Genomic DNA, 71,907 nt, shown 5'->3' with positions numbered 1-71,907 from the left:
TTATTTACAATAGAGTACTAAATGAACATTAATAATATAATATATTTATAATAGCTACAACAATTGTACTTACAAAAAGCTAAAATATTTTATGACGTCAACCTAAGAAAAAAAAAACATTATTGCAAATCCATAAAGTTGTCATTTTCTAACAACTGCCTTCACTTTTTTATTCAATCAGATCGCCAAAGTTGGAAATAGATGGCTCCTTAATTAAGAAAATATTCCTGCCTGTAATATTGTTTTGTTCCTTCCCTTTGAATCAATAATTGTTTCATGTAGCTAGAGCTTTGTTGAATTGGGTATGGAGCAAGCTATACCCTCGTTGCCTTCTATTTCTAGATGTTCATATCATGTATTCTTGAGTTTCAGAGCCAAAGACACTGGCAAGACTTTCACTGACCATCTCCATAGAAATTTGGTGAGAGCTGGGTTTCATGTATTCAAATGTGATGACGATGATTATGACGGTGAAAAGGAGAAAAAAGAGGACTTGAAGTCAAAATTGCAGAAGGCAATAGAGCAATCGAAGATGTCAGTGATTGTATTGTCCCAAAACTACGCATCATCGGAAAAGTATCTTGATTTGCTTGTCATGATTTTGGAGCAAAAGAGGAATTTTGGGCACATAGTTTTGCCTGTCTTCTTTCACGTGGATCCTTCTGATGTTAGGAAGCTAAAGGGAAGTTTTGGTCAGCCCTTTTCTGTAAATGGTGAGAGTCAAAAGTTAAGAGATTGGAGAAATGCTCTCAAGGAAGTTGCTGATTTGGGAGGGATGCCCTTGCAAAATCAAGCTGATGGGTAACTATTTCCCCTCAACTTCTGTTACAAATAGTATCTTTGATTCTCCATTACATGCCTCTTGCAAGTGGTCAAGATTTTTTCTTTTGTACTAAAGTCAGTAATTTTATCAAAATTAACCGAGAAAAGTAGAACATACAAAGTTCATTAGTTGTTTTTTAGGTATTCTAAATTTTAATTTTGACTTTTTTCTGTGTATTCCGTCTTATGCGGTAAATACTTACCTGCACCGAGTGTTTACCCCAAATCAATTCAACTTCAAACAGACATTAATTAATCATGATAAGTGATAGAAGTGAATGTGCAAACACATGTCATGTTTCTATTGATTTAGTGTAAACGCTCGGTCCGCAGGGATGGAGCCAATGAAGAAGTTACGGGTTCATCTGAACCCAGGAGCTTCGGCTTAGGCTCTGTATAAGTGTTAAAAATTTGACTAAGTGTAAAAAATAGAGTATGAACCCATTAAATTAGACACGATGTGGTAAAGTTCCGATTTTGAACCCATAAAGTTCAAATCTTGAATCCGCCCCTGCCGGTGCGGGTAAGTTTTTATACTGATCCAGTAAGGGTGGAAATCTTGGAGCATATGATCTATACTCTCCAACTTGAGAATCAATGTTAGAGTGAAATTTATTATATACATCTAGGTTAAATATGTTGATTATAACATACACAATCCTTAATGATTGCGATAATTAGGCATCTAGGTAATTAGGGAAATCTCCTTATTTCATGCGCTTAAACACTTCTTTATCATGATCTCTTTAATGTTTATTACCACCAGTTCAGTAAAAGTTTCTTTTTCCTCGTGTTTCATTATGTTGATCAGGACTTGTCAAAAAAAGGAAAAAGTTGAACAATAGCTAAATTGTTTTTTGTAGAACTGATGGCTGGTGGCATCAGTATGTTGTTGAAATACGGAGGCGCTGTGTCCTTCTAATGCCCCTTCATATTATTAGATTAAAAAGTCTTTAGGTCTTTGTAATCCTGAAGATTATAAATTCTTCATCTGTATGTATTTCAGTATTTATCTTTTTTCAATTTTATAGAGTACTTCTCTATAACATATTTCTGTTTCCCATCACCCTATGTTTGTTTAGCTCTTCAATTCAGATTTTAATGGCCTTCACATTTTAATCGGAACTTGTAGACATGAGTCAAAGTTCATTGAGAATATTGTTGAAGTGATTGCAAGCAAGCTACGTCCCAGAGCCTTAAACAATGCTCCTTACCTCATCGAAATCAGTTATCGGGCTGAAGATATTATCTTGTGGTTACAAGATAGATCAACTAATGTAGGGCTATATGTGATCTGTGGGATTGGTGGAATTGGGAAGACAACCCTTGCCAAATTTGCCTATAACTCAAGTGCAAGATCATTTGAAGGAAGCAGCTTTCTTGCAAACATCAGTGAAACTGCAAAACAATGTAATGGCTTAGTTCGTCTGCAGAAGCAAGTTTTTTATGATATTGTTGGAAAAAAAAAGAGGATATCCAATGCTGATGAAGGAATTATGATGATTGAAGATGCCCTACGCTATAAACAAATTCTTCTTGTGCTTGATGATATTGATGAAGTTGACCAGATAGATACAATTTTAGGAATGAGAGAATGGCTTAATCCTGCTAGTAAAATCATTATAACAACGAGGCATGAGTCATTGCTAAAGCCTTCTGTACCTCACAAGGTACTTAAAGTAGAAGCCTTGAATAAAATGGATTCCCTAAAGCTTTTTAGCTTGCATGCCTTCGGAGAAGATCATCCTTTGGAAATTTATCTTGAGCTCTCAAAACGGGTTGTTATTCAATGTGCAGGACTTCCTTTAGCTCTTCGTGTTTTAGGTTCAGCTCTGTCGGGTAGAAGACCAGAAATATGGGGAAGTGCATTAGAAAAGCTGGAAACAATCCCCGATGGTCATGTCATTGAAAAACTTAAAGTGAGTTTTTACTCTCTAGAAGATGACCATGACAAAAATATATTCCTTCATATAGCTCTTTTCTTTCTTGGGATGGATAGAGACGACTCCGTCAGAATACTGAATGGATGTGGTTTTCACACAATAATTGGAATGCAAAACCTCATTGATAGAAGCCTTTTGACAATCAATGACCTAAATAAGTTGGAGATGCATCAGTTGCTTCGAGACCTTGGGAGAGATATCGTTCGTAGGGAATCGCAGGATCCTGGAAAACGCAATAGACTTTGGAATAACAAGGATTCTTTCAGAGTGTTGAACGATAAGACTGTAAGACATTTAGTATGTGTGTTCTGCCCGTCATTGCCCTTCTTTGATGTGCCATACCCTCGCAATTTATTTTTTTCTTTCCAAATTTCCTGTTAGGGCACTGAAAGGATTGAAGGGATCAGCCTTGACATACCTATGTTGATGGAAGATAAATCAGCCAAAAGATTTTTCAATGGCTCGAAAAGCCGCTTCCTAAAAGATCATGTAGAGAACTGTGCAGATCATAATGTTTCGCTGCAACAGCCCTCTTCTGGCTTTTATTCATGGCCTTCAATCGACACTTCATCAAGAAACTCAAACTACAGCATAGGAACTGATGCATTTACGATAATGCGAAACCTAAGGGTGCTCAAACTAAATGATGTGAACCTCAATGGATGCTACAAAGAATTTCCCAAGAGATTAAAATGGTTGTCTTGGCGTAAATGCCCTTTAAAATCCGTACCTGGTGACCTTTCCTGGGAAAGCCTTGTTTGTATTGACATGCGGTACAGCAATTTACAACAAACATGGAGTGAAACTGAGGTATAAATCATCTTTTCTTTTCCTTTTTTTTTTTTCTTTCTCTTTCAGTAGTTTTCTTGGCTTAATGAAGATAGTAAATTTAGAAAAAGAAATTAATTCAATGCTTTTCTTCAATCAGTTTTTGAGATTTCTCAGGATTCTCAACCTTAGTCATTCTTGGGAACTTACCAGAACACCGAGCTTCGCTGGAATGCCCCGACTTGAGAAACTAATTCTTAAAGATTGTATTAAACTGGTTAATATTGATGAAACTATTGGTTGCCTCCAAGAAATCACCCTACTGAATCTGAAAGACTGCAAGAGCATCAGAAAGCTGCCAAGAAATATCGGCAAACTTAAAACTCTTAAGACACTTGATATATCCTTTTGCTCAAGCCTGAAGTGGCTGCCAATGGAGCTTAACATGATAGATTCTTTGAAAGTTCTAAGAGCTGATGGAATTGGTCTAAACCAAATACTCTGTACCACCACCGAGTGGAAATCATTACAGGCATTATTTTCATCTTGGATACCAAAGCCAAGAAACTCTCCTGAAATATCATGGGCCTTTTTACCAAGCTCTTTGGTGAGCTTGAGTCTTGTGAGTTGCAGGCTGTCTGATGAATGTTTTCCCCAGAAGTTTAGCAATCTTCCGCTGCTCCAAGAACTGGATCTAAGTGAAAATTCAATTAGCTGCCTCCCAGAGTGGGTCAAGAGTCTCCCTCAGCTCCAAAACCTCAGTGTCAAGTCCTGTAAGATGCTCAAATCACTTACTGAGATGCCAATTAGCATTTCAGAACTGTCCATAGATAGTTGCTCATCCTTAGAGATGATGACATACCAATCATTGCTATCGAAATATCCAATCCTGGGTCACGATTACAATTGTGACAGTCTAGTCATGATGCAGGGGAATTTTAAGTTAGAAACTCTAGAAAATGCTGACCCGCAGATGCTTAAATATTTTGGTCTGAATGTTGAAACTATGGAAAATGCTATGGTGAAAATGGACCTCTTTTCGAGTTACAAGATGAGAATGCTTCCGTTGCAGGTTCTTGTCTCACGCTCTCCCTATGATTACCCCATCTATGTTTACAGTTGATCCTTAACCGTTGATTTCTGTGACTGAAACAGGGCTTATACGAGCAAGGAATCTTTAGTACATTTCTTCCGGGAAACAAAGTACCTAGCTGGTTCACAAAGTTAAAAAATTTGAATTCAGTAAGTTTTACCATATCTCAACCTCTCAACAATATCCAAGGCCTATCCATAGCCATTGTGTATACAAGTTATGAAAGTCAAGAGGACGAGTTCTCAAGAGCTTACTGGCGTACACACCAGAATATCGTACATAATAGGACTAAAGATCTGAAGTGGATCCACATTCCAAGAGTTTTCGGCGTGCCAGAAGGTAATGAAGAAATAACATGGTTAAGTCACTGGAAATTTGGAGACCTGCTAGAAGATGGAGATGATATTTCTATTTTAGTTAGTTTGAATAGCCTGAAGGTAAAGGAACTTGGCGTCGACCTTGTTTGTAACGAGCAAGAGCAGAGTGACCCATCAAACTGCAATGATGCAAGCCAAGTTCCCAACAACAACAATAAACCCAGTATAATCTCACAAGTGGGGTCCGGGGAGGGTAGTATGTACGCAGCCTTATCCCTACCTTGTGAAGGTAGAGATGCAAACCAAGTTCCCATCTTTGCTAATGATAATGTTCTTGGAGATGTATCACAGCGCGGTAAAGTGTTTAAAATAGGGAGGTGATATACTTGATTAGTTATGGTAATTGGTAAGATATTGACATGACAAAAACCAATAGTATGTTGAAATTGTATATTATGTTGAGAGTTGAGTGCACCCCTAGAGAATGTTGATATTAATTCTAGAAATTCATTAACCATTCTTTAATTAACATAGGAGAGTAAATGCTTGATTTTAAAATACAAGAATTGTAATTGCAGCTGAATTTAAAATAATATTATAGGGCGTTAGAGTAATTTAATCTTCTTTAACAAATTACATTTAAAGACAAAACTTAATTAATTTAACTAACGGGTGTATATGGGGGGAAAAAAGGGTATAGAATTAAAAAAACTGACTTTAATAATTTAAGCGGATTATAGTAAAAGCATACTAACATATTAATGATTATATTTGAAATTCAAATTAAATAGAGACTGGAACAGAGACTTGATCGGACTAAAATATTGTGGCAGAGATATGTACCACCATTTTTTCCTAAAAGGAACCTCTTTGAAATGGTATCTTGAAAGAGATACACTACTAGAAGAAGATGAGAAAGGATAGAGAAGTCAAAGGGAGGGAGAGAGGGTAACGTATGAACGAAAAAGCTTCTGAAAAGGAGAGATATTTTCCTGAAAAGTGGGTGGGCATCCTTTCAGAAAAATGGATTTTCATTTCTCCTTTTCGGTTAGCTACTTAGTATGAATCACACATAGGCGATCTCAAAGAATATAATATTTTTCTAGTTTGGGTAAATCCGAAATTCGAATTTTTTGAATTTTTTGTCTAGATTTTCGGGTTACGAATTTAATTTTTTAATTTTTTGGATATTGGATTTGGTACTTTGAATTTTTGGATATCCAAAAATCCGAATTTCTTATACTTTATATTTAGTCTATCTCCATTATCCATATGTCAATGGTAATAAGTTCAATACCCTACCCATTAGATATTATCTTATATATTCAATATTATTTACTAAGTTAACGTGAGAGTACTTTCTATTTGGACATGGTTTTAATATTTCTACTTCTTATCGGCGTATTAATGTCTCTATTGTATTTTTTTTTTAATAATAATTTCATTACTTGAATACTTCATTTGGATAATTGCGTTAAGAATGAGGAAATTTTCAGGCAATTTAACATGAGTACTTCATTTGAATATTCATTTTTGTAAAAAGAAGAAATATCTACCAAAATATCCAAACCGATTAATTCAAGACCGAACTTAAAAAATTCGATCCAATCTGAACTTATTTGGATTGAATTTGGATTGTCATTTCTTCAATCCGAAAATCAAAAATCCAAATCTAAATTTTCATATGCAATCCGAATTGCCCGAATGCCATCCTACTGAAAAGGTCATTGAATTTTAACTTCATTAAATTAGGAGGGTAGTGATTAACTCAGTATGTTAAAAGTGTTTACTTCAAGTAACAAATATATAGGTGTTCAGCTGAATATGGATGTGAGGGGTCATAGCATGCAAAATCAGAAGACTCAATCATAATTAGGTGTTCAGCTGAAAATGGATTATATGGTTAGTGGGTAAATTTCTTCAAACTCCAGGACTTTCTGTTATGAGGAAAAAATCAGTTTAATCTTTTCTTTTTCCTACTGTAACCAAAAAGTATGACCTTGTTTCGCTATTATCGTTAGAGTTTAAACTTTTTACACACATACAATGTTAATCTTGTTTTACACTATTAAATAATTATCCAGGCCTATCCAAATATTTAAACTTAAAATAGTCGATGGATATATAACATATGAATAATCTATGTATATTGGCTAAAAAGTAAATAATGAATTCGACCGGCTATTTGTTCAAAGATCCTCCTCTTTTCCACACTATTTTTAGCGATGACATTTGTCTTGTTTTTTGGACTGATAAAGATTAAATTAGGACCAAGTTTTAGAGATCACGAGCTATTCATATCTTAATTTCTTTAACGAATGTCAATAAGTATATTAAGCACTAATTTGCAAAATCTTGTATACTTCCCCAACCCAAACTGTATTTTTTTTTCCTGAATAATAAAAGGCAAAAACAATATCCCGGAAAAAAATAAATGGGAGATATTGAACATGTGAAAGCTTTTTTTTTTTATGTGAAAGCTATTGAAAAATCAGCAACTTTGTTTCTTTATGCTTCCATAATTTAATATACCCGAGTCCTATACTTTGTTATTTACACTTCGAGACTTTTCCTTGTCTCCCGCTGAAATGACATTACAAATAATTAGATTCCCTCGGCTGAATACATTTTTACAGTATCTTAAGAAATACATTTTTATAACAAAAAGAGAAAGACAACATTTGTTTTCTTATTAATTTGATACACCATTATGAGAAGTAGTGATGTTCAGTGTGCTAGTGCAAATGATTGATGCAACTTGAGAGTTAAAATGAATCAACAATTTTTGCTAATATAATATTGTTAGTCCTTGAAAACAGATACCAAGGGATTATACAGTACTAAAAGAGGTCCATTTCAGGAGACAAATTAATTAAAAATGCTAGGTGCTTCAAAAGAATAAGAATTCATATGAAAATTGTCTGCCCAAATACTTATAAATTCAACTTTGTACTTTTTTTACTCTAAGAACTTGGCCAAACAGGCTAAAGAGAAGGCGAGAAGGCCTTTTAGGTGTTCCGTCATTTTTTTAATATAACTATTAATTAAAGTAAAAGGAGCAGCGTTTTTAAAGGAATATTGGTGACATAGTCCATTTGGAGTTTGAACTGTCAGATCAAAAATTTAATCCAAGTTGGGTAATTCCTCTTTTTTTCTATTAACTTTGTTGGCGTTTGGCCATAAATTTTCAAAATTATTTTTAAAAATTTGATTTAGGTGAAATTTGATTTGAAGATGAAAATCTGTTTGGAAATAATTTTTCAAACATATTTCACTTTTTTTTTTGAAAAAAATATGAAATATGACTTATATCCATAAGTTCTAAAAACTATCAAATACCCAACAATACTAAACAAACAAACTTGTTAATCTTGTATATGCAGAACCTTCATCGATACCATTCATTCAGAAATCATAGTCCTGAACATAGATAAGTTTGGCACAAAATTATCATTTTTATAATGAACTACATAATACACTATCCTAAAATCATAACATGATATTTTAATATCAACCGCTAATAATACAATTACTAGCTACTATAATTCGTTAAATTGCAATAATATTACAAGATCCATCAGTCCAAAAGAAAATGATAGTAATTAGCTGGTGGATTAGTTGGGTCATAATAGATTGTGAACTTTTTTATAAAATACAAAAGTTTGGGATAATTTTTAAAATTGTTAAAAAAAACACGAGTAATATTTTGTGCCAAAAACAGGTCTAGAGCTAGTTTTGAAATTTGAAAATTTTGTTTTCCCAAAACATGGAATTTTGATAATATGTATTCATTATTGGGTAAAACGCATTTAGTAAATAAATTTCAATTAACGTTTTACACTTTGAATTTGACAGCGTTTACTATTGAATTTTGAAATTTGCCCAAAATGCTGAGAATGTCTCAAAAGCAACTTTAGCGTTTGGTCGAGAGTTTTCCTATGAAAAAGGAAGTTTAAGAGACTTTCGAAAATTGTTTGTTTGAGCCAAAAAATATAATAAAATCATTAAATTTTGCAAAAAACAAGTCAAACAACCAGGGTTGCAGCTAAAACTCAAAAGTTGAATAACATTTTCGAGGATAAAGTTAGATGTGTTTTACCTTTACGGGCCCGTTTTGCCATTAAAAAGATTTTTTTTTTTCGAATTTTTTTTTACTTTTTTTCGGAATAGCGTTTGAACATGCAAATTTTAATTTTTCACTTGAAACTAAATTTCGAAATTTTTCGGAATTTGAAAAAATTCAAAAAAACTTATTTTCAAAAATTTCATTCAAAGCACTCGCAAATATTTAAAAACAATTTCAAATTGTATTCATGTCCAAACACAACTCTAATGTTCAAATAACATTTTCAACTTAAATAAATTTCACAATTCTTATGTCCAAACGCCCGCTAAATATTTTATGAAGTATTTTCCACATATATAGCTAGCTATCTATCCTTCTACTATCAAGCCATTCAAAGCTAGTGGTCCTAAATTTTTTGGTTTAATCATTAAAGCAAATAGATCCATAGCTTCTTATCAATTTACTTGAGCGTTGGTCAACATTACTGCCAAAATCAATTAAAATATCTACTCCTAGTATGGTATGTGACAACATTTGGGCAGAGCATTTCATGCTCATACTAGTTTGTATCTAGAAGAGAGGGCACTAGGTACCATAATTTGTGATAGAAAATATTTCTAGGAAATTCTTTAATATCATAATTTAGTAAAAGGATAATTCCAGAAGCCTCAACTCAAGAATAATAGTATTTGTTTTTACGTATTTTTTATTAATGTAAATAAAAGACAATTTGATAAATTTGTTCTTTTCTAAAGTATTAAATTCTCTATATTAATAATTCTTTTTAAAGTAAATAATTACTACTCGGCAATACATCCATTTGTGGAAATGTCCGTCTAGCTATAATACACCAGCGTCCAAGTAAGGCCATTGATTGACTAATTACTGTATTAATTAAACTTAATGCACTATTTCATTGAAAAGCTATAAAGAAGAGAATGAGGGAGATATCTGTGGTTAAATTACTACTCAAAGACACATTAATTCCTCAAAAGGTCGGGCTTCAGCGAATTAACTGCCGGTTCGATTCGAGTTGAAAACCGTTAAACTTTGTCTTTCAAATTCGGGAGGTCAGGTTATTGTTTACCAGAAGGTCCAGTGTTCGATCCTGCAGCGCTACGCTTTTCCTTGCTTTTGGGCAGTTTCTCGCATTATGCTTGAATGGGCCTCAGCACCTGTTTTTACTTCAACTTAAAACTTAATTCAAAGTTAGTTTGTTGTCCTCTCACTGATTTCCAGTAAAACATGCAAGAATATTTGCTGAAATGATTTATTATTTTGTAGTTTACTTTAGTTTGGTCTATATTGAAACGTTTATTTGTCCTATATTGTCTTCTTGTTTTATATTATTACTAGTTTCTTGAACACGTGCGCGTGCTCCATGTAATTAATATAAAATAATATATTAAAAGATATGTGTGATAAGATGCACGAAGTGTTAAAATAAAAAATACAAGGTCAAATTAACTTAATTGTTAAACAAAAACGATTAGTTATATTTAGTTAGATAGATACAATGTATACATATAAGCACAAACCAACATAAACTTATGTAGCACTTTGACTCGTCCATTGTACATCACGCATCAAAAATATTTACAAAAAATGCTTTATAGGAGATACAAATGCAAAGTTTTGAAGATAATTTTGCTTCGTATATGTAGGACGTCAATATAGAATGCGTCGAACACCTAATCTAATTTTTAAGTATTGTATGGGTCAAAACTTACCTTTGACATGATTAAACTATATTGGCATTAAGAAGGCCCTCATGGGCTGCTACGTGTCACTAGTACGACTTCGACAAAGGTCTGACGGAGGTCGAAGTGGTCCCTTAAAAGATGAAGGGCAAAGCCGATGAAGTTGTTGAAGATCAAGGTCGAGGAGTGAGCGGAGATCAAGGCCGAGGTCGAGCACTCATCGTAGACAGAGTGAATAACGGCTAGTTTTAGGATAAGACATCAAAAGAGAATATTCTAGTGGATATTCTCTGTACTTGTATAGGGTTTTTAGGTATATGTTCCCTATAAATAGAAAGAGACACAAGGATAGGGGACATACGATATTCACTTGTAAGAAAAACACATTAACTTTCTATAGAGAATCTGGTTTTATTGCAAACATACAACAAATACCTTTTTCTTAAGATTCTTGCCAAACTTTTCCACTTGATCCAAGAACATCCTGAATATTCGAAGGCTCATCAATTGTTCATCATTGTCAGAAGGAATATCGATAGAACTCACCCTTTTTCGGGTGACTCGCACGTTCTTATTTACTTAAATGTCATTCATTACTATTTATTGTTATTTAACGATATCCCCTCTTTTTGGGTCATTGAATCTTGTTAGTTGTGTCCACATTTACTGTCATTCGGATAATATACATATTGCCTAACCACAAAATCAGTTAACATATCTTTTGGATATTAATATTGGCTAAGATTGAATCTATTTTATTAAATCTAATTATTTAAACCTAAATCCAAATTTTGGATCAAACAAATATACTATAGAAAAAGAATTTATTTCTCGTGAAGTCTAATTTCAGGTGAAAATCGCTATTTTGAAGAGGATTCGGAATGCGTAAAAAATGTAGCTAAATGAAATGCCAAAAGTTTGTCTCCAATTAAAGTCTGCACCTTCCGCAGTTATTTGGAGGCCAGAAAAAAAAAGGTTAATAAGGAGAAGAAAAGAATTCTAATAAGAAGAAGAGGGACCAATTTGATCAGTAGCAAAAATCAATAGGAGAAAATTAAAGATTACATACATTCGACAACAATATATTTTCGGCACCATTAATCATTAGTGTTGAAGCTACACCATTTCAAATACTAAACAAATAAAGTTTAACAAAATAGAAACACAAAAAAAACATATATATTTGAGTAATTACACAAAATATTAAGAAAATAGTTTGATGACTTCTATAAACAATGCTGAGCAAAAGATTCAGCAATTTCTAAGAATAATTTTTAACAATAAAGGAAAAAAGATTTAGGTTCGATCTACTTTTGTAATGCAATTCAAATAATTTCTTATAATTTAGGGATTTTTTCCTTCCTATATAATATTTGAAACTTATTTACTAAAATTGTCCTAATTTTGTATATTACCCACACTAAACAATGATTACATACAAATTATATACATCCACTTTAAAAAGCTCCCAATCCATTATTAGTGCCTTAAATTAGGGGATTATTTGCTTGGAAAAAGGCATAACTGAAGGGAACAATTGTATTAACCATGTTTGAGTATCTGATGGTGGCAATAGCATGTCCCGTCATCGAAAAAGTGTAGGCCTGAAGTATATAATCCTAGATCGTGCTGAGTTATTGGAATTGCTTGAGTGATTGGCAAGATTGGCTTGAACATCAAGTAGGTTATGAGCCTCGGAACGATAAACTTTAGCTACAAAATACCTGAACCAGTCACAAATTAAATTTGGTATTGAACTCTTTGAAGGTGATTGGCTTTTTCATTGAATGGCTCTGTTGAAGCATTGTACTACTATCCAACGTTGGATGAAATGAGTTGGATGAAAATCCTCCTAGACGATGAGTAGTAAAGAGTTTTTAGTATTCAGGTGTTTGACTCAACACCATTGACAGCCATTAAAAAGTTTTAAAGTTTTGAATTCGAATTTGGATTTTTAAAAACCATTATTTATTTGGATTGGGTGTTGTTGCAAATAATTGAGAATATTGTTTGGAGTTTATATCTCAATTTTGAGGGTGTTTGGTGAATATTAGATTTGATTTTGGCTGAATATCAGATTGAAACTCGAAGAAGAAGAAAAGAAGAAGAAGAAGAAGAAGAAGAAGACATGACATATCATATACTTACGAAATTGTAGTAAAGTTGTAGTATAATTATATGTAAATTGTATTCTGTTATAGTTATATATATTTTTTATTTGAATGTTGTATGAAAGTTGAAAAATAGTTGTATAATGTATGAATCGTTGTATAAAATTTGTATTTAAGTTATCAATACTATCTTTTTACATAAAGTTATTGATATGTATCAAAATTTGTCCAAAGATTTTACGAGGTTAATAACTATCGTGCGGGGCTAGTAAAGTATTATGCTTCACTTGATTAGTTAACTTACCCAATACACTAATCCATGACAAATTAACGAAACTTATTTAAATCAACACTAAAATGGATACATCGTACTTACAATTAATATTATACAATTTGATGGTACAACAACATACAAATTTAAAAATAAATTTCGTATAAATTTAATACAAATTGATATATCTACAACAACATACATACTAAAAATATATTTCATACAACTAATTATATAGTATACACTTATTTACAACTTATCTATAACTTTCTTATATTATTTTTACCCAGTTAAAATACATCTTCGACATCATACATCATAAATATAATTTTCATACAAATTTTATACAATATGTCTTTTTGTATATTTTGTATCTGATTTGTATATATTTTATATGTGGTGTGTGTTTCTTCCTCTCTAAAATTCCAATCAAAACTTTCTCTCTTAATACAATTTTGATACATATCAATAACTTTATGTAAAAAGATTGTATTGATAACTTAAATACAAATTTTATACAACGATTCATATATTATACAACTATTTTTCAATTTTCATACAACATTCAAATATATATATATATATATATATATATATATATATATATATATATATATATACAATTTACATATAATTATACTACAACTTTACTATAATTTTGTAAGTATATTGTATATCATGTGTTCTTCTTCTTCTTCTTCTTCGAGTTTCAATCTAAAATTCAGCCAAAATCAAGTTTAATCTTTACCAAACACCCTCAAATTTGAGATATAAACTCCAAACAATATTCTCAATTGTTTGCAACAACACCCAATCCAAACAAATAATGATTTTTGAAAACTCAAATTCGAATTCAAAGCTTCAAAGCTTTTTAATGGTTGTCAATGGTGGAGAGTCAAACACCTTCAAAATTTATTGATTGGCAATTTTAATTTGAATACCAATTATTCAACATGAAAGGAAATTGCTTAGTTTAAACTCTATAGTAAAACGATTGAAATCCATTGATGAATTCCATTAAAAATATATACAACATGAAAGGATAAAAAATAGAGGACATTAGAGAAAGAAAAATTGGGAAAAGAACATAGAATGAGAGAGAGAGAGAGAGAGAGAGAGAGAGAGAGAGAGAGAGAGAGAGAGAGAGCGTAGGAGAGAGAGAATAAGGATGAGAAATAATTGATTTCTTATTCAATTCATAATATAAATTCATTTAATTTTTAAAGTGTATGTAATTGGTAAATTGTATATGCCTATGTAAATAAATTGTAACTTGAGTAGGGAGAGTAATAAAGTTTCAAATAGTGTATAAGAAGGTAAAAATCCCTATAATTTATATCACAAGTATTGAACGTGCCCTTGGAAACAATGTCTTTTATATATTTGATTACTGGAAAAAATAGCAAAGACAGCATTATAATTTTTGTAACAAAGATCAAGAATCATATGATCAAATGATAAACCGGATCGTCGCAAAAGATCTTCATAAACAAAAATATTCTTTACACAAAAAACAAATCAAGAAACATAATAAAAATCATTAACTACACCAGTTAGGAGCCATGATGAAGCTGACAATTAATTAAATTTTCTTCCTACTTCGGCGTCCCAAAAACTTAGTCCACCTTTTAGCTTTTTAGTACCATAAAATACTGTCCAGATTAATCAGTTACATTAAAATTTCAAAACATAATCCAACTACCCTATATAAAGAAATAGTTGGAAGGAATAAATAAAAGAAGGTATGGTATTAACAGAACACTTGTAAAAAGTAACATGAAAGAAAAAGATGCACCTTATTTGAAATTTGTAGATGAGTTATGTATGTCGAAGATGAAGTAATTCTAATTAGGAACTAAAAGGCTTAGAGTAATACCCTTTCTTCAAGGAGTTGAAAGGGTGCAACGTACACATTTATCATTTACTGTAGTTATCTTTCACACTATTGTAGATTATAGTACACACTGTTATTTATTGAAAGCTAAATTTACTTTTTAGTACAAAAATAATACATTCAAATAAAGGAATAAATGGTCTTTCATTTTTTGTGGGATATTTTAGTAATTCACTTTTGACTTTGGATTTCACACTTATAATAAAGTATGATGATATGATGATTATTTGGCTTATAAGCTCTCTTTATCTAATTATTTGTATTAGTTTAGTTTATTTCTAAACTCTTTCATTATGATTTTTTTTCTTGTAAACAATAACTATGTTTTTGTTATGAAACAAGGAAAAAAAATCAGATTTTTTATATGATGCCGAGTTTAATATACTTTTAATTTGTTAACCAAGCTTAAAATTTTTAAAGAAAAAATTATCAAATAAAGTAGATAAATTATCTTAAAAATAAATTTAAATAGATTTTATAATTCTATTTTAAACAAATGCACTACTTGTTTAAAAAAAAAACGCTGGCTTAAAAATGATGGCTTCATTTTGAGGTGGAAAATAAAAAGAAAAAAATAGAGTAGCTAGCAAATCTAGCTTATTATGCTTGATGTTGATTTTATGTCGGCTATTGTCGTGTCAATCTGAACCGTTTATATAAAATTCTGGGTCCGCAATTGCTCATATTAGTCGGTATATCTAGGAAAAGAGGGCACCGTAATTTGTGATCTATAAATTCTTTAATCTCATAATTTAGTAAATTAACTTTAATATCGTGTGTTTTTACAATAGCATCCCTATGTTTACCTATTTATATCTCAGCTTCACCATGCTTCTCTTTTATCGTTTTCATTCATATAAAATTTATACTTGTTAATAGCTTTAAAATTTTGCAGTTTGAGTTAAGTTTAGTGCTATTTGTACATCATGCCCCTTTACAATTTATATTTAGGAAAAATGACCTTTTTAGATCTCTTATGTGTAAAATACAAATCTATTGTTGAAGAGTTAGTGGTATCTCAAAAGGGTATGTCCATCATTTTAATTTGGAAAAACTTTTCTTCTATGAAATATTATTTTTCTATTTACTTATTATTTAGTAAATTATTTTTCATACAAAATATAGTTAAACTAGCTGTTTTCTAGCCGTTAGAGTAACACATATATAAATATGGTCTTTGGAGAGCTAAAGTGTAACGACCCGACCGTTCGTTTAGAGTATTTATGCTCCTTTCAACTATTTGAACTCTTGAATAGTTTCATATGATGCATTATGACGTGTGTGAATCGTTGGTTTTGGTTTTAAGGTGTTTCAGAATTAGTTCGGAAGAATGAATTTCATGTTTGAAGCTTTAAGTTGGAAGAGTTGACCAAGTTTGTGTCACGACCCGAAATTCTCACCTTCAGGATCGTGATGGCGCCTAACATTTCACTTACTAGGTAAGCCAACGTTAAAATAATCTTAACTATTTTAAAGCAAATTTAATTAAATAAAAGTCAGATTACTGAAATAAAGTGCGGAAGACCATAAAACCAAATTATCAAAATACGTCCCCGAATCTGGTGTCACAAGTACACGAGCTACTAGGATAATACAAATAAAGGTCTGAATAAAATTCAAGTCGTTTGAAAGATAAGACACAACTAAGATAAGATAGAAGGGGACTTCAGAACTGCGGACGATGTGCAGTTATACCTCAAGTCTCCTCTGGGTAATTGAATCCAAGCAAGTCTATCGTATGCCGCTCGAACCAACTCCAAAATCTGCACAAGAAGTGCAGAGTGTAGTATCAGTACAACCGACCCCATATATTGGTAAGTGCCGAGCCTAACCTCGACGAAATAGTGACAAGGATATGACAAGACACCTATGTAAACCACATGTACAAGTATATACAAATACAAAGTAACAATAATACAATAAATAATAATATATAAATTGGGAGGAAATATGCGAAGGGGAATGATATAATAATTTCAGCATGAGAAGTATCACTTAGCAGCCAAATAATTCCTCAACAATAAAATGAGCAATTGATGCTATGAAAATGGCACGGCATCACCCTTCGTGCTTTTACTCTCATTTGGCACGGCATCACCCTTCGTGCTTTTACACTTTCTGAAAATGATACGGCATCACCATTCGTGCTTTTACACTCACAGATGGCACGACAACACCCTTCGTGCTTTTACACTCACAAATGGCACGATAACACCCGTCGTGCTTTTACACTCTTTCTTACCATGACAATGATATTATAAATAATAAAAATAGCACGGCATCAGCCTTCGTACTTTTACACTCTTCCTTACCATGAAAATAATAATTTAAATTTGGAAGAGTATTTAAATGCGGGGATATACACTTATCAATCAATTCAATACCAGAATACCGATTTCACCTTATAAAATATTCAACAATAATTAAATGAATAATAATTTCAATAATAATGATCAAATAATCAATAATAAACTTAAACAAGAATATCTTAATTAAATAGTCAATTATTCACAATAAACAAATTTCACCTGCATGCTTTGACTCAACCACAACGCATAAGTACTCGTTACCTCACATATACGTTGTACCCGCACATTAAATCACGTAGCAAATAGACAAATAAGTCTTACTTCCTCAAGTAAAGGTTAACCACGACACTTACCTCGCTTCGCAACCAAATTCAAGATTTCAATAAACCTTTGCTTCGCGAATTCATGTCCGAAATCCTCAAATATAGTCATAAACAATTCAATATACTCAATACAAATCGTAGGAATTAATTCCATATGAATTTACTAATTTTCCGAATTAAAATTCAAAATTCATCTAAAAAATTATTAGTGGGGCCCACATCGCGAATCTCGAAAAAACTTACGAAATCCGAACACCCGTTCCGAGACGAGTCCAGCCATACAAAAATTACCAAATGCCAATGTCAAATGGGCCTTCAAATCTTAATTTTTTTTTTTTTGAAAAGTTTTACAAAAATTCCAATTTCTTCCATCTAAATCGAAAATAAATGATGAATATAGACATGGATTTATGAAATATAATTACTTTTGGTTATAAAATACTTACCCAATTCAAAGTCGTGAAATCCCCCTTTGAAATCGCCTAAATCCGTGCTTGAAATGTCTAAAAATGAGAAAAATCTCGAACTCTTCGATTTATACACTGCCCAGGAATTTTCGCTTCAGCGGTGGACTTGACCGCGCTTGCGGTCTCGCTTATGCGGAAGCAAATACGCATTTGCGCTGCATTCCGCTTGCGATCGAAGGGTCCGCTTCTACGGACGCGCGAGTGCGTTCCGGTTCCGCACCTGCGGCTCTTTGCCCAGCTTGCCCAGGCCGCTTTTGCGAGGGATTTCTCGCTTCTGCGGAGTCGCTTCTACGGCCAAGGCTTCGCATAAGGGAAGGCTCCAGAAGCAGCAAAATTCCAGATTTTGCTTAAGTCCAATTTTTGTTCTAATTTCGATTCGAATCACACTCGGGGTACTCGGGACCCCATCCGAATATACCAACAAGTCCCATAACATAATATGGACTTATCCGGGGTCTCATATCATGTCAAACAACACTGAAATTACAATTCACACCTCGATTCGAACTTTTGAGTTTTCAAACTTTTAAATTTACAAATCTTGTGCCGAAACATGTTAAATGAATCCAGAATGACTTCAAATTTGACACACAAATCATAAATGACATAACTGAGTTATTTCAATTTTCAGAATCAGATTCCGGCCCCGATATCAAAAAGTCAACTCTGTGGTCAAACTTAAAAAAATTTAGCCTTTAAATTTCTAATTTCCGTTAAATGGTCATAACATGAGTTAGGAACCTCCAAATTATATTTCGGACATAATCCCAAGTTTTAAATCACGATACGGATCTATCGGAACTGTCAAAATACTGATCCGGATCCGTTTGCTCAAAATATTTACCAAAGTCAACTCAGTTGAGTTTTAAGGCTCTATTTCACATTTTAATTAATTTTTCATATAAATATTTTTCGAAAAATTATATGGACTGCGCACGCAAGTCGAAGAATAATAAATAGTACTTTTCGAGGTCTTAGAATATAGAATTAATTATTAAATTTAAAGATGACCTTTTGGGTCATCATAATTTGACTTTTTAGTATTCGACCTCATATCAGAGTTTTGATGATTTCGTTAAGTCCGGATGGTGATTTTGGACTTGGGCGTATGCTCGGAATTTTATTTGGATATTTCTAGAAGGTTTCGACACCAATTGGCAAAAGTTAAAAATTGAGGGTTTATAATGTTCATAAGTTTGATCGGGAGTTGACTTTGATGATATCAAGTTCGGATCGTGGTTCCGAAAATTTTAGTAGTTTCGTTATATCATTTTATGATATTTGTGAAAAAATTGAAGTCATTCCGGATTGATTTGATACGTTTCGGCACGAGTTTTGGAAGTTGGAAGATTCAAAATTCATTAAGTTCGGTTTGAGGTGTGATTCATAATTTTGATGTTGTTAGATGTGATTTAAGGCCTCAAGTAGGTCTGTGTTATGTTACGAGACTTGTTGGTATATTTGGACGGGGTCTCGAGCGGCTCGTGTGTGTTTCGTGGTGAGTTTTGAACAAGTTTGGGCATTTAAGCACTTTGATGATATCCTAGAGCAGTTGAAGTGCGGAGGGCACATTTTTGGAGTGCGGATGTGCGACCGCAAACCCCCAAAGTGCAGAGGCAATGAAAAATGTACGGACCGCAGTTGAAAATATGCAGACCGCAGAAATCCTCCTGCGGCCGCAGAAAGGGGAATCTACAGGTTTGATGGTGTGATTTCGGAAGCTCATATCTTTTTAATCTATAAGGAATTTGGAGATGATCTAAAAATTAAAGTTGTAGTTTTTTGAATCTAGTTTCTAGAAAGTTAAACCATTCATCATTTGGAAATTTTTAGCGAAAGTTATGGTCAATTCACTGAAGCCTGATAGTGCAGTGGCTGCTGAAGTGCGACCGCACAATCCGGATCGCGGCCGCGGAACTTGGAATGTGCGGACCGCACAAAAAATGTGCGGTCAGCACAATGGGAGATCATATTGTTTTACTTTATAAACGAGGGTTAGAGAATTATTTCATATTTGGACTTTTGGAGCTCGGTTTGTGGCGATGTTTTGTGGAATTTTCAAGAAATTTATTGGGGTAAGTAATTCTAACTCGGATTTGGTTAATATACATAAATATATCATTATTTTCATCATTTAATTAGTATTTTGAGATGAAAATTTTGAAAAAATTGTTGAAATTTCATAAAACGAATTTTTGGGATTTGAATATCGATTCGGAGTCGGATTTGAGTGAAACTAGTATGGTTGGAGTCGTAATTGAATGGGTTATCGGATTTTGTGAGTTTCGTCGGATTCCGAGACGTGAGACCCACTGCCGACGTTTCGAGCAGAGTTGGATATTTTTATAAATTATTAAATTATAAGCATTGGGGTATATTTTGATAAATTTGGACGTTGATTGACTAGTTTCGAATCGTTTGGCTTGGAATTGAGGAGATAGGAAGGCGTTCGGAGGTTGATACGCACGAAAATTCAGCTTGCTCGACATTGGATTCGGCTTGTTCGAGGTAAGTAACATTTCTAAACTTGGTTCTGAGGGTATGAATCCCCGAATTTTGTGTTCTATCAATTGTTGGAGGTGATGCACATGCTAGGTGACAAGCGTGTGGGCGTGCACCACAGAAATGATGACTTAAATAAATTATGTGGAGCTGTAAAAATTAAAGAATCATGTCATTATTCGCATATCCTCCACGTACTAGAGAAACTGAGCTGAGACTCGTATTAAAGATCATGTTTAGGCTACGTGCCAATACTTTGGGACCCATAGGGTCGTGTTGCTGTTGAATTTAATTATTTAAATGTATATTTCATACTTAGTCATGTTCATCCACTGTGAGGATATTTATGGGATCGGGGCTGCCCGCCTACAGCAGGCCATATCGGCTTTATATATTTTATTATTATATGGATCGGGGCTGCCCGCCTGCAACATGCTATATCGACTTTATATATTTTATTATTATATGGATCAGGGTTGCCCGCTTGTAGCATGCCATATCAAATTAGTATCATTTTAACTATGAAGTTGAGTAAAAGTCACATCAAATATTGTCCGCACTCAATAGCATTGGTTTAAATCATATATTTATCTTAAAAAATTTATTTGATACGTATAAATTATTAATCTAAAATTTAATAATTTGAAAATGCTAAAATTTCAAACTCATACACTTCAAACCTTAAACTGTATTAGTTAAATTATCTTATCAATGTATCCCTTCCTAATGTGACCTTAACTCTACTTTTTAAAACAGTGATGAAGTCCATAAGCTAGTTGGGTTTCAAGACACCTGTACATAGGGGTGTCAATGGTTCGGTTCGTCCGGTTATTTTATAAAATTTGTATCATATCAATTTTTTGGTTATTCTATTATGTATAACCAAAATTATACTTTTCGAAACCGTCCCAATCATGTCGGTTTCTCTTCGGTATCAGTACAGTTCGGTTAATTTTTGATATTTTTTAAAATATCATGTAAAAATCACTATAAGAAGTAGAATGACATAACATACATATTCTTATAGGACTTAGCAAAATTCTCTAGACAATTTTACTGTTTAAATGGTGATGAATTAAAAAAACATAAAAGATGGCCAGAGTACATATCCATCAACTACTCTACAGCGGTGTAAAAGAAACTAAGCAAAGATAAAAAAAAATGATAAATCACACGAGTAGAACAATTTTAACTAAGTTGGGACTCATGAATAAAGTCTATAGAAGATTAAATATTCAAAAAGATAAATCTAAATTATACAAAGAAAACATATTCAATACATTGTAGTTTGCTACACATAACCGCTAGAATACTTTGTGTCTTGCCAGTGAATATGTTAGAAATAATTTAGTTTCGATAGGAGTAGCATATTAGATTTGGGAATTAGGATTTTGATTTTAATTACTTGTTAACTTGTAACAATTTTCATAATTCCTAGGCCCAAGGGGAAATTTAATTATTATTTTTAAACTTAACATATATATTTTTCACATGTAAATTTATTCGGTACGGTTCGGTATTTTTTCGGTTTATTTTCATAAAATAATAAACCTACCCTAATTATCGGTACAATTGTAGATTTATATAAAAACTTACGATTTTATTAATAAAAACCTAAAAATCGATTTGATACGGTTCGTTCGGTTTAGTCGGTTTTCAAATACTCATTTACACCCTACTTGTACACACAAGAAAAAAAACAAATATTTCTGTGGCGAAGTTTAGGTTGCGTCCGAATTTTTGACAAGGCTACTTTTGCTGCTTGTTAAGAATCTTAAGATTTCAGTGTGTATGAGAATGTTGGTGCTGAAAGAGGAAACATATTAAAGAGAGTATCCAATTTCCATCCTTGAAAATTGAAATGATCGTTTTTACCTAAACATCTACTTCTTGTCATCTCCTTCGAGTATGCAATATAGAGCACATTTACATACTTTTAGTTTCCTAACGAATTTAGTACTCCTAATATGACAAACAAGCCAAAGAAAATAAAAAGAGAAGGTAAATGAGAACAGATACGGCAAAAAGAGGAACGTGAATTTTTTTTTTTTAAAGTGCTCCATTTTGTTCATTTTACGTGATGAAATTTAAGAAAAAAACAAAAACAAACATCGAAACTCGTAATCTTTAAACGTGGCATAATATTTATTAGCTATAAAACTTATAATATTAAATATATCATAATATTTGTGTGAATATAAAAAATTTATTAAGATAAAGTGAGATAATCAAAGTTAAATTATTCAAAATTAATAAATTATTAAACTAAACAATTTTTTTTTTTTAAAAATCACATAAAAGGATGAAGGGAGTATTTCTTTTCCCGGGGAAATAAAGGAAAAGAAAAAGCAAAAGAATACTCGGAAATGTATGGTCAAAAAAGGCCCTCGGCGTTACTCGTGAAGATTCAACAATGTGGAAGTTGGAACCGACAAAATGATATTTTATTAATTTAAGACTAAGTTCTGTATTGGGAAAAGTAATTCAGATAATGCATCCAAATTATTGCGATTGCACACAGCACACCAACCTACCGAGCATTCCCTCCACAATCAATACTTTCAAATCAGATAAAGATATGTTATTAATATATTTAATCAGTGTTTTAAAAGGCGTGAGCGTAAGGCGGAGCATTTTACATATGCCTCAACGGGGCGTAAACCATATAAGTATTTAATTTTTAATATTTTATAAAATAATATAATGACAGTTAATATTTATAAACATATAAAATTGTATAAAAATTGAAGAAAACTATATATATATATGTGCTCCATTTCCACAAAAAAACTAATCAAAACAATCTATTATACTTTACTTACAAGCACAAGTAATTTGAGTCTAAAAGAATAAATTTTTCTATATGGGGGAACAAAAATGATGATTAACCTGCAATTTGAACTTTGAATTTGCTGTTATGAAGAAAAAATGTAGTTCTCTTTGTATTTGTAAAAAAAATTAAATATTCGTTGCTTTTGGGAAATATTAGCAGACTAGCGGACAAGATAAAAAATTGAGAAAATTATGAATTAGAGCTTAAATCAATAAAAAAGGTCTTTACTTTTAAATTTAATACTTTTGAGTTCCTTTTTAAACCTTTTGAGTAATTATCAAACTGACTTTTGAGATTTTTGGTATTATATGAAGGACTAATTCAACAAATTTTGTTTTAATTTGAAAAAGTCTCTGGGGCTTACTCCTTACTAAAAAACGCGTCCCGAACGCCCGGGCGTACGCCCCAAATTGCGGGGCGTACGCCTCCTGAGACTTTCGCCCCACACCATCGCCCCGGGGCTCGCCCCAGAAACGCCTTTTAAAACAGAGTATTTAACATCTCTTTTTCCTCATTTTGAAAAGAACGTTCCACGGCGTCCTAAACGAAATTGAAATGTTTCCAAATACAGTCACACCGAATCTAGTTTTTTCTCAGAATCGATTTTTAATGTTATATTTTATCTTTATATAGTAACTTTCTACTTATAACAGTAACAATCATCTTTATGACAATACGTTTTTTTATAAAATTACCTCTATATAACAGTCATGTAGATTTTCTAAGATTATTATTAATAATAATTCTAAATATTTTAATCAAATATTTTATAACTTTAATTTAAAACTTATAATAGAAATATATATGTTAAAGATAATAGTACACTCCATGAAAATATGCACATTATTATTATGTTTTTTTAAAGATCTTCAAATGATATATTTTTAATTAGAAAAATGCCAAAAGATACTTAAAAGATTTATTTATACTTTTTGAAGATATATATATATCATTCTTTTTTATTTGAAGATGTACACATGATATATTTTATATTGGACAAATGACAATAATATGTAAACGTAATATATTCATATTTTTTAAAGATATGCACATCATAATTTTTTATTCGAAAAGATTTGCACGTGATACTCTTTGGATGTTTAAATATTTGAGTGAGTTTCTCTTAGTGCATAGGTAATGAAATTTGAAGAACACACTAAAGTTATTCGTTTAGAAAATTCAAGCTATTCTTTTAATTTTTTTCATGTCATATGGGTCTAAACGCCAAGCTATTCCTTTGGAAACGAAGGTAGCATTGTGCCAATACAAAAAAGATAATCCTACCATCATTCATGAATAATTAAAGGAGAAATTTTCACTTACTAGTCGTCATACAGTCACCGACATTCTTAGCAAGAAGAATAAGTATATAGAGGCGGCTAAGCAAGCATAAGTTGTTCAAAGGCATGTACACAGCCAAAAGTTGTTCAGAAGTTTTTGAATAATTTTTGTCTATAACAACCAAAATATATTCAAACACTAAATGTTATTATAGGTGTATAAAAGTCATTCACTATAAAAGTCAAAAAATTTCAGAACAAATGATGATATTATAGAGAGGTTTGACTGTACTATAATGTAATATCTGTAGATAATTTATATTACTGATTCGACTTATTCAAACTTAGTACTTGTAACTGATTGAATCATATCATATAATTTTAATGCTAACTTGCTTCCCTCGCGTCTACAGTTGAAAACGATGTTTAACTATCTACATCGTTATTTATCATGCATTGATCTTTCCAAGCAGACCAAATCAAACCTCAAACATAACCATATTTTTCAAACTTAAATTTATTTTATCAATATAATAACAATAATATGTCAATCCCAAACAAGTTAGGGTGATCTAATGACTTTTTTAGCGGTCATATCGCTCGACGGTCATATCACTCGACTTAAGACTATTTCCGTACACAATTAAACAAAAAAGTAACATTGAAAATTTTCATGTCTTCTACTTATAGATATTTATATGACCGAAAGACTTCTAAAAAAGTAGTAAAAGATATAAATACACACACATATATATATATATATATATATATATATATATATTATTAATATGACAAAAATGCACAATTATACTATCGTTTGATAAATTAATTTTAAACGTAGTACCATTACGATAATGCTCACAAAAGAATTTTACAATAAAGCTACCAAAATTATTATATCAAACGTAAGTATTTTTGCATAATATGTGGAGTAAGGAATTAATTGTTTTGCATGCCTACCGAGAGAGATTCCAAGCAATACCTAAACTCTAGAGAGAAGTTTGGCATCTCAACGTAGAAGGTGTTTGGGTAAATTTAAAAGCGAATCAATCCGGGTTTTGAGCATCTTTTGCTTATTTTGGTGTTTGGTGAGTGGTGACATTGATTTTTTTTTTTTTTTAAACATTCTTCTTCAATTTCAAGTTATGCGAAACATGTTTGACTGAGCACGTAGTTTAAGAAAAAATAAAGATTTTTAGAATTTGTGGTCCTAAACAAGTTAAAAAGAACTCTAGAGTATTTGTGTGATTATAAAAGCTTCTTATTAAGGGTATATTTAGAAGTTTAAGCTAAATTATTCTAAATTTAGAAAGGGATAATTTATTTTAGAACAGATCAAAAAGGAAATAGATTCAAATAAAATGGGATTGATGGGTAGTACTTTAAACCATTCAAAACAAGCCAAAAATGCTAGAAACTGAGAGTAGAGAGGCCTTCACTTTTAAAATTTCTGTGAGAATATTTTGCATTATTTACCTACAAACTCTAGTCAAATTACTAATTCTTACTATATCTTAACAACTTTAAGAGTATTTTAACAGAAATCAAACATACTAACTACCTATATTTAGTTTCAACAATAACTGCTTATTATTAGTCCAGCCACTTAATTAAACATGATTCCAAGCACTTGAAGACTATGATTTTTCTTAGCCAAACGGGCTTACAAGTGAAAGGAAAATCACTCCACCATACGTTTAGAGTACAGGGTGTTTTTTTTTGTGGTGCACGAGTAAAAACTTATTATATACGTTATTGTTGGAGATTATTATTATTTAATATTTGTTAGTTTATTTAATTTATATTTAATTAAAATTTATAGTCAGAATTATATAGAAATACTTTTTAAATTTTTTAATTAAAATAAATTTTATAATATTATAAAAAGATGTGTGAGAAATTATTATAGAGAGCAGATAATTTTCCTTCAGTTACTCAAAATACTCCAATATATATGGGAAGTTTCAGCTAACTTTCTCCAACACACAGTCACACACACTCAGGTCCCCTATTCAACGTTTCACATTCCCCGAAACACACACAGAGAGAGCTGCTTCAAACGAAACTCATTTCTCCGAAAAATGGCGGTGAATGGACTGTGTGCGTCAACCGAAGATTTCCTGAAACGGTGCGAGCAGTCCGGCGATGCTGCTTACAGTACCCTCCGATCACTCCTTGAGCGACTGGAGGATCCGGTTACCCGGAAAGAGGCTCGAGTCTTCCTCGCTCTTCTTCAGAAACGCTTTGCTATTAAAGAAGCCTCCGATCAATGCCTTCAAACTTATCATTTCCAAATTCAAGATATTGTCCTTGAGCAATATGAAGGTCCTCTCCTTTTCTCCCTTTCGTATTGATCAAATTTTTTATCTACTTTTGATTCTCACATTTGCTTGTATAATTTTTTTTTAATAATATACGTGGATGTCTACGTACGTGATGATACGAGGATTGTACAGTTGTGAAAAAGCAGATGGATCAATTTTTTATTCCTCATAATATTTCGTCGTTTTTCCCGTTTTAAATCTGTAGCCTCTTCGTCAGAATTGTCGCTTCTATAATTGGTCAAAAATGAGGTTCATGAGCTATTACTTGCTTTGTCCAAAATTGTTTGGTACTATTACTATGTGTATAGTTACAGTATTTCTCTTTGACTATAATTTTTTCAAACAATTCTGGAATTTATACTTACCGTATTTTATGTAAATTTTAAATATGTATCAAAATTCGGTTGCTCTTTTAGGAAGGAGGAAATAGTACAGTTTAAGATTATCATGGAGTAATTTTTCTATGAATGACTTGTATTTAAAAGTAAAAAAAAGTTTACTGATGGTGAGTTTTAGGTTCAGCAATTTTTATTTTGTTTTTAAGGAAAAAGAGTTGTTCAAACGGAGCGAAGATTCATATAGCCGACCCGACTAGCTTGGGAATGAGGATACTTATTGTTATTGTTGTTGATTTAAGAAATAAGAGGTATTTAAATGGAGTGAAGATTCATATAGCCGATCTGGCTAGCTTGAGAACGAGGATAGTTATTGGCTGTTGTTGTTGATCTAAGGAATAAGAGTTAAGATATGAGAGCCAAAAGGGGATGTGAAGAAGGGGGAGAGGACTCACAGTTCCTGGTTTCATCCATCAGGTACACTAGGAAATGTGAAGGGACATGTTAGGTGGATCTTGATTTATCAATGATGCCTTTTTGTATATTCTACTGCAAAAGAAAGGATTGGCTTAAATGTAAACCTTGTTGAAGCAAGCTGTTCCTTTCTTAAACCAAGGAGATGAATATTAGGAGGATCATCTTCTATAGGTGTTCCATTAGACTTTTTGGAAACTTAAATTCGGCAAGTTAAGCTTGTATTCAGAATGTGTACACTGAGCATAAAGTCGTTCAGCAGAAGGGGTATCTCAAGTATGGAATAAAACTCTGGATCCTTTCATTCCAACTTCCAAACTCTGTGCGTGTTCACTCTTTCTTTCTGGTCCACAGCCTCTGTAACTTTCTCATAGTTTTTACTTTAGTTGTTCTAATGCCATTCAGAGATATTGCCCTAGAAAAAAGATAAACAAAAATTAATTTTGTTGAGAGACTGCTTCTCTTATACGCCTGTCTGTTTATTTTTTGTAGGTTTCCAGAAGCGAAAGAAATTGACAATGATTGTCATCCCCAGTATTTTTATCCCAGAGGATTGGTCCTTCACCTTTTATGAGGGACTAAATAGACACCCTGATTCCATCTTCCAGGACAAGACAGTTGCCGAGCTGGGATGTGGAAATGGATGGATATCCATTGCCATTGCCGAGAAATGGCTACCATCAAAGGTGTGCTTATCAATAACCGTATTTTAGAATTCCTCTTGCAATTTTGAGATACAGGAAATGATGCTTTTGTTTAGGTTATTGCTTACAAATACCTTTTACTTTAATATTGTTTTGCAGGTATATGGGCTTGATATAAATCCAAGAGCAGTAAAGATCTCGTGGATAAATTTGTACTTGAATGCTCTGGATGACAATGGCGAACCAATATATGATGAAGAAAAGAAAACACTACTAGATAGGGTAGAGTTTCACGAGTCTGATCTGCTAGCTTACTGCAAAGATAATCACATCGAACTTGAAAGAATTGTTGGATGCATACCACAGGTATTGCTACAACTAGCATGCCATATTATGGTTATCTACACAATTTCCACTGTGCCTCTTTAATCTCAACGGAAATCTAGAGATTATGAGTATGTTTTGGTCATTTGATGGAAGTGTATGGTCACGTATTCTGATTTTTATGCATTTTTCTTGGATGCAGATTCTTAATCCAAATCCAGATGCAATGTCCAAGTTGATTACTGAAAATGCTAGTGAAGAATTTCTGCATTCATTAAGCAATTATTGTGCGCTTCAGGTTGGCATTGATTGATAGAAAATTCCCTTGCGTCTTTCCATGCTGAAACTGTTTTTATTAAATCTTTTTTTAAAAATCATGTCTAGGGCTTTGTTGAAGATCAGTTTGGCTTGGGGCTTATTGCAAGGGCAGTTGAAGAAGGTATTTCTGTCATAAAGCCATTGGGCATTATGATCTTCAACATGGGAGGCCGTCCTGGGCAAGGTGTTTGCAAACGGTTATTTGAGCGCCGTGGTCTTCGTGTTAACAAGCTCTGGCAAACTAAAATTCTTCAGGTGAGTGAATTCTCTTTTATTGAGATAACAGTTACAACAGACTATGCCTCTAAACAGTAGGTTAATGCAGGCAGCTGACACTGATATATCAGCTCTAGTTGAAATTGAAAAGAGTAGCATGCACCGGTTTGAATTTTTCATGGGACTTGTTGGAGATCAGCCAATATGTGCTCGAACAGCATGGGCTTATGGCAAGGCTGGTGGTCGTATCTCTCATGCTTTATCTGTGTACAGCTGTCAACTTCGTCAGCCAAATCAGGTAGCTGTAAAGGGCTTACATATGTTCAAATCTGGTAATTGAAATTGAGGATATACAACTCAGAGCATTGCAAATAGGCGTAAAACTGGTTCTGCTGAATTGACAGGTCAGAAAGATATTTGAGTTCATAAAAAATGGATTCCATGATATCAGTAATTCTCTGGATTTGTCATTTGAGGATGATGCAGTAGCAGATGAAAAGATCCCTTTCCTAGCTTATCTTGCTAGTGTGCTTAAGGAGAACTCTGTTTTCCCATATGAATCACCAGCAGGAAGTAGATGGTTCCGCAATCTGATTGCTGGCTTTATGAAAACATACCACCATTTTCCTCTTACTGCCGACGTAAGATTGTTTAACTTTGTTATTTTTCTTGATGCAAGATTCTTTTGCTAAAATATTGGAGTTTAAGAAGGATTGCTGCCTGATACGGCCTTGTAGAGAACGCCATGTGTGGATATGGAGTGTGTTATGTGAATGTTAGCATATAGTTTCCACTGAAACAGTCATAGGCTTATCACCTACGTCCATAATTGTCATATTTCTCTCTGAAGTAATCTAGAAAAGCAAGTTATTTGAGTTTTCCTGCTCAATGTTTTCACCAACACGAGTTAGCCGTGCAAAGTTGCAATTTTTCGGTGTGAAATGCAAGTTATGCACTGAATGCTGTAGTTTTCATGGAAAGGCATCAAGGGGAACTGTAAGGTCTATGGAAAATGTAATGCAACTAATAATTTGCTTAGTCGCTGCAAGCCATGTAACTAGGATTATCCGATAAGTCGTGCGACAGACACATCTTTAAAAAAGTATCTTAAGATTTCAGTTTTTAAGAATTGGGCTGGGGGCTTAAGTGGAAGCATCTTTTCAGGATTGGTTTCTGCAAAAGTATAATTGCATTTATTATGTGTTCTAACATGGGCTTCTCCATTTTATGACAGAATGTCGTTGTCTTTCCTTCAAGGGCTGTGGCTATAGAGAATCTGTTGCGGTTATTCTTGCCACATCTAGCAATTGTTGATGAGCAACTCTCAAGACACCTGCCTAGGCAATGGCTGACATCATTAAAGATTGAGGTACTTGCTCTCCATCTCCGTTGAATATAATCCTTACCATTTTTTCTAAAAGATCATGTAATTTCACTAGCCTGATGAACTTATGCATAGTTCTCTATGAATACCAAGTTTACTAGTGTTTTAACTTTTAATAGTACGCGCAGTGAGTACTTGAAGGGGTATGTTGATTCATCTTTCATGAGCATTGTTATAGGTTTATTGGTCATTTTTAACAATTTTGAAATCTCGCTTTCATGCAGAAAAGTCAAACTGATAGTAGTTCAGAAGATAACATCACTGTTATTGAAGCTCCACGCCAATCTGATTCGATGGTTGAACTGATAAAGAAGTTGAAGCCTCAAGTCGTAGTTACTGGGATGGCGCAATTTGAATCAGTTACTAGTTCTTCTTTTGAGTACCTACTTGACACCACAAGGGAAATTGGATGTCGTCTGTTTGTAGACATATCCGACCAATTTGAGCTATCCAGCCTCCCCAAATCTAATGGGGTCCTGAAATTCCTTGCTAGAACTACTCTTCCCTCACATGCAGCAATTATTTGTGGCTTAGTGAAGAATCAGGTAGGTTTATATTTCCGCTTAATTATTGCTAGAGCATTACTAAAAGATTTCTAGGTCCTGTTTTATCATTCGTTTCTAAGTTACTTGGCGGGTTTAGTTAGCTAGCTTCATAATCGTAATCTCTTTCTTTGTTCAGGTATATTCAGATCTGGAAGTAGCTTTCGTCATATCAGAAGACAAAACTATCTGTAAAGCATTATCCAAAACCATGGAACTACTACAAGGAAATACTGCTCTTATAAGCCAATATTATTATGGCTGTCTTTTCCACGAGCTCCTAGCTTTTCAGCTTGCTGATCGACATCCACCTGCTGAGGTTAGTAGTTCGGCTCTTTTATGATTGCCTAATGGAAAAAGCTCATTAGCCTTTGCTCACCACTGCTATCGCCACTGGATGTAAGTTAAGTTTAGTTTTAACTATAGCACTTTAAGGTTTTCATCACTGGTATAAGATCTAATCTGGATTTTCTGAAAATGTAAATAAATCAGGAAAGTGAAGAAAAGAGAAAAGAAGAGAAGACCTGCTTTTTAACTTTGAGTATCTCAATATTACACTCATTTTTCTGGATCGTATAAAGCTGGCAGTTTGGCTTTTCTTTTTCCATGTCTTTAGCCATATTAAATTCTCTAGAGAGAAAATTCTTATGAATATGGAAATTTCTTGCTTTCCAAATGGACTGCATTTATAATGACTAAAACCCCCAAATTCCATCGAAACAAGCGCCAAAATTGACATGATTTCAGGATGTAGAATCTATACTTAATCACCATTGGCAGGGCTACTAGGACTTGGGTCAATCTATTGGGTGGGGCATCAAATCCTAACACTAATTAAGCTAATAATTGAATAATCAGTAGTAATAGAAGGAATGTACCAACAACAAGATATTCTAAATCTTGAGATGTGTGCACTTTCCTACTTTTTAGTTGCACAAGTCTCTTTAACTCTGCCTATATTAGCTGCTTAATTTGAGCACTATGTACTAAAAGTTACCTTCTATACATTCTCCCAGAGGGTAGCCGAGAAGTTGAAAGCATCCAAGATGATTGGCTTTCCTAGCTCTGTCTCCTCAGTACTCAATCATGCAGAGTTATCTGTTACTGATTCAGACAATACTCTGATTCACATGGATGTAGATCAAAGCTTTTTACCTATACCAACTCCTGTCAAGGCAGCCATTTTTGAGAGTTTTGTGAGACAGAACATTGCAGAGTCAGAAATTGATGTGACAAGCAACATTAGACAGCTAATGGAGAGTAGTTATGGTTTCCCAACGAACAGCAAGGCAGAATTTATATATGCTGACTGCCCTCTAGCTCTTTTTAGTAAATTGGTACTTTGTTGCATCCATGAAGGTGGGACTCTATGCTTCCCAGCTGGCTCAAATGGTAGTTATGTGTCTGCTGCTGAATTTGTGAAAGCAAATATAGCATATATAGCTACAAGTCCAGAGGAAGGGTTTAAATTGACACAGAAAACAGTTGAAAGTTTTTTGAAGACCGTCAACAAACCTTGGATTTATATTTCTGGACCAACTGTCAACCCTACTGGGCAGCTTTACCTCAACGAAGAGATAAAGAATATATTAACTGTGTGCGCAAAGTTTGGGGCAAGGGTCATAATTGATACTTCATTTTCTGGTGTGGAGTTCAACTCCAAGGGTTGGGATGGCTGGAATTTGGAGGACACTCTAGCAAAACTAAGATCTCAGAACCAGTCATTCTGTGTTACTTTGCTTGGAGGATTGTATCTGAAGATGCTTACAGCTGGAATTAATTTTGGATTTCTGCTTCTAGACCATCCTGCTTTAATTGATGCATTCCACAGTTTTCCAGGTTTGAGCAAGCCTCACAGCACTATCAAATACCAAGTAAAGAAGCTGTTGGATCAACGAGAACAAACAGCAGAACTTTCCAATGCAGTCTCAGAGCAGGAAAGTATTCTGGCTAGTCGATATAAGCTCTTGAAAAAGGTATTTTTTTTTCCTCGAAAGGCTAATTCACATCTATAGATGTTTATTATCACTTCATCTTCTGGTTATTTCTGCACCCGCATTCGAACTTTAGTCATTTGTCATTGTGATTACGTTCATGGCTGCATTAAGTAATCATCTTGACTAATAAGCAGTTTATTAGAGTCACTGTGTAGACCATTTTCTCTACATTATGGATTAGGCGTTTCACAAATTGCTCATATGCTGTTGTGGCCAAACCATGCGTCTGACTTCTAAAATATTCGCATGATCTCTTTCTTACCATTTGAAGAAAATTGAAATCGTATTTAGCCTCCATATATGAATTTGTTATAAATGGCTTCCAAGATGGTAATTCTTGACTATAGTTCTCTCATACAAATGTCCTGATTTATGTGTAACAGACCCTTGAAAGTTGTGGTTGGGATGTGCTTGAGGCTCATTCTGGCGTTTCAGTGGTGGCAAAGCCATCTACCTATCTCGGGAAGACAGTTAAAATCAGCAACGATTCATCTTCATGGGAAGGAAAACTTGATGACACAAATATCAGAGAAGCCATGCTTAAGACCACTGGTTTGTGCATCAATAGCTCTTCGTGGACCGGAATTCCTGGTTACTGTCGCTTCACTATCGCCCTGGAAGATGGTGATTTCGAGCGTGCATTAACTTGCATCGTTAAATTTAGAGATATGGTTGGTAAATGAAAGACACTGTAGCCAAGATAGTCTAGCACGCCTTTCTCTCTTTTTGCTGTGTTTCACAAGGCTGTGAAATATAAGCTCCATTTCCTGTGAGCAAGAACACCTTTACCACCTGTTTTGCTGCAACTTGGTCATTCTCTAACGCATTTGTATACAAAAATCTTTTTTTATGTTTTTGAATTCTTTTGTTGGAATTACATTTGTTCCTTTACCAACCTTATTATTGGCGTGTAGGGAAGAGGTATAAGAAAGAGAGAAAAAAAATCAGTGGAACTTGATAATTAGAAATCGTACAGTTAGTTTAAAATTAACAAGTTGCAATTTGAATCCCGATGTTTTCATTCGGATGATTTAAATGTCATTTTGGATTATCCGCCAATTATAGATTGCTTTACCCCAATTTGTTTTTCCATTTCTTTTCAAAGTAGAAAAGTGCTCATTGGATGAGACTCACTATTGGAGAGATTACAGATAAAAAAACTTAATTTTAAATCTAACGCCACAAATTACCCTCAAGAAGAGATATAAAAACAAATAAAATCACTATGATTTAAATCATGTATTCCTAATCCTACCGATACGAAATTAGTATCTCAGATTGCCGTAGTAGATTATCTGCACGTCTGATTTCTAATATTTGGTGATATCTTTATTTATACCGACTGTTTTTGCCTCTTCGATGATCTATATTAATGGTAGAACAATTAGTCTACAACCAAATTCCAATGATGTGTAAATACATAGGTAAACAAATAAAAAATAATTTGCAAGAAGAGAAAGAAGAAGGATCTTTTTCTTGGCACCCAACCAAACATAACTGAAAATAGAAGACCAAAATTGCAACTAAGGAACAAATTCTACGAGATTTCTGGTAGCATGAAATGGATGGTCAAAATTACAACTCACAAAATCATGGACTACTAGTCCAACGTGTCTAACGCTTGTTCTCATATTACTTCCCTCTTATTTGGAGAGTTGGAGTTGGTTCACTACTCTAAAATATGATAACCTGAGGAAAAAACCAATTTTTTTTCCTTTGTTTTCTGAATCTTGAATATTCATAATGGCACTTCAGCTGCAGCTTCAGCCAACTATAAAAAATGGAGTTTTTCAGTACCCTTCTGCAATTAGACCTTTTGGTAATAGAAAAAAAGTTTCTTTTCAAGCACAAGCCACTCCTACAAGAACCCAGGTACACTTTCTTTGGTCAATCCCAGCCAATTATGTTTTTCGTAGTACATTTATGATACTGAATTAATATAAAGATTGAATGGTGTATCAGAGGATAATGGAAGGAATTGCAGTAAGTGGGGAGGTTGGTGGAGCTGGTGGTGCATACTCATATAGTGCATTAAAAAGATTGGACCAGCTATGGTCTAAAATTTGCTCTTCTTCAACAGGTAAATAAATGTACTTTCAAAAAAACATACCTTTATTCTATTGGAGGAAATGGATAGTGGCACTTAATTTTCCTGTTTGTAGTAGTTGTTGAAGAACCCCAGAAGGTGGTTTCCTCTGTCCCTGGATCATACAAAGATTCTGAGCATGTTGGAAATTTGGATGAAATGTTTGATGTCATTGTTTGTGGAGGTACTTTGGGAATCTTCATTGCCACAGCATTAAGTTCCAAAGGTTTTCGAGTTGGAGTCGTGGAAAGGAATGTTTTAAAAGGGGTAATGTATTATACTCATTGCCTTAGTGGGATTCAGTTATGTTATTTAGAACTAGTCATCTACTTAGGAGTCCAATAATGCTCGACTTTTTTGGGAAATTGATGAACAGAGGGAGCAAGAGTGGAATATATCAAGGAGAGAGCTATTGGAACTTGTTGAAGTTGGCATTTTAACTGAAGATGACGTTGAAGAGGCTACTGCTGCCAGTTTCAACCCTGTATGTTCTCTATCCTAGCATAGTGTTATATTTGTGCATAAAATAAGCCTAATTTTGCTAATAACGATTTTGCCTTGACCAGTGTGGACCTACTAATTTTTGTTTGGAAGGCCTATAGAGAACAAAATCTTTCTTTCCTTTTGCGAATGGACCTTGGGGTGAGGATAAATAGAGCAAAAGAGGGAAATGTTAAACATCTTAACAGTACTGTTGGTCAAGTGTGTAATTTTGAAATGACTTCTGGGATATGTTTCCTACTAAGGGTCCTCTACTGTTTCCTAGGCATTGTTACTTATTCTCTTTTGGCTTCTGTGTCACTTTGCAGAATAGGTGTGGATTTGAAGGGAAGGGAGACATTTGGGTCCAGGACATTCTCAATCTTGGTGTTTCGTAAGTCTGTTTTCCTCTCTGAATCAGCATGCAGCCAAAGTTCATAACTGTAAAGTTTTACTGTGATTGCTACATAAGAACATCAAAACCCTTCTTCTTTTTCATGTTGCATGTAAGTTAATACATGATACTCATCCATCAGCACTATGAGAACTCAAGCATCAGGTGAAATGTAAATGATCACACATAAGCTTTAACATGAAACTGAGATAGATTTCATATCAGCTAATCTTGATTGTTTTGTAAAATTTGCAAAATTATAAAGCCAAAAAAAACCCTGAAACAAACAGATGCATTATGCAGATAGAACCAAAATGGAGGATTTTCTGAAAGCTTCTTGTCTATTATTTTTTATCCTGATATAGTTATATTGATAGAATTCTTGGAAACACATTGAGTTATGCAGTTATACTGCTCCTATCCGGGCGCATCCTTCAATATCCAACTATCCAATCTTCTCGAAAGATGTATTAGCCCTATTCTTTCGTCGAACAGAAGCAGGATCAGAACAAACTGCCAATTAGGAAGCCACAAGAGCAGGCTGTACACACAAGAATCTGATTGCATCATACTGATGAAAGCAACCAACTAAGTTTAATTAACATAATGTTTTGAACTTCAAATGGTGGAAAATTGCAGATATAGCCTTTTCTGAAGATATATAGGCAGTCTGTAAGCAAATTTAACAACAAAATAGGTCCTGCTTGTTTAGGGTTCCCACATCACTTCCTATTATAGGATTCGAATAGAACAAAATGGACAGTGAGGATTTATATAACCGACAGCTTGGGATTGAGTAATAGTTATTGTTGTTGTTGTTTTTCGTACTCTCAATGTTATGGAAGATGGAGAATCAGCTATCTTCTACCCTCAATGAAATGAAGTACTCTGTTGTCGTATGCTGCATCTGAACATCATGCGAGTTTTTATTATGATAGTTTAGATGATTTTTCAGTCACATATAATTTCTTTCTTTAACTTTTGTAAAAACCTAGCTCAAGATCGTAATGTTCTTTTATATTTATCTGTTCGTAGGCCAGTAAAGCTTGTGGAGATTATGAAAAAGCGTTTCAATTCCCTTGGAGGTGTCACATTTGAAGGTTACAGTGTCTCTAGCATATCCGTGTATGAGGACTCCGCAGTATGCTTACTTACTCATAGATGTGGCTATTTAAGGATGCACTTTATCACTTAGTAGCATTCTAGGTTAGGCAGAAAAAGAAATGTATTTTGTTATTTGATTTTTAATTTGGGCATTGGGTTTTGCCTTAATTAAATTTGTGCTTAACCTCAAATGACTTGTGTTTGATTTGGCCAACCTACCAACTGCAAGAATGAAGAGGCTGAGATAAAAAGACCCCAAAATCCTAAATACAAGTACAGAATTTTTCCAACATAAAAAACACAAGATTCTAGAATTCTTTCGGAGAGAAAAATTTGGAGGTAGTACTTAAGTCACAAAGAGTTATGAAGATTAGCTGAAGGATAGTATGATATCTGGGTTTCTTTCAGTCAAAGGGTTTCAAATTAATGTCAAAAGAATGTTGCAAATGCTGTCAGCTATCTTTCTGTTACTATTGAATTCATACTAGATGAGTAAGGTTCATCCAGATTTTGCTCTTACTTTTCTTCTTGCAGGTCTTGCAACTAAAGGAGGGAAAGACTATATTCTCGCGTCTCATCATTGATGCAATGGGAAATTTTTCTCCTATTGTAAAGCAGGTGCAGAATCGTTTTGTTAAAGCATACAACTATAACTGTTTCTAACGGTGAAGAAATGATTCTGGTATCACATGATGTAAAGGTCAGGAGAGGTAAGCCACAGTTAAGGGCCGGTTATGTTGCATCACAATGATACTGTTGGACTAGAAGATGGTAGACTAAAACAGCTCTCCTATTATTCCAACTTAATTTCCCAAAAATATCACGTATTCTAGGATTACTTGGACCTCGTAATCCTTACTCCGACGCTTTTGATAAAAGTCTTCTATATCTCACTAATCTTCTATATCTCACTAACTTTCTCTTAGATTCTTTTATTAGTTCATTTCCTAATGTCTTGAACTGGCTCTTATGATTGAAAATTGCTTTAGATTAGATGTGGAAGGAAACCAGATGGTATGTGCCTTGTGGTTGGAACTTGCTGCCGTGGTTTTAAGGAGAACTCTACAAGTGATGTCATATTTAGCAGTGCTTCCATTAAAGAAACAAGCCAGTCAGTAGTCCAATATTTCTGGGAGGTAAAATGATCAAAGTAATTGGAAATCATGCAATGTGAACCGCTAAGATGCTTTAAAATATCTTGCACATCATAATTTGGAAAATTTTTGTGCTTAGCAAATAACAATTTTCTCATGATCTTCAGGCATTTCCTGCCGGCTCGGGTACTAGGGACCGAACCACTTATATGTTCACTTATGTTGATCCTCAACCCGGATCTCCACAGCTGGAGGAGTTACTAGAAGATTACTGGGATTTGATGCCAAAGTACCAGGTAAACTTTGGAGTATGCTATTTAAGGCTTATGTCTGGCATACTTCTGCTTTCCTCTTTTACTTACTCTGGAAGATTTAGCTTGTTGATATTCCTTGCAACCGATTTTCTTCAGAAGAAAATTAACCCCTGAAAGATCTGATGTCGGTTAAAAATATCAACCAAGGGACTCATATTATTGCTTTTGTTGTTTGGATTAGCTGTGTAGGTTCAGTGCTTTGGATTTTGACAGTAACTGCTATCTTGTTGTATAAACTGCTGTTTCTCCTTAGTGATCTATTCAACTGCTAATTTCTTCCATTTTTGAACTTGTAGGGCGTGTCTTTCGATGATCTGGAAATCTTGAGGATAATATATGGCATTTTCCCAACGTATAGAGACAGGTAACCATTAACTTTAAGTTCTGTGCTTAGGACATGATTTATATCCATAAGATGCTGTTGTTGTTTCACTTGCCACCTAACTTAATTTGTTTTTCCTTCGATAATTGAATAACTGTAGCGTCCTTTTTATGCAACAAAATGAGAGTTGCATCATTTCCTCACTGCTCAAATATATACAACTCCTTGCATTTTGATACATGACTTTTGGTATATTTATAAGCCAGGAGTTATTATAAAAAAAGTTCTTGGTCGCTTTACTTTCTTACTATTCTGATAATTCTGTTCCCTTTCATTTTGATGGCAGTCCATTGCCAGCAGCTTTTGATCGTATTTTACAGGTGTTTCATCAAACCCTTTAAAGCCATGATACATTGCAATTACATATCAACAGAATACATGAGTTTGAATCTCTACAGTTTGGGGATGCTAGCGGCATACAGTCACCAGTTTCTTTTGGTGGTTTTGGGAGTTTGACTAGGCACTTGGGGAGATTGACTACTGGTAAAAGTTTATCTTATCTTACCTCAATCTATAACATCTTGCTAATATATGAAACCTTCTTTCAAGAAGAAAAGACTAATAACGCATATGTCAACCAGCTTTCCTCTTCTAGATATTTGACCAGTTTAATTCAACAAAATGTGTTAGGTTGGTGCTTTGAGGTTTGTAGATCTTAGGACTGCACGTTTCTTTTTCTGAAGTTGTTTTTCTCTATGCTTTATTTGATTCCCTTGTTTTTTCGTTTTCATCCATGATAGAGGGATGGAGAATGCAATAAAACTGTCGATTAAACACTAGTTGAAGCAAAAAGAAGGTTTCCAAGGAAATGGAAAATCATTAGCTATAATACGAGGGGAGAGATTATACTGGTACTTGTCAGCTGCTTTTTATCTGGCATTGCCAGAATGTTTCAAATGCACTACAGCTAATCAATTACTATCAATTTAGCTGTGTCCTGTTATCAGTGACCCATCCTAATGGACTACCAGCCTTCGAATAAATCTTGAAACGTACTTGGCATTTTAGGCACTAGCTGAAAGAAAATTAAGATTGCAGATTTCTTGTGCTGCTTAATTTTGATCATTACATGCTTTAGCTGTTATCGACATCCTCTCCTTAACTTTTAACAAGCAAATGAGCGTGTGCATAATAGGTATATTCCTGCTTGGAAAAAGAATATGGCTTCTAGTGCACTGATATTTTTGGTCTTTTCCTTTGGGTACAAGGTATATATGAAGCACTTGAAGGCAATTTTCTAGACTCCAGAAGCTTGTCCTTGTTGAATCCTTACATGGTGAGTTTTCAGCTGATGCATTAACACTTGAATAACTCTACTATCACCATACTTATGTATTATGTTCTGCAGCCGAACTTGAGTTCTTCCTGGTTATTTCAAAGGGCAATGTCAGCAAAGAAACAGTCCAATGTTCCACCAGATTTCGTCAATGAACTTCTTTTTGCCAATTTCATGAGTATGCAGGTATGCCATCATCATTTGGTAAGGTGTTGAATGCTTTAACATTTTTAGTATAGGATTTTGAGTTCTTTACCCTTATCTTGTTGTCGTCTACTTGCAGAAACTAGGGGATCCTGTCTTGAGACCTTTTCTTCAGGTGAGTTCTCTTATTGTGGTATACGGTTTCTATATCTAGAACTAATTTCCTTTCATCTCAATTGATATAGGATGTTATACAGTTTGGACCTCTTGTGAAAACATTAGGCCTTGTAATGTTAACGAGACCTCAGATTATTCCATCAATATTCAAGCAGGTAAATATATGGCTACCTTTTTTCATTACTCATTTTTGCACCCGCACCTTGCTCCTTTTCTTCTATTGTTAATGTCATATCCTTCAAGATACGAGTTTCCTAATGGCTTGACTGGGGTGCTCTCCATAAAGTCCAATGCAACAGCCACCATTTTATGGCTATTAGATTGTGACAACGAGTTGTACGTCAAATAGTGCTACACACCAAATTATATTCATCTTCTGAATTACTCGCTCTATTAGTTCCCAACAAGTTTTTCTTTCTTCACATTTATCTAACATCCTTAATTGATACAGGAATTATAAATCCACGAAAAGCATGTAATAACTGAACTACACATTTTTAATGTTCCTGCAGTAAAATATGTTTATAGTTTGTGGCATTGTTTTAAGCATCAAATTGCTTGTGCATGGTGGCCAAAGGCATTATAGATAAAATCACTTAGAAAATACTTCTTCTTCCTTTTTTAGGCTGGTGAGAGTAAAAGGGAGTGGTGTTGCAAAGTTGAGATTGTTATGTTTCACAAGAACCTTATAAAACTTAACAAGCTGCAATTTCTCCTTCTGGTCTGACTTTTGAGTATCACAAATTCAGAGAGGACACAGAATTAGATCTGTCATCTAAATAGATCAATACGAGTCATTTCACTCTGTAGCATCTGTACTATTCTGATATATCTAAATGTGTAAACGCTGTGCTGCATCTTAGTGAGGAAGACTAAACTCCAGATGATTTTTCAGGTTGGAATTCCTGTGCTTGTTGACTGGTCTGGACATTTTTTCATGTTGGGATACTATACATTTCTCTCTACCTTCGTCGACCCTGCAATTAGGTAATGAGCTTTTGTAACACACAGTTCCGTTTTGTGCTTGATATTTGCATTGTCACTAGATATCGTAGTCACTGACAACTATCATTCTATATTAGGCCATTGATAGGTTCATTTCCAGCCAAGGTGAGATACGAATGGAAGCGCCGACTTGAGGCTTGGCAATATGGAGCTGGTTTAGACTACAAACTGAGTCCTCCTGGAGCTCATGAGACAGCTATAACATCAGATCCTAGTAAAGAAACTCTTACTACAAATAACAAAACTGCAAAATATTAGCAGTTGTATAGTATGAAATGCAAATGCTATAACCAGCTACGGAAGCCAATGATTCAGGTCTCACACTACCTTTATTATACTAGTAAATACCATCATTTTTTTGCCCACTTTGTTTAGTGAGGTTTGCTTTTATATTTTTGGAAATATTAATTCTTAAACCTTTAGTAATGCCTCATTAATTTCAGATATAACTGATTAATGAAGTTTGACCTTTAGTTCCCAACTGAATGGTTGAGGTATAAGAGTGACAACCTAGAGATCTGAGGTTCAAATTTACTGACACTTGTATGAATGCGTTTACGCTAGTCTTATTGGAGAGGTTTATGGCTCACTTGCACTTGTGGTTGTAGTACGCTACTATTATTTCGGACACCACTATCATTAAAGAAATTTTATTTTGTCATTTACCTAGTGTCTTGGCATGTATAGTGAATATAGTGAAATGAAACTTGTATTGGGGAGACATTAATGAATATTACACAATTCTTGGATAAGTGAGTCTGATAAAATCATGAATAGGGTTGGTCCATAAGATTTGATGATCTTCGGATAACCAAATTGCAGATGTATAACCAAATTTAGAATTATAGAAAGTTAAAAATATACTATTTGCTAGTTTATGTTTGTGGTGCTTGATAGCTAAAACATATACGATTATATTTGGTTTCCATATAGAATCTTTCTCAGATAATCATCATTTTATTAGTACAGACTTTTGCCAGGAGACGGTGAAGATTTGTTAATTGGGAAGATATTGGTTAACAAAATGGAGTTTGTTTTCCTAATAGACAAAAATCATGTAGCCTATGAAAGATATTAAGACATTTATTTAATTTTTTCAGTATACCAAAAAAAAAAAAACTAGTTGTAAGTTTTAATTTTTAAATGATTAAGTTGCGAAATTATCTTTTACTGGATTATTTAAATTTAAAAGGACCTATAATAATTCGACATGAACGGATTAGGCAATACTCAAAAATGGCACGTTATTATTTGTAAGGTCACTACAACTCCAAGAGATAAAACTTAACTTTAAGAGGGCATTAATCATTTGACATGGATTGAGCACGTAATCTGTACACGTGGCACATAATTATTGGTCAGATGACTACAACTCTTGAATTCTTACTTCTCTCAGCCTCTTGAATGATCGAGAATAGTCAAGCCATGCAAATTCCTGCTCCAGAAACTTGTAGACCAATCCTAGAATTTTCCTGAACCACACTCTGCCTCTGTTTCAACATCTATATAAGCAGCAACTATGCGATTCTTATAATCAGCAAAAAATCTCACTGAAAATACATCGTCAAAATAGTGGATACTTATAAAATCCGTTCAAATATCTAAGCTATACAATACAACAGAAAATGGAGAAAGCAAAAGTTCTTGTTTTAACAATGGTGATAGCCTTTTTACCCTCACAAACCCAAGCTTCAATGCCATACACACGCCCATTCTGGGACTTAATGTTCCCACAAGAAGACCCTTTCAAAATACTTGAACAAACCCCACTTGCAATTCCTAAGGGAATTGATCAAACAATCGCTTTAGCTCGTTCAGATTGGAAAGAAACAGCAAAAGAACATATAATTTCTCTTGACATTCCAGGGATGAAAAAGGAGGATATTAAAATAGAGGTTGAAGAAAACAGAGTGTTGAGAATTAGTGGGGAAAGGAAAACAGAGGAGGAAGTTGAAGGTGAAAAATGGCACAGAGCTGAGAGAACTTCTGGAAAGTTCTGGAGACAATTTAGGCTTCCTAAAAATGCTGATTTGGAACAAATCAAAGCTCATTTGGAGAATGGAGTGTTGAATATTACTGTCCCAAAATTGGCTGAGGAGGAGAAGAAGCAGCCTAAGGTGATTAGTATTTCTGAACAAAGGAATGCTGCTGCTGGTGGTGAAGATATTAAAGCTACTAAAGCTGCAATGTAAAGAAGTGCACATGTGATATTTTGTCTGTGATCTTTTTATTTTAAATCACCTGTGTTGTTGTGAGTTAATTAAGTTTAATTTGTGTTACTTAATGTTATGTTGCAAGAAACTTATGTAATGTAACCATTTTCTGTATGTAATTTAGTGTCATGCGAAAAACATGATTAGTGTAATGGATTATGTAAATTAATGTTCAGTTTCATTTTGAAAATCACATGTGAATATTGATTTCTTTGACTCGTTAATAAGATTCAACTTCATTTTATACGGTTAAGATGGAGGCGAACACCCATCAATATCATAGCATCATCCTATTCTTTTTCCTTTCCTTTTCCATTTCCTCCCTTGATATAATAAAAAAAGATGTACCAAAAAAACTATCTACTTTTTGATAGGTTATCCCCTATACATATAATTCTCTTATTCTTCAACTAACTTTGTATTAATATTAATTTTTCTTTTTTCAAGCTCTAAACTCACAAATGAAAATTAAACCTTACTCTTAGTAAGTTGAGTTCATAGTGTAACATAACTACGTAGTCGAAGTACCTTATAAACCAAATGATCGAAAATCTAATTTGAAAGTTATTAACTCGTTATATATAGATAGGGAATTGCAAATTTAAAATTATTAAAACATCTCAAGATTCGGGGTATTATTTGTTTGAATGAGTAACCTTTTTTTCTCGTGCAAAAAAAAAGAATTTTTTATTTTGCCATTTTAATACTTTTACTGTCACAAAAAAAGTTCACGATCCAAAAGCATAAATTCAACACATTTAATTCTTTACTACGTCTTTTAATTCAGTAATAAAAGTTTAAAAATAAATTTAGAAGTATTACAAACAAAATATTTAAGAAAAAATCGGACTTTGTGTCCTAGCAGAGATAAAGATAGATTAGTTTCTACAAAGCATACTACTATGCGTTTGTAATGATTTAGCAAAAAGTGGTAACCTAAATGTTCTTAGTAACTTTACTACCTCTATTACTAATGAAATGCTACTCCCAATATTATGAATAAAACTTCCTTTTAGCCAAAAAATAAAATAAAATAAAAATTCACATGCTTTAGAGTATCTAATTTATTGTAAATTAGAACGTAATTAGTTTGTGAATAAATATTTTTATATTTTAGAAATCATATACCAAAAAGTACTAAATCATAAATTTTAATAAAAAATATTTGAAATATATTTAAGAAATAATTTATTTTTCCTGAACAACCACAACTAAGGACCTGTGTGTACGTAGATATTTTTTTCCTTTTTCGATTTCAAAAAAAAAATATACTTATTTATGAAATTTTACAAGTTTTTGAAATTTTTCGAAACTGAAATTTTCAAAAATCAAAAATTAGTTTTGATCACTTTTTTGAAATTTTCTATCTCTCCACTCAAGCATTATAATATTTTTTCGTGAAATCCATATCTAAACATAATTTCAATTCCAAATATACTATTTTTCAATTAACTCCAAATAATACTTTTTTTTAATCTTTTTAGAAACTACCATTTTTATGTCCAAACGCCTATTGAGAACAGTGATCTTTTCAACGGCGTCGCATCGCGACACACAAGTATCCTATTTTATAGCAATACATTCTGCAGAACTATCTTCGGGAAGCTGAAGTAAAAATTTAAACATGGCGGAAACCGTAACCCTAGATTCCACTACCCATCCACCTCAACTTCCCGACGAAAATCCCACCGGAAACGATGACGAAGACATGCTCGACGCCCCTAAATCCACTAAAAGTTCCGATTCGGATTCCGACTCCGATTCCGACTCAGAGGATGACGCACAGCAAAATCTACAAATTCAAGCTCTACAAACTGAGCTTTTAAATAACCCTTCCAATTACGATGCTCATGTTCAAGTATTTCTCTCTCTCTCACTCTATGTTCATTCACAAATTAGTAGGAAGAAATATATGTTCCATGGAGAATATTTTGCGAATCATTATCTATTGGAGTAACAGATAATCGTACAAGGTGTAAGATAAGGTATAAGGATAGTATTTTGATGACATTTTTGAGTACGGGATTGACAATAATGCCTAGACCCCAGGGCTTAGTTCAAGTGGCAAAGGTTGAGGGACTTGTGACTTACGTCACAGGTTCAAGCTCTGGGCCATGCGAAATAAGGTGTTTAAGTGGAGAAGGGTAGAGCGGCAGGCCCACTACTCCTTTCGAATGGTCCTAAAGGTTGGACTAGACAGTTTCTCAATAATCAAAAAAATAGATAAATGATTATGTCCAGGTGATCACTGAAATAAGTGATATGAGTAAGAGTTGAGATATTGGTAAAGAAAAATGAATTCTGTCCAAGTGCGAAAAGTCATTTAACCATTTTGGTGGTAACATATTCTTTTCATAGACTAAGGTAACTTTTCGTGGAGAACATTTTCCTCTGTACAAAACACACCATGAATGCTCACTAAAACTATTGGTTTACCTTTTTCTATGAGGTTAAATGATTTTTCATTTTGGAAGCGATTATCAGTTGGAGCTGTTTTCTGTATTTTCTGTAGTATGTGTGTTTGTCTGTTTAGAGATTGATGATACGATGTTTTTTTGTGTCTGTGTAGTACATAAAAGCTTTAAGGAAGCAAGGGGATATAGAGAAGCTTAGACAAGCAAGGGAAGCCATGAATGCTATTTTTCCTTTGAGTTCTGAGATGTGGCAGGAGTGGACTAAAGACGAGACATCTCTTTCTTCGGGGTATCGCTTTTCATTTTTTCTACTGTATTTATTTCTTATTTAAATTCTTTTTCTTTTTTGTTTAATAATGGATGTTGTTTGATGATTTACAGATTATCTGTACGATATTGAGGCATACTTAGTCTTTAGGTTCTTCGTGATAGAAAGGCAGTAGATAAGCATGAAAGATGGTATAGGTTAGGGCCATAGAAAGGCTAGGAAAGGACAATACATAAGATTTATGTGGAACTTATTCTGTATGTTTTACATTGTATTGCTCTCCTATAGAGACTTGTGCTCCTGTATGCTCAGTTGGATCTCTAATTAGTAAGGGAGCGGAGGAAATAAAAAGCAGGACGTTTGTTCTGTAAATTTTGTATTTTCCTTTCCCAAATAATACTTATCCAACTGCTACATTTTATTGTTCTCTCATTTCCACTTTACTGTGAACAAGACTGAAGTTGAGGGAAGATCCAAATTCGTTTGGAGATCTCTATTTCCCAAGCTAAAATAGAGAACACATAGTACATAATCTTCTTTGAACAGGGTTTTTCTTTTTTCCGTTTAACAAGTTGACTCGACCTTCTGAAAAAAGTTGATTTGACACCATGTTGAGATCATGTAACCATCCTGCTCGCTATTCTCCACTTTGGCGATGCATGCTTGCTGAGACGATCCTCTCTATAGCTTGCATAACCTGTTCTGATTAATTTGTAACTTTTCTTACATGTTATCTGAAGAATGTCTATGTACCAGTCTGCACTTTAAGATAAGATGAGAGAAAAAAATAAAAGAAACAGACATAGATGAAGAGGGCATCTCATTTCTTGTTGTATGTTTGTTCACTCACTTTGACTTTATTATTATTGTTGTTGTTGATTTCTGAATAGCTTATTATTGAAGTTCAAGAGAGAGAAGTCATTAATGGCATCAACTTTAACATCCTTACTGAAGAAATTAACGACTGGAGAGTTCTAATCTTTAAAACAAAGGGAGTGCAGAGTGGATAAAGAACTAGGGGAAAATGGAAAGTATTTATGATTTTCCAATCTGCAACAGATCTTTATTTACTAGAGAAACTTCTTTAGATTTGGAGTTAACGAATTAGCTTTAGTATATGAGCCATAGTTGAAAAAGGATGGGGAGGAGATTTTGACAAAGAATGGAGAAACTCCATGGGAGGGTGAAGACAAATGGAGTAGAACGTTTTATGGCGTAATGCTCAAATCTGACCTTTTCTCTTACAGATTTAGATGTTAGAAAAAATGATGGGTTTGCTTGTACAGGCTGATATATATGTAAATGACATTGAGTTTATTCTGACACTATTCATGTAATATGATAATTTTTGAGACACACAGAGATTCCCTTGATTTATTCATTCGTGTATATATTTTGCCTGTTTAGCTCTATGACACATAATGAAATAGAAAAAAAAAACCACTTTTGCTGCCTTCTTATATTTTTATTTGCATGTTTGTTTTGCAGACCCGAGGCTCTCCCTGCAATTGAGAAGCTATTTGAGCATGGGGTGTCTGACTATCTTGTAAGTAGTGTGTTAATGTCACTGTGAATTAAAAGCGTGAAAAGAATTTAAGGTGCAAGCCAGGATCTGGTTCTAGATTGAAAACACTAATGCTTTCTGTTGTATGTGCTATATGCAAGATGGCTCACTGGGAGATCCAAAATATAATTGCTTTGTCCGTGCCTAGTGACTTTAAGATAAGCTTAATCTTTGTTGAACGTGCCCTGTTTATTGTTTAAGAGTTGCCTTGCCTTTATTGAAATGACTTTGATGGAAAATCTCAAGGATATAGTTGTCAAATATTTCTTTGTATTGCAAAAGACGCAAAAGATAACAGAAGCCTGCCCTTGGTAAAGTAGAACGGTAGAAGGGTCTGTTGGAAATCTTTCTCAGATACCTTAATAATCCTTTTCATTGTGCTGCTTCATAGTAGGATGGTTATGTGAAGGACTTCCAATATTTCTACATTATTTCAAAGTTGTCTAAATCTCATGCTGCTATTAGAATTTAGAACAACTTTATTGACGGAAATCGTATTAAAGAAGTAATAATTCGAAGTCGTTTTTTGCTTATGAAGAATTTTTGGAAAAGAAACTTATCTTTGATATTCTGGAAATATCTGCATGACAAGAATTGTCCTAATATGCCCCCAAGGCTTTGGTATGGTGCTAATAGCGCAGTGCATATATGTGGGCTAGGCGCACGTCACGGGTTGGATCTTTGCCATAGACAAAAGCCTGGTAGTTAAGTGGAGAAGGGTAGAGGATGGGTCCATTCACCGAGTTTCAAATCGTGCGCCACTGGCCTTTGGGGATTTCTCGGTTATCAATTAGATGGAATTTTTTTTAATCCTAAATATTTTTTTTATGTGAAAAATTAACACAATTACTGCTTTTATGAGTTGAAATGGGCCAACAATAATAAAATTATTACCTTATCAGAAAAAAACGAGGACAATGAAATGGGTTTTGCTTGAATCAAAATAAATGTATTGATTGTTTTTCGCTTGATGCAGTCTGTTGCTTTGTGGTGTGACTACTTAAGTTTTGTTCAAGAGCATGACCAATCAGTCCGTACACGTTCCGTCGGTGGAATTTCAAAGGCAAGAAATCTCTTTGAGCGTGCCCTTGTAGCTGCCGGTTTGCATGTTACTGAAGGCAGCAGGATATGGGAATTATACAGGGAATTCGAACAAGATGTTTTCCTCACAATTGATGAAACTGATGCGGACGTAAGAGCTTGACAATTTCCTTTCTTTCCTTTTATGTGCGTCGTTGTCTCTTTAGCCGTTTCTTAAGCTATAGTAGAGCTAGCCCTATCTAGTTTGAGATTAAGGCGTTGTTGTTGGTATTAATAACGAGCGCAGTTCTTTCCTTAGCCCTTGTTTTCTTTTAAGGTTGTGTACCTCTCCAGATGTGAGGAAAAGGGAGCATTTCTCTTTCCTTAAGGTCGTTATCACTATGCACCCCCTCTTTGTTTTTCCTGCAAGCATACAACATGTCTTTGTTCATATTTCCCTGCTCATATCACGAGTCATGTTCTTGAGGAGCTTGCTGCCATTCATCTAATAGGGCTTCTTCCAAATCACTGTTTCTGAGAGTTTACGGGCTTTTAATGTTCCCCCTCTGAATTAAGAATGTGCTAATAAAAAATGCTGCTGAGCCATGTTGTTCTTCCTCTGAACCAGTTATCACTCCCCACTCCAAAAATGGGTTAAACTTGTGTCGTGGTTTGACTCTCAAGAAATCATGAACAGATGTAAAGAAGAGGTGTATCTTAACTTTTACCATTTCAAAAAAAAAAAGAAAAAAAGAGAAAAGGTGTTTCTCAAATCTTCGGTTGCTTTTACTGGTTCATGGGACTGATACAGCTTAATATTGGAGTTCCCTTTATATAGCATACTTCAACAACTGGTAGCAGGTTGAAATGCCGTATACTTATATACGGGGAAAGCCTATTTTCGTTATTGAATGAAGGCGGAGAAAAAGAAAGCACATATTGGTTCATGGGACTGATACGGCTTAATATTGGAGTTCCCTTTATATAGCATACTTCAACAACTGGTAGCAGGTTGAAATGTCGTATATAAGTATACGGGAAAAGCCTATTTTCGTTATTGAATGAAGGCCGAGAAAAAGAAAGCACATATTGAGTTGTTCCCTCTTGTGTTATGAGTTCGCATAATATTCCATTCAGTGTAGTTATTTGGTTGAGTTGATGTCGAGAAACTATCTATTTTTAGTAACTTCAGTTAGTTAGGTTTTGACTCGAATGTTAGGTCAGAGGTATTGGTCTCACAAAGATGCCTCTGCCTTCTAGTACTAGTACCTTTGCTGAAAATCAAAGAATGTTGGGTCTAGAACTTAGAACTTTCCTCAATTGATATCCTGTTCTGTATTCTCGTGTAATACGATTGCTATATGACGTTGGTATTCGGTTACTATATTGGACAATGTTCAAAATGATAACTTGATCTGTATCTATTTCCCACATTTTATAGTTGATATTTGCTATTGGATGTTTGCTTCATTGTGATGTAGTTGAGAGAGAAGCAGGTCCAGCGTATTAGGAATTTATTCCATCGCCAGTTGTCTGTCCCTCTTGCTGATCTAAGTTCAACTCTTCACACATACAAGGCTTGGGAAGCAAAACAGGGAGCCGATCTTGATGCAGACTCCAGTAACTTGGATGGGCTTCCGCCACATGTTGCCTCTTCATATCAGAAGGCCCTCGACATGATGAATGCCAGGACTCATCTTGAGAATCAAATATCTTGTAAAGTTGCACCTGAATCGGAAAGGCTTCAAAACTTTATGGTGCATATCCTGATACTCTCGTGTATATTTTTGAAACAGGACTCAAAAATGATTGTTTGACAATGATAGTCACACTTCAACAATAGGTATTAAAATTGGATGGCCCGCAAATTGTCGTAGTATCACGGAATCATGACTAAATTGATACGTCTGCTATCATGACTTAGTAAAGGTACATTGTGTGCGAGAAGCCGAGAATAAGATTGTGTCACATATGAGTAACTTATACTGTTACGGTCTAGAATCATGAACAGGCTTTTTGGTTGGTTGGATTATTTTACCTTAGTGTACCTAAAATTAACAGAAAGAAAAAACTGTTGAAATTAGGCAATCCTGCGTGAGATGAACCCAAATTTTAACCACTTAAGTACAATATAACTCCTTCTGTGCTATTAAGGACTTGATCAATTTACCAGATATTTTAGACTCAATTATCTGTTAAGAATTCTACGCGTGGTGTTTTCCTGCAGGCTTACTTAAAATTTGAGCAATCATTGGGGGATCCATCGAGGATACAGATCTTATATGAGCGTGCCATAACTGAATTTCCTATATCTAGTGAACTCTGGCTTGATTATACTCACTACATGGATAAAACCTTGAAGGTTTGTTCTCCGGATTTTTAACTAATTTCTCATTTCTTGATTGTGATGAAAACTGATTAAGTTATGTGCCTTTCTTTGCAGACCTCCAGTCTTGTTCGGGACATTTACAAAAGGGCGACAAGGAACTGTCCCTGGGTTGGAGACCTGTGGGTGCGATACTTGCTGTCTCTTGAACGCAGTCGTGCTTCTGAGGAAGAGCTATCTGCTGTATGTCTCCATTCTTGACTTTGCTGGATATTCAATCACTGAATTTTATTCTGATTTTAAGTGTCATCTTTTACCAGAATTTCAAGCTGGAATGGTACGTTCCTTTATGCTTTGGACTTATCTGCTGAAGATCCGGCATTGACTGTCTGTCCTTTATTAATGCATGTTTTAAGTGCTTTCTGACAAAATCCCTCATTGTCAAAAGAATTGGATATTTGACACCCGATTGTTTGCTATATATTCCCCAACTTGCTTGGAGTTGAGGTGTAATAGTAGTTGTTGTGTATCGTTTCCTATATTTTCTTATAACTGTGTTATTGCTATTTTGATTTCTGTCAAATTGTTCTTTTCCTTTTTCTTTTTCTTTTTTGGTATTAGACAATGATATCTTTTTTACGTGAAACTTAATGAGAAGAATTTAGCGCCTTAGTTTCCATTCTGTAATAGCACATGTATCAGTATTTGTGGTGACTGTCAGGATTCTTATTCAATTTTTTGTCATTGTTCCAGGTTTTCGAGAAGGCCCTACAGTGCACTTTCTCAAGCTTTGAAGAGGTTAGGACATATCTGCCTTTTATTGTTATTAGTAGTCAAATTTTTCTCCGCCCATTCCTGTGCAGTATGTTTACTATGTTATGGTGCAAAACTACGTAGGTCTTCTGGTGCATCCTTTGGATTGTTCCTTTACTTCTATTGCCTGTTATTGAGGTGATGCAATATTAGATTTAACTACTGCTGACAATTTGCTGTTAATTTTGAATTGCAACTTAGTATTTGATAGAACTTCAAAATGAATAAAAGATTCACTGTATGCCAACATATGCAAATTTCAGTAATGAAATTTGCTCTATGTTCTCTTCATCAGGCACTTATATTTCTTTGCTGAAGCCAAATTTTAGCTTTAGGACAATGCAATTGCTGCAATGAAGTCTGATGCTCATGGAAGTTTGTCAGTGACCTGTTCGTCCAAAATATACGTCGTAGAGAACTAGCAGAAGTTAACTCATCCTGTTGTCTCTTGATCAATGAAACTTTTATTTGTTAGGAAGCGCATTGATGAGAATACTTGTTGGTTGCTGTATCCCGTGGTCTCCTTTTGAGATTTAAGAGAGAATGCCCACTTCTGAAAACAAGGAAAATTCGTAGATATTTCTGCAAATTAAGTTGCTATATCTTAGGATTGATTTTATAGAGTTGGTTCTAACCTTTAGCTGCATTGTGTTTTAGGGACTAAATGCACAGTTCATTAGATTATAAATCTATTTATGTTTGTTGCAGTATCTTGATGTATTTCTCACAAGAGTTGATGGCTTAAGGCGGAGGTTGTCTTCGTTGGAATCTGGGCCTGAAAGCAGCGACTTAGATTATATAATTATACGGGAAACTTTTCAGGTACACTTTCAAATTACTGAAGAATTTTGACCCCCTCTTGGTGTTTACCCTTGCCCTGGATTTCAGTTTTAGCTTTTGTTTGCTTTGCTGTTGATTCTTGCCTTCAAAGGACTTAACACAACAGCTATATCTGATTTTTTAATAAGGTATATAAGTTTATTAATGATGGTAAAATATCCTGTATACAAGCAGTAAACCAAAAGGGTAAATTGGTTAATGAAAGCATGAAGGGTTAAACAGGCTCTTTCTAGTTTCTACAGCAAGAACAACCAACTATGCTTGGTTTATGAACCTCAATGGTGGTGCTTTTGTATTCTCAACTCCCCATCTGTGTAAGCTTTAAATAGATCCAATGCTTGGTTCAATTTTTTTTTAATCATTAAAAAGAAGGGTTGGCTCAACTTGATATTTTTGCAAATGGCATGTAGTGATGTCCACTATCACAGTTGACTAGTTGACTGCTTAATTAACAATTTTGTGTGTCCAAGAATTAGTCTTGACACGATTCTTAATGTTTCTTGCAATACTTTTGAATTTGTCTGTTAATCCTTCTTCTATTGTCTCCTATTCTTTTCTTTGGACTACCACAATTTCTGATATTTGGAAGTGTGACATGACTTGCTATACATCCACATTTCAGCTTGACTATTGTGTTTCCGATTTTTCCACCTCAATGGATTCTCAATTTCCTAATTTCAAGCTTCGCCTGCTCATCTCCTTGCCAGTATTATAGAACTCAAAATAGTTAACATGACATTCTTCTGCACTTTCTTATCACTAAAATATTCAACATTTAATTTTGGTCTCACCTGTCCCCTGATGAAATTAAGAGTTTCGCATTAACTCTATCTCAATAGTCATGTTAGGCCAAATGCAGTTTGATTTGTAATTGAAACTTTTTATACCATTCACCATCTTAATTGTGCAATCATCCTTGATATTCATTCAAGTCTTTCTGATCAGTTATAAGAAATAACTCCTTTTCTACATAACCCAACATTGAAACCTTTTTTTTGGGTAAAGAAACCCACAGTGTAACTAAAGGTAGTCTCTTTACTTTTCTTCCAGCGTGCATCAGATTATTTGTCTCCACATCTGAAGAATACAGAAAGTTTATTGCGGATGTACAGATATTGGACCCGCTTAGAATCAACTCTGGGGAAAGATTCAGCTGCAGCTCGTGGTGTCTGGGAGAGCCTGCTTAAAATCAGGTTTTCATTAGATGTTCCCTTGTTCCATTTAGAGACATCAACATGCTTAAATTTAATGTTTTGATCCAAGTTTCTTCCTTGTATTTTCTTTGTTATAATGTGGCTTGTTTTGCAGCGGATCTACGCTAGAGGCGTGGCAAGGATACATAGCTATGGAAGTTGAGATGGGTAATATTAATGAAGCACGATCCCTCTTTAAGAGATGCTACAGTAAACGATTTCCTGGGACTGGCTCCGAGGTATCTTCTTGTAACAAAATCACTTAGATCATGCTGTCAAATTCTACCTCCTATTAGGACTATCACCTCTAGCTTGTTGGTTGTGAAACTGTTGAACCATCTGCTAACAGTACCTATAACATGTGCACTTAATTTTCCTCAAACTACATCACACATCATCTCTTGGTTCAGTTGAATCTGATCCTTCTGTACTTTAGCAAAGAGTTCCTTTAGGGCTAGGGAAAATTTTCAGTTATGACCTTATTAATTATATATTTTTGGAACAGTCAATTTGGAAACAAATTTGGGGCCATGAAAAGTAACTTTTATCTGCAATACTTTGTGTGTTTGAGGTACGCAAGTCTTTTTGTGCTTTGAAGCATGATTTTTGTCACATCAGCCCAATCTAATAAAGTCTCTTAAGAGAAGAAATGTGCACCTTATACCCGAGAAATACCTCTTAACTAATTAAGTACCATCGATTATGCTATTAGTGTGGAAACTTTAAGAATGAAAATATGCCAGAAATCTTTTTGGTTTCAAGCAGTTTTTTAATAATTTGGTAAAAATGGGAGCAAAATCAAGAAGATTCTCGCTGGATGCTTTATTTGGCTCCAGTTTGTGCTATCCTCTATGCGATCTGTTATATTTTATCTTTTACTGGATCGTCCTTTGCAGCCTAAGTTGCTATTCATTTTGAATTAGATGATACCTTCTTCTAAAAAACAGAATCATTCAGGACATATGCAATTCATGGATTCGCTTCGAGAGAGAGTATGGTGCACTTGAAGACTTTGACCTTGCCGTTAAAAAGGTAATGCAGTTTAATGTCATTGCTGCTAGAGTTCGCTCATAAGTGTGTTAATTCGTGCTTCAGTTGAAAGTAAGATGGATGATACAGGGAGCAGTCCTTTATGTGCTATAGAAAAATATTTCATATCTCTCTGATGCATTCTAATTACTCAAGATTAGTAATTATGCTAACTCTGTTCCATGAGCAATATAAAGAAAGTTAGAAATTTAGTTATCTTCCTAATGTTGCCTAAAGCCTCATAGCTTGTGTCAGTGACGGAATTATGATTTTTACTTTTTGGTGCAGTCACATTTTTTAGTAAGAAAGACATTTTTGATGGAGCTACTCTTTTTGTGGTTTTTTTGGGTGCATATGTTATTCCTTTTCTGATGTGAGAATTATCTGTTCCCAAGTATCTTATTGGTGGATTTTGAGTAAGAATTTTATTTCTGATGGATCTGCTTCTCCTTTCTCCAATTGTCTCAGGTCACTCCTCGCCTTGAAGAACTGCAGTTATTCAAGTTACAAGAAGCTAAGAACATTGGTCTGCCAGCAGATGATAGAGACAATTCCTCGAGGAAAAATGTGCGTGAAAAGAGGAAGCCAGTATCAAATTTAATTGAAGAACAATCTCCTGCTAAACGTCACAAAGATAAGGCTAAGAATGTTAAGATCACTTACGAAGATGGTAAAGGCCAAGCTAAAGACTCAGTGAAGGTAAATAATACAAATCCAGATGTGGATGCCAGCAAACCAGCGAGTGGAAGCAAAAAAGAAAACAAAGATGTTTCTTCCGGAAAACCAAAGCAGTATAATGACCAGTGTACTGCATTTGTATCTAATCTTAACCTCAAGGTAAGTTGTATGTTGGTGTTTCTTGAAGTTTAAATACTCCTGAATGAAATTACTTGCTTTAGCGGAATTCAGTTACTTGGTTGTTTGTTACTGAGACAGGCAACGTATGACGACCTACGCAGATTCTTCAGTGATGTCGGAGGAGTGGTTGCTATACGAATATTAAATGACAAGTTCACTGGAAAGTCAAGGGTATCTCTCTTTCTCTAGACATACACACATCAACAGATTTAGTTTATCCTTTGTATATGAGCAGACACCATCTCTTAATTGTAATCTTTTGCCTGCATTCGCTGGATGCTTTTAATGAATTCTCCTTACTTCAAAAAAAAAAAACAGATTTAGTTTATCCTTACCTGCTTAGTCTCAACACTGTTGTGTTAAAAGTACCTTCTCTTTTGCTAACATTATTAGAAACACTTACCCTCTAGTTTTTATTATGAGACCGAGACAAGTTTTGATGATCATTGAAAGTTCCCCTTGTATTTGTATTTTTATTTTTATTTTCCGCTACTCCCTGGTTCCTATTTTATGAGATATTTTATTATCTGGCAAGTCAAACAGTTTTTCTTTAATTTTTGCGAACAATTTTACCCTTATTTAAAATTTCTAAACATTGTGCATTCTGAAACTTATATAAAAGTTCTTAATATGTGAATATTTTTTGCAAAAAGTCAAGGAGTCAATGTCTAAAATAAGAACGTGAAAATTAGATGTATGACTTACTTCGGCCCCTGCCATTTAATTTTGGGGGTGGGGGGGGTGGGGGGAAGATACAATTTTTTTTTACGGATAAGAATAAAGAAAGAAAGGAGGAGCAGAATTGTCATTTGAGACCCATATTTAGTCACCTGCATTGGGTTGGAATGCACAAACATCGAGCTAAGTGAACAGCTTGTATGGACACAGCTTGAACCTCCAGCAATTTGAAGTTTCATGATCCACTGAGAATGCAATCATCAGAATCAATTAAATGAATCTGACTAGATCGTTGACCTAGATTGCTCAATGGGTTATTACAATTGATTAGTTTTTTGAAGTTCTTGAAATTCATGGACTTGTGCATAGAATTGAACATATCTTATCTATATTAGATGTGATGTCATAATTGTTTTCTTTCTTGGACGTGTTAAGGGATTGGCTTATGTGGATTTCTCGGATGACAAACACCTGGCTGCAGCCGTGGCAAAAAACAAGCAGACCTTGCTTGGGAAGAGATTGAGCATTGCTAAGTCAGATCCCAAAGGCAGAAAAAAAGGAAGCGATTCTCACAGTGTGTCTTCAAGACAAGGTATCACACTATGTCTTGCTTCAGTTGTTTTCACTGGTTTTGCACATTCTTATTAGTTCCGTTCTCTACCTTAATGTCATTGCTTCATAGATACCTCTTCATTTCGTGCCAACGCTTGGATAAGACAACTGATGTGTAACACAGTGAAGAAATGCTTATTGATGCAAAGATTATTCCTTTTTGGTGCATACTTGCCAGTGCAATTTCAATTTTCAAGGACACGAAGGTTCCTCCCCCCACAACCCACCCCCTCTTTCTGGTTTCCTCTGCTGGTGCTTGAATACATTTTCAAGTATGGACTTTTAATCTTTCTCCCTTTTTGGAAGCTCTTGTTGCCTTGTTCTCTCCTCTTTTTGGGTTTCCTTGGTCTTTCTGCTGTGTGCTTTGATATCTAGTTCTGATATCTTCTACCATCACTTCTATGTTTTGGCTTGTGCAATGGCTCACTATTTTGCAGCTTTTATTGGTATTTAGCACCCGATGTAGCTTACTGCAGAATGAACTACATTATAGCAATGTTCATTGCTCTGCATGTTTTATGTCTTTCTTTTTAAAATGCTCTTCATGTGTTACGAATCTTGGTGAAGCTAGTCAGCATTTCTATTAATTGCATATTTTTGTCTATTGTCTCACTGCGACCACATGCTGATGGGGTTAAAATGGCAGGTGAAGGTGCTGAGCAAACTACTGAGAGTTCAAAATCAGGTGCCAAGGATTCTGCTGAAGGTTCTAAGGAGGGCAAGGGGCATCAGGGGCAACCTTCCAGTCATCAGCGGGCATCTAATATCCAGCTCAAAGGTAAGAATACGTTCGCAGTGCCCAGAACTGTCAGGCCCCTTGGTTGGGTTGACAAAGATAAACCCATATCAGAAGAAACTGATGCTGCGGAAGATGAAATTCCTAAATCCAATGATGAATTTCGGAAAATGTTCATCAAATCTTGACATAACTAGAAAGGTAAAAAATCACCTAAATATAGTTGTGTATGTCGTGATTAGGATGCCAACTTTAGTAAGCTCTCTATAGAGTTGTGTATCACCGTTTTTTTAAGCTGTTATGAGTATATTATGAAGTTGAAAGTTTGTGATCTGCCAGCCAGTTCTAAATTCAACATTTTTGAAGGTTCATGATTGAGTTTATGACCGGTGGATGTTAGGTCACAGTTATGTGGAAATCCTTTGACGGTTGGATCCTGAAGCGCAGTAAATTAATGTTTGTGTTATAGTAAAATCCTGGTTTTGTAATTGCTCATAAAATTGTCTTGAGACATAATTCTGAAAGTTTCCATAGTTAAACAGGGGCCGCTAAGAGCAGTTCATCAACACTCAGTGTTTGCACTAAATAACAAACATATTTCACCATAAAACTGAATTTACAAAATATGTTAAAATGTTTACTTTTATGTAAATATATTTCTTAATCATGATTAACTGATGTTGTATAGTGTAAACAATGAATTCCTCGAAGCTTATTGCCACTTTGGAAGTTTGGGTAGCGTTCTGGAGCTCTTTTCGAACTGGCATTGCTTTGCTAATTTGCTAACTATAGATGTGGAAAAATAGAGCATAGATTTTCAAAAAAGGTTTCGTATCAAATTAAGAAATCGTAACATTTGCCATTCCCGTTCTTTACGTTTCAAAAACCTTTCACTTTAGACTGTTGGGTGACAGGAGAAGAAATTATTGAGTGGGGCAGAGGTTTTGATCATCAAAACAGAAAACTATGTGAAACATGACAAGTCTACGGAAGTTGCAGTTGCAGGGATACCATGTCTAATCTGAAACTGTGGTGGTTTTCTTACACGACAAAAACAAATCTGACATTTGGAGTAACCAATGCACATCAACATAATCGTATGAAAACAGGGCCTTAGAATGACTTCTCTGACCAAAGTTAAATGTTTTAGAGGACCACGCTGGTGTTACCCTTAAATGGTGCGAACTTATATGAATACAACATATTTCCAAAACGCATTTAATCTTCATATAAAAAGTTTAATTGGAACCCAAGGCGGACCTCTGCGGTAAAGAGAGGGGTCACCCGCACCCGCAAAATTCGGCAAAGTTTTTATTTATACATGTATATATCTTTACAAAATAGTAATATATTAGTAGTAGCATCTTATATATAGAGCAAATTTTGGTTGAATACAAAAATGCACCAGCGACCTTCAAATTCTAGCTCTACTCCTGAATTTGGACCCCACCCCAACAACACCTCGTCAAAATCGCTATAGGCAAATTATCTAATGAGATTATGTTACCATTTGCCACAATGATCACAGCATAATAACATTATTTAAGAGTTTATCAGTCATTTACTTGTGGTTTTTTCATAAAGTTCTATACGTTAAGTGTTTCCCTGTGCTGATTTTATGTGTACTTGTGTAGTAGTGATTTTCTTCGTAAACACAAAAAACAGTCGATCGATTGAACTTTGTACGATGGGATTGAATAGTTTCAAAAGTTTAACAGAGCATACACATATATACTCTCAGCTCTCAGCCCCGTAATTATTTAAGCTGTGCAAAGTGCAAAGACATATTAAAAAAAGCCATAGTAGAAAAGTTTGTTTTCTGAGGCTGTAGGCAATTCCCATGCGGGCAAAAGCGATGTTTATATGCAAAGATCAGCGTGCATTCAATATTTACTTTTAAGAAAAGAAAAGAAAACACTCTACATGTTTAATTATCACTTTCTTTCTGTAATATGGCAAAATTTTCATGATATAATATCCATTATAATAAATTTGTGGTTCATGATATTTGCCATGACATAATATCTATTATTAGGCCACGGATTTCTTGCTATAAATAGATGAGTTTTTCCTCATTTGAAAACACACCAATTCAAGAGCTTTTCACTCTTGTCTTTCTTTCTCCTCCTTTATTTCATTATAGAGTATTTTGTAAGAGAGTGAGTGTTGGGAAACACTTGTGTGAACCATTTCTTTGGAGTGATCTTGTGAGGTTATTCTCTTGGGGTATTTGGGATTAATTAGAGTATTTACTCTAATTTTGCACTCTCTTTTGTACTCTTGTTGGTATAGTAAAATTGCTCCTCTCCGCTTGTGGACGTAGGTCACCTTGACCGAACCACGTTAAATTTGTGTCTTCTTTATATTCTTTAATTGCCGTTATTATCAACTTCCATTGTCTTTGTTATTGTCATTATACCGTTGTTTGGCTAAATTCCGCACTACCCGGGTTCCCGATCCTAACAAATTGGTATCAAAGCCAGATGTAACCGGGTTAGTTTAAATAGCCAAAATGACTCTAACAAAGTTTTATGTTGAGAAATTTGACCGAAGTGTAAACACGGAATGTGGCAATTAAAGACGGAAGCTATCCTAATTCAGGATTGCTTAGATTTGGCATTGCAAGGAAAGGAGAAGATGCCGGATAAAATGATGGACGAGGAGTTTGCCGTCATAGACAAAAAGGCAAAAGCAAGTATTATTTTAAATCTTTCAAACGAGGTTTTGCATGAAGTTGCAGCAGAAAGCTCAGTCAAAGGCATATGGGAAAAACTTAAAACCTTATATATGAAAAGAACAGTAGAAAACATGCTTTACCTAAAGCAAAAACTCTACACTTTTCGTATGGCTGAAGGTACCTCTATACTTACTCATCTTGATACTTTTGATTCTCCTCTTATGGATTTAAGTAACATACATGCTGAAATCAAAGATGAGGATCAAGCTGTGTTATTGCTTGTTTCCTTACCCCAATCGTTTAAACATATAAGAGATACTATACTTTATGGAAAGGATAATATCTCTTATAAAGATATCAAATCTATTTTGAAATCAAAAGAACAAATAGATAGAGATATTACTGGGGAAACTAGTGGGAACCAAAGGGAAGACTTATTCATAAGAGGTAGATCCAATAAGAAATATTCAAGTAGTGAGAAACCTAAATCAAGGTCAAAATCCAGATACAGAAATGTCATGTGCAAATATTGTCGTAAGAAATGTCACATTATTTCTGAATGCTTTAAATTGAAAAACAAAAAAAAGCATATAGAAAAGAAAAATGAGCACAAAAATACTGACACTGCCGAAGCAAGTGTAGTTGCTGATGAGACTGAGGGAACTATTTTTTTAGCAACTAATAATAGTTTTAAATCTAACAATGAGTGGATTTTAGATTCGGGTTGTTCTTATCATATGTGTTCCAGTCGGGATGTATTTACCACATATGAATCTATTGGAGGTGGAGTTGTCTTGATGGGCAACGATGCTGCCTACAAAGTTATTGGAAAAGGTACAATCCGAATAAAAAATGCACAATGGTGTGGTGAGAACTCTCATCGATGTTAGACATGTTCCTGACTTGAAGAAAATTTTTATCTCTTTGGGCACTCTAGAATCTCTTGGGTGCAAATACACAGGTGAAGGTGGAGTTCTGAAAATTTCTCATGGTGCTCTTGTGATCATGAAAGCATGCAGATCTGGTACGTTGTATACTCTTTTGGGATCTACTGTTACAGGTGTTGTTGCAGTTTTAATATCAGATAAATCAGATTCTGACATCACCAAATTATGACATATGCGATTGGGGCATATGAGTGAAACAGGTCTTTCCATCCTCAGCAAAAGAGGTCTCTTATGTGGCCAAAGTACCGAAAATATGGAGTTTTGTGAACATTGTGTGTTCGGGAAATAGAAAAGAGTCAGCTTCAAATCTCCAGCGATTCATAGAACAAAAGGTACTTTGGATTACATTCATTCAGATCTTTGGGGTCCTTCACGTACCCCATCAAAAGGTGATGCCATGTATATGTTAACTTTCATTGATGATTATTCAAGAAAAGTTTGGGTTTATTTCCTGAAAAATAAAAGTGATATTTTCTTAAATTTTAAACAATGGAAAATTTTGATTGAGAAGCAACCATGAAAACAGGTTAAGCGGCTTAGAACAGATAATGACTTGGAGTTTTGTAATGATGAATTCAACGAATTTTGCAAGAATGAAGGAATTGCTCGACATCGTACTGTGAGAATGACACCTCAGCAAAATGGTGTGGCAGAAATGATGAATAGAACTCTTTTAGAAAGGGCTCGTTATATGATTTCAAATGCTGGGTTGACAAACGCCTTTTGGGTAGAAGCTATCTCTACAACTTGTTATATTGTCAACCGAGCTCCTTCTGCACCTTTGAACTTTAAAACTCCAGAGGAAGTGTGGTCAGGTACTCCTGCTAATTATTCTGATCTAAAGATATTTGGTTGCTCAACATACATGCATGTAAATGATGGAAAATTAGAGCCAAGGGCTAAAAAGTGCATTTTCCTTGGGTATGCATCTAGGGTGAAAGGATACCGACTATGGTATCCTGATCCCATGGCACCAAAATTTATAATTAGCAGAGATGTAACCTTTGATGAATTCTCTATGTTACATTCTAGAAAAGAGTCTTCTAGTTCTTGTGATACAGATAAAGGAAAGTGTACACAGAACCAAGTGGAGATTGAGGTTGGCATTCCTTCTGAGCCAAGCTCATCAACTTTGGAGCAAAATACAGTTGAAACTCTTGAAGTTGAGACAAAAGCTGAAATTTCTAAACTTGAGACTCCTGAAGTTGAACTAGAAGAAGATGAGTATTCTATAGCCAAATATAGACCAAGAAGAGAAGGTAAACAACCATTAAGGTTTGGAGATTATGTTGCATTTGCTTTTTCAGTTTCACAGGAAACTGAAGAAATTAGAGAACCATCAAAATATTCAGAAGTAGTTTCTGGTGCTGACTCAGCCAAGTGGCTGATTGCAATGAATGAAGAAATTGAGTCTCTCCACAAGAATGGTACTTGGTCTCTTATGAAGGCGCCATCAGGAAAAAGAATTATTGGTTGCAAATGGGTATTCAAGAAAAAGGATGGCATTCTAGGGGTTGAAGATGCGAGGTATAAGGCACGATTAGTTTCAAAGAGCTATAGTCAGGTACAAGGAGTTGATTTTAATGATATTTTTTCACCTGTTATTAAACATAGCTCTATTCGTGTCTTGCTTGCCTTCGTTGCCATGTATGATTTAGAATTAGAACAACTTGATTTTAAGACAACTTTCTTACATGGCGAACTTGAGGAACAAATATACATGCATCAACCCGAAGGATTTGAAATTAAAGAAAAAGAAGATCATGTTTGCTTGTTGAAGAAATCCTTGTACGGATTAAAGCAGTCTCCAAGACAATGGTATAAAAGATTTGATTCCTTTATGTTAGGTCATGGTTATTCGAGGAGCATGTATGATAGTTGTATTTACTTCCGAAAGTTAAATGATGGTTCATTTGTGTACCTGTTATTATATGTTGATGACATGCTCATTGCTGCTAAGGATTTAACATAAATTCACAATTTGAAAAGTCAGCTGAAAAGTGAATTTGAGATGAAAGATTTAGGAGCAGCTAAGAAAATCCTTGGCATGGAGATCAAAAGAGATCGAAAAGCCAACAGGCTATTTCTGACCCAAAAGAAGTACTTGGAGAAAGTCTTGGAGAGGTTTGGCATGAAAGATGCTAAACCAGTTAGTACCCCTCTTGCTGCTCATTTTAAGTTATCAGCTGCTCAGTTCCCGCAGTCAAAGGAAGAAGAGAGGTACATGGCACAGGTTCCTTATTCCAGTGCAGTCGGCAGTATTATATATGCAATGGTTTGTATACGTCTAGACATTTCACAAGCAGTGAGCGTGGTAAGTCGGTATATGGCTTGCCCTGGTAAAGCACATTGACATGCTGTGAAATGGATTCTCAGATACTTGCGAGGTACTTCAAACACATGTTTGGAGTTTGGGAGAAATACTAACACTTTGGTTGGTTTTGTAGACTCAGATTATGCAGGTGATCTTGACAAAAGTAGATCACTGACAGGCTATGTATTTTGCATCGGTGGTTGCGCTATTAGTTGGAAAGCTACATTACAACATGTAGTAGCTTTATCTACTACCGAAGCAGAATATATGGCAGTGACCGAGGCGATCAAAGAAGCTTTATGGTTGAAGGGTCTATTTGCGGAACTCAGTTTACACCAAGGTGGTATTACCATTTTCTGTGATAGTCAAAGTGCCATTCACTTGACTAAAAATCAAATGTATCATGCGAGTACGAAGCACATTGATATAAAGTATCATTTCATTCGAGAAACCATTGTTGAAAGAAAAGTCTCTATTCAGAAGATCAACACTAGAGACAATCCTACTGACATGTTCACAAAACCTCTTCCAGTGTCCAAGTTCAAGCTTTGCCTGAACTTGATTGGCATTTATGAAGAATGATTTTGCCCATTGGGGTTTTTGTGGAGAAGGTGGAGCAAATTTACTATATATAAGCGAAAATTAGGTCAAGGTGGAGATTTGTAATATGGCCAAATTTTCATGACATTTGCCATGACATAATATCCATTATTAGGCCAAGGATTTCTTGCTATAAATAGAGGAGTTTCTCCTCATTTGAAAACACACCAATTCAAGAGCTTTTCACTCTTGTCTTTCTTTCTCCTCCTTTATTTCATTATAGAGTATTTTGTAAGAGAGTGAGTGTTGGAAAACACTTGTGTGAACCATTTCTTTGGAGTGATCTTGTGAGGTTATTCTCTTGGGGTATTTGGGATTAATTAGAGCATTTACTCTAATTTTGTACTCTCTTTTTTACTCTTGTTGGTATAGTGAAATTGCTCCTCTCGCGTGTGGACGTAGGTCACCTTGACCGAACCACGTTAAATTTGTGTCTTCTTTATATTCTTTAATTGCCGTTATTATCAACTTTCATTGTCTTTGTTATTATCATTATACCGTTGTTTGGCTAAATTTCGCACTACCTGGGTTCCCGATCCTAACACTTACCTTATAATTTCCTTCCCTATTTTCCCTTTCCGTATTCCCAGTGTAATAAAAAAAATTAAAGAAAAAAGTTCATGTATAAGACCGGTGTGTGTATATATATATACACACACATTTATTCTAAAAGAATATTTTCTTCTTTGAATAGTTTAATTCATGCATTGTTAATACAGTATTTTTATTTTACACTTTATTCCTTATAAAATAATACATAAATTCCTACATAACATAATGCCGGTACTATTTAATACCGTCAACCAAACACTACATTAGTTATTTATGCCTTTTATTTTTCTTATACGTCAAACTAAACGTTGTATTATTGTATGAATGATTTTATGCTAGGATTAACTATCTTAAACCATCGACCAATGATGGATGTAGCCCTGGTGCTATGGTTCAACATAATATTTTTGATACGAAACATAGATATGTATATGAAAAACAATAATAATTTCATAAATATTAAATTTTGAATGCATAATTTTAAATTAACGAGCTGAGTATTAAATTTTTTAAAGATTGAAGTCATTAACTTAAAATTTAACATTGTCTCTCCCATCAACCAAGCGACCCCAAATTTGTGCATGTTTAAGTCTAAAGAAAAGTGTTCTGGTATTGATATGAGTACATTTTGGTGTAAAAGAAAAGTAGTAGAAGTTTGAGTCTTTTACTCCGTGCAATTACTTGAAGTGCGTAAGTTAATCCAAACATCATAATTATAATTTCTTTTCTTAAAAAAAAAAAGAAGTTTGTAGTTGAAGGCTATGATCAGACCGCATCCGTCAAAAAAGAGAAATATAAGAGCACAACTCAGACTCAGTAGTATTCTCTTCTAACTTGTACTATTCTACTTGATGTTTTTACAAACATATACATTGTCAGTAAATAAGAATTTAAACTGTTTACTCAAATACTACATGTTAAAGTGTGGACCAATCATCTGAAAGTGCTTGAGAATTAGAATCTCCAAAGTCTTTTTTGTTTTCTCAATAACTGCAGATTATAAAAGCTGGTTCAGAATATTTACTTTTTAATCCAGCTTCTTTTTTTTTTGTTGGTCTTTTCAACATATGGACCATTGAGCATGTACTATTTAGAATAAAGGAGCTTATAGCATGTAAAAAAGGATTTGAAGAAGAAAAGCAAAGAGCATGCAAATATTCTCTATTTTTTGTTATCTATAATGAAAATTTATCGTATTTTAACCACATTGAGGTTCTTCTGAGCAATCTCGTATTGAAATGTGTGCACATGGTTCTGTCACTGAGTAAAGTTTCTTATTCTTAAAGTGATGTACTAAAAGCATGGTATTCTACTTAAGAATGTAATATGACATATATATATATATATATATATATATATAGTGCTAATTGCTATATATTAGGCTCAAATTCATGTGGGTAAATTAACTAGATTTCTTCGTATCGTTGTTCTTCATTTACTCCAACTCCAAGTATGTGTTGTCGGATTACAATGGATTGTTGCAATGGTAGAAGGTGTTTTTTATGTGTTCGGAAGGTCACGAGTTCAAGTTATAAAAACTAAGTCTTGAAAAATCAAATTAAAGCTACTTACAATATAGTATAACGTGGTCCGATCCTTTCTTAGAGTCATGCATGTCAAAAACATAGTGCATCAAACTTTCTTTTTTAAATTTGTTATTTTGCCGATTACAGATTAAACAACTATAACGGAATTAGCTTCGTAAAGAGAAACAAGAATAATATCGATCGACCTATTAATTAATTAGTTCTATGCAGAGCATTATATTCAAAACTTTTATGTATTCTGAGGCTTCAATATTATGAGGGTGTTTGGCTAAGCTTATAAGCTGGTCAAACTGGCTTATAAGCACATTTTGACTTATCTACGCGTTTGGTAAATACTCAAAGTGCTTATAAGCCAAGTGCTTATAAGCTAAAATCAGCCATAAATCATAAGCCGGTCACCCCCAACTTATGGCTTTTCAACTTATAAGCACTTTTAGTTTGACCAAACACTTTTACTAGTTTATCCTTAATAATATTTTCTAATTCACAAAATACTTTTCCCAAAATAAATTTCTTAACTTTCTCTTCATTCCATATTCGTTATTAATTCTTTTCTTTACAAAGAAATTTTTAATTTATAATCTTTTGAAAAAGATTCAAGGGTATTTTAGTCATTTTAACAAAAGAATAGCTTATCAGTATTTTTTAATCAAACACATCAACTGCTTATTATCAGTTTCAGCACTTCTATCCAAACACGTAAATGCTTATTTTAAAAATCAGTTTCAGCATTTAAAAAAACTTTTCAGCACTACAAGTTTATCAGCTATTTACAATCAGCTAATCCAAACGGGCTCTATGTCATTAGCGCTGATTTGACCCTCGAAAGCAATGATCACTTTTAGCCCGTAAAATTTGTATATTTTTTATATATAATATACATCTATATATATAAAAAACAAATACGGAGTATATATTTTTCGATTATTATTTTCATAGCGATTATATGGTGTCATTTTTCATTGAAATATTGGTTTGCTATTACCATGCATGTGTTTTTTATCTTGTTATATTGCTTGTTTTTGATGTTTCTACTGTTAATCTTTGATTGAACAATAAATGAATATCTTATACCCTTTGGTATTAGGAAGAACTATTTCACTCTCTCTCTGCCCTAAGTTCAGAGCTCAGACTCACCGAATCATCACATAATCTCTACATCTTATATATTTTGGATATATATCGAAAATTCACAATAAGGCACCAAAACTGAATTAATGCTATTTAATTAATATTCTTCAAATTCTCAAACATCATTATCTAAAAGAATTCAACTCCACATTGTCGCTTCTTCCTCATTATCTTCAAATATTTTTTTCCTTGTCAAATTCTCAAAACTTCAAATTACAAGGGGCATTGGGAGTTGGGACAGTGAAACTTTAAAATTTTCACTAAAGAGATTCAAAATATAAAGAACTAAACACAAAAAAAGTTAAGGATATTCAACATCTTTTATATACATAAAACATAATTTTGATATCACATATATACAATGTAATTTTCAGGCAAAAAAGATTGGCATGAATCCCTTACGTTGCTAGCTCCACCCATGCAAGGGGTGGTCAGGGGCGAAACTACGTATGACCAAGGGTGATCAAATGAACACTCTTCGCAGAAAAATTATACTATATATATGGTAAAATATTATTTATTAGTGCTAAAAAACACGACTTTGAACATGCCTGAATAGCCCTCTGGCAAAGAGTGTTTTGAACATTCTTATTGAATTTCCTGGCCTCACTACCGAAGGTGGCGGGGTAAGAGAATTGTTGTACGATACCAATGGATATGTTGTGTAAAAGAAAAGATAGTCTTTATAAAATGTAGTTGCTTTGAATCTCATGCCTTGCCTTGAAGAAGAATATAAATTAATGTCTCGTCTGGTGTGTGCATGTGGCTTTTCTGAATCTAAGTCCGATCCAGACAAAATTTTAAAGCCAAAAGAATGTTCTCAAATTAACGGCTACTCGATCTTTAATTTGCTTTTTATTTTCTTGTTTTGTTTTCAACCTTTTCAAATTTTCAAAAGAAGAAAAAGGGAGACATTGCTTATGCCTTGTCCATATCATTGCACAATCCCCTCTCTCAATTAATAACAGCTTGAAATTGACGTATGATTCCCCCTACATATGCATTTTCTCAACAAAGGCGCTACGTCTTATTTTTGCTATCATTGTTTTTTCATCATGGAATATATGAAGTTAATTCTATTTATTTGATCTGTATGTAAATTAAGGACCCGTTTGGTCATAAATTTTGTCAAAATAAACTTGGGTTTTATTTGGCAAACACATGTTTGGCCATATATTTTGCCTACATTTTGGCCAAGTCCCAAGTCCCAAATCCCAAAACCAGCTCAATAACTGATTTTGGGCCAAAATATCACTATTATATTTTTTAAAAATTGTCCCAAACTTTTGTATTTTATAAAAGAGTCCACCATTTATTATTTTGTAACGATGTTGTTTCGTCTTCTCGGTTATCTGATAGTATATCATGTAGTTCATTATAAAAATAATAATTTTGTATCAAATTTATTTATGTTCAGGACTATGGTTTGCGATAATATAATGAATGTTATTGATAATGGTACTGTTGGGTATTTGTGATAATTTTTGAAACTTGTGGGTATAAGTCATGTTTCATGTTTTTCCAAACCAAACTTCACCCAAATCAGATTTTTCAGAATAAATTTGGGAATCTATGGCCAAACGCTAGCTAAATCTCACAAAATAGTTGGTCACATTTCACCTGGGCGTTTTAACTAGCTTATTTGACGTTCTGGTCAGTTTTTTAGCAGATCGTTTATCGGAAACAACCCCTCTATCTTCCCAGGGTAGAGGTAAAGTTTGCGTATATACTACCTTCTCAAGATTCCGCTTGTGAGATTTCACTGAATTTGTTGTTGGTGTTGTTGCACTTGACTCTTCGGTCAGATTTAGTGGATCTTTTATACAATACTGTAGTATATATTTTCTCAGTGACCAATTTAGTACAATAAATTTTAAGTGACAAAATCAGTTTATTGACTTTTTTTTTATAAAAAAAATCGTAAAATTATTTTGCCATGCTTATATGCATGCAGTATTAAAATCTTGAATTCTTAATGCACATGATCTCATATACACATGAAGTTGCATAAGTGTAAAGTGTGGTAAAATGATGATAGTGTGGCAGCTTTCGAAAACCCTATACTATGACTAGAAGCAAAGCAATGGTACATATATATAACTATTGAATCCTAAGATATTTCTGTTAGTTCCGCCAATATTGCTGTATTTGTAAATAATAATTTTATAAAATATAAGTTATCGTAATGAAACTGTAATTAATTCGAGCCCACTGAATTCACAGTGTTTATTTCCTCCCAAGGTACCCAAGGTAATGGATTATTTTCTCCCAGGATAGAACGAATCACACACTGGTGTAGCGGTACTTCAATTTTGTGTCTTGTGTATTGTGTGTGTCTTTCTTCAACAGCTGCTGCACATATATATAGCAGCCAGTGTTGATTTGGTCCAAAAAATTAATCAATCAATCGTTTGACCGAAGCCGAAGCCGAAGCCGTAACCGTAGCCGAAGCCAAGCCGAGCGAGCGACGACGGCGCGAGACTTGCTTTCTTCTTAACTCTTTAAGAGCTACAAGAAGAGCAAATATATATATACCCACCAAAAATCTTTTCCTCTTCCAATATGAGACAATGTCTCATTGTCAAGAGGGGGAAACTTAAAATTTTACTCAAAAATTTTATTTTCCCTCCATTTTTCATTCACCCTCATTTTAAGACTATTTCATCCAAAAAAACAAAAAAAATCTCAACAATCCCATGGAATTGAAAGCTGTAGAGCTTATATATAATTTATTATGTTTGTCATCATATAGCTTCTATATCTGTGGAAGTATATGAACTTGAGCCCACGTTACAATATATCCATTTTATTAAACATACAGAGAAAGGAAACGATAAGTGAAATAATAATGAATATGAAGTTAGAAAACAAGGACTGATACTCCAATAACGTGCTAATGGGGTTCACTGTTTCTGCTGCAGCATTTTCATGTTTATGTACATAAAACCCATATGTTTGAGTATTTCTCAAACAAATTAAGCCAAACCTCAAATTAAACATAGTCGACTATTGGGTTTTAGTCTACCTGTAATTAAAATTCTAGCTCTGTCTCTGACATCAAAGGTCCTTTTTCCTATCTTGAGATATATGTAATTTACTTATGTTATGCAATAACAGAACCATCGGAGCACGAGGAGAAGCAGTAAATCAAAGATTTTATATATCCTTTCTACGTATACTGAAGCAAAAATGATTATAAGGCTTTTATTTCTTGTTTCGCGGTGGAAGCGTAAAGAAAGAGGAAAAATCGAAGCTACTTATGTGTATTTTAAATTTAAAACATTAGCGTGTATTTACATGAAACAAGAAGAAAATAAATAAGATGGGTACTTCCTTTCTTATCACACTATATATTAGTACAATTTAAGCGGTTATTGCAAGTTATTATTATTTATATTTAATGTTAATATCTTATCATGCCTCCTATAAAGAATTATACATATTATATAAGATAATTTTAACATAATGATAATAAAAATTTATATGTTGTCAAGATCACAAATTAACTAAATACTATTTCAAGTAGATGATATATTGTTAGAGCTATTTTATTTTTAAGCTGTAGTTACTAATACAACCTTTTGTTAGCTAAGGTCAACTAATTCTTGAACCAAAATATTTAAGGATTGAAAAGAGTTCCATTCCTTAATTTTCTCCTTAATATTTTGAATTAAAATTAAAATTAAATAGTACTGATTAAGAAAAGGTGATATTTCAAGCAAAATGGTAAATTTTCACAATTTTCATATATAATAAATTAAATGTGTATTTATTGCTATTACTTATAGAGTTCGCATGAGCAGTAAGCAAGAAGCCAATAGGGGGTTATGATAAGAAAATATAGATATGCTGTATGAGTCTG

The 71,907-nt window shown here is 34.0% G+C and overlaps 5 protein-coding genes across 10 annotated transcripts; all 5 read left to right on the top strand.

Moving 5' to 3' along the window:
• Positions 1–166: 166 nt before the first annotated feature.
• Positions 167–5,472, top strand: LOC104090719 (disease resistance protein RUN1-like). Its single transcript, XM_009595885.4, has 5 exons — positions 167–801; positions 1,955–3,050; positions 3,147–3,575; positions 3,694–4,605; positions 4,689–5,472. The coding sequence occupies exons 1-5, from the start codon at positions 305–307 to the stop codon at positions 5,322–5,324; spliced, it is 3,570 nt and encodes a 1,189-aa protein (XP_009594180.1). The 5' UTR covers positions 167–304; the 3' UTR covers positions 5,325–5,472.
• Positions 5,473–26,667: 21,195 nt separating this feature from the next.
• Positions 26,668–34,187, top strand: LOC104090720 (methionine S-methyltransferase). Its single transcript, XM_009595886.4, has 12 exons — positions 26,668–27,024; positions 28,325–28,518; positions 28,636–28,842; positions 29,003–29,098; positions 29,185–29,373; positions 29,444–29,632; positions 29,739–29,975; positions 30,569–30,703; positions 30,943–31,263; positions 31,400–31,579; positions 32,277–33,236; positions 33,641–34,187. The coding sequence occupies exons 1-12, from the start codon at positions 26,781–26,783 to the stop codon at positions 33,938–33,940; spliced, it is 3,252 nt and encodes a 1,083-aa protein (XP_009594181.1). The 5' UTR covers positions 26,668–26,780; the 3' UTR covers positions 33,941–34,187.
• Positions 34,188–34,712: 525 nt separating this feature from the next.
• Positions 34,713–42,194, top strand: LOC104090721 (uncharacterized). Of its 2 annotated transcripts, none has more exons than XM_009595888.4 (18): positions 34,713–35,129; positions 35,220–35,337; positions 35,420–35,610; positions 35,720–35,827; positions 36,153–36,217; positions 37,253–37,358; positions 37,856–37,939; positions 38,311–38,457; positions 38,583–38,711; positions 39,026–39,093; positions 39,398–39,431; positions 39,510–39,594; positions 40,320–40,387; positions 40,460–40,573; positions 40,671–40,706; positions 40,777–40,863; positions 41,604–41,695; positions 41,791–42,194. In XM_009595888.4, exons 1-18 carry the CDS (start codon positions 35,001–35,003, stop codon positions 41,969–41,971), a joined length of 1,842 nt encoding a protein of 613 aa, XP_009594183.1. In that variant the 5' UTR covers positions 34,713–35,000; the 3' UTR covers positions 41,972–42,194. The 2 variants fall into 2 exon arrangements, with proteins under 2 accessions (XP_009594183.1, XP_009594184.1); XM_009595889.4 differs by having other exon boundaries at positions 34,714–35,129; positions 35,423–35,610.
• Positions 42,195–43,240: 1,046 nt separating this feature from the next.
• Positions 43,241–44,119, top strand: LOC104090722 (18.1 kDa class I heat shock protein-like). Its single transcript, XM_009595890.4, has one exon. The coding sequence runs from the start codon at positions 43,339–43,341 to the stop codon at positions 43,903–43,905; it is 567 nt and encodes a 188-aa protein (XP_009594185.1). The 5' UTR covers positions 43,241–43,338; the 3' UTR covers positions 43,906–44,119.
• A 1,354-nt stretch (positions 44,120–45,473) lies between these two features.
• LOC104090723 (uncharacterized) lies at positions 45,474–58,648 on the top strand. Of its 5 annotated transcripts, none has more exons than XM_009595892.4 (17): positions 45,474–45,784; positions 46,496–46,629; positions 48,097–48,154; positions 49,149–49,364; positions 50,674–50,949; positions 51,420–51,554; positions 51,636–51,761; positions 52,272–52,316; positions 53,040–53,153; positions 54,222–54,364; positions 54,480–54,603; positions 55,322–55,396; positions 55,862–56,230; positions 56,330–56,422; positions 57,365–57,521; positions 57,612–57,813; positions 58,188–58,269. In XM_009595892.4, the coding sequence occupies exons 1-17, from the start codon at positions 45,551–45,553 to the stop codon at positions 58,189–58,191; spliced, it is 2,505 nt and encodes an 834-aa protein (XP_009594187.1). In that variant the 5' UTR covers positions 45,474–45,550; the 3' UTR covers positions 58,192–58,269. The 5 variants fall into 5 exon arrangements, with proteins under 5 accessions (XP_009594187.1, XP_009594188.1, XP_009594189.1 ...); XM_009595893.4 differs by having other exon boundaries at positions 45,475–45,784; positions 57,612–57,747; XM_009595891.3 differs by lacking the exon at positions 57,612–57,813 and having other exon boundaries at positions 45,476–45,784; positions 58,188–58,648.
• Positions 58,649–71,907: the final 13,259 nt, after the last annotated feature.

This window comes from Nicotiana tomentosiformis, chromosome 1 (assembly GCF_000390325.3).
Source record: "Nicotiana tomentosiformis chromosome 1, ASM39032v3, whole genome shotgun sequence".
Taxonomy (NCBI): Eukaryota; Viridiplantae; Streptophyta; class Magnoliopsida; order Solanales; family Solanaceae; genus Nicotiana; species Nicotiana tomentosiformis.
This window is presented reverse-complemented; position numbering and strand designations above follow the sequence as displayed.

Coding starts and splice junctions, on each gene's coding strand:
- LOC104090719 (XM_009595885.4), top strand. CDS start 305: ATGGAGCAAGCTATACCCTCGTTGCCTTCTATTTCTAGATGTTCATAT. Junction 3,051..3,146: donor GAGTGTTGAACGATAAGACT/GTAAGACATTTA, acceptor ATTTCCTGTTAG/GGCACTGAAAGGATTGAAGG. Junction 3,576..3,693: donor AAACATGGAGTGAAACTGAG/GTATAAATCATC, acceptor TTCTTCAATCAG/TTTTTGAGATTTCTCAGGAT.
- LOC104090720 (XM_009595886.4), top strand. CDS start 26,781: ATGGCGGTGAATGGACTGTGTGCGTCAACCGAAGATTTCCTGAAACGG. Junction 29,633..29,738: donor AACTTCGTCAGCCAAATCAG/GTAGCTGTAAAG, acceptor CTGAATTGACAG/GTCAGAAAGATATTTGAGTT. Junction 30,704..30,942: donor TGACATCATTAAAGATTGAG/GTACTTGCTCTC, acceptor GCTTTCATGCAG/AAAAGTCAAACTGATAGTAG.
- LOC104090721 (XM_009595888.4), top strand. CDS start 35,001: ATGGCACTTCAGCTGCAGCTTCAGCCAACTATAAAAAATGGAGTTTTT. Junction 38,712..39,025: donor ATTTGATGCCAAAGTACCAG/GTAAACTTTGGA, acceptor TTGAACTTGTAG/GGCGTGTCTTTCGATGATCT. Junction 39,094..39,397: donor TTCCCAACGTATAGAGACAG/GTAACCATTAAC, acceptor TTTTGATGGCAG/TCCATTGCCAGCAGCTTTTG.
- LOC104090722 (XM_009595890.4), top strand. CDS start 43,339: ATGGAGAAAGCAAAAGTTCTTGTTTTAACAATGGTGATAGCCTTTTTA.
- LOC104090723 (XM_009595891.3), top strand. CDS start 45,551: ATGGCGGAAACCGTAACCCTAGATTCCACTACCCATCCACCTCAACTT. Junction 51,762..52,271: donor CTGAGGAAGAGCTATCTGCT/GTATGTCTCCAT, acceptor TCATTGTTCCAG/GTTTTCGAGAAGGCCCTACA. Junction 54,604..55,321: donor TTCCTGGGACTGGCTCCGAG/GTATCTTCTTGT, acceptor AGAATCATTCAG/GACATATGCAATTCATGGAT.